Source organism: Clytia hemisphaerica, unplaced genomic scaffold (assembly GCF_902728285.1).
Source record: "Clytia hemisphaerica strain Z4C2 unplaced genomic scaffold, Clytia hemisphaerica genome assembly, whole genome shotgun sequence".
Lineage (NCBI taxonomy): Eukaryota > Metazoa > Cnidaria > Hydrozoa > Leptothecata > Clytiidae > Clytia > Clytia hemisphaerica.
In genome coordinates this window covers 94,876-151,478 of record NW_027103779.1, presented here as the reverse complement: position 1 = coordinate 151,478, position 56,603 = coordinate 94,876, and the positions used below count along the sequence as shown (strand labels likewise).

At 34.8% G+C, this 56,603-nt stretch overlaps 4 protein-coding genes across 5 annotated transcripts; all 4 read right to left on the bottom strand.

The window, feature by feature from the left end:
• Positions 1-893: 893 nt before the first annotated feature.
• On the bottom strand, positions 894-1,619 carry LOC136806189 (uncharacterized). Its single transcript, XM_067062749.1, has one exon. It carries the CDS (start codon positions 1,617-1,619, stop codon positions 894-896), a length of 726 nt encoding a protein of 241 aa, XP_066918850.1.
• Positions 1,620-28,111: 26,492 nt separating this feature from the next.
• LOC136806187 (uncharacterized) lies at positions 28,112-29,647 on the bottom strand. The gene has a single exon (XM_067062748.1). It carries the CDS (start codon positions 29,645-29,647, stop codon positions 28,112-28,114), a length of 1,536 nt encoding a protein of 511 aa, XP_066918849.1.
• Positions 29,648-35,048: 5,401 nt separating this feature from the next.
• On the bottom strand, positions 35,049-52,639 carry LOC136806183 (uncharacterized). 2 transcript variants are annotated; one of them, XM_067062743.1, is made up of 9 exons: positions 52,554-52,639; positions 47,086-47,197; positions 46,841-46,888; positions 45,590-45,735; positions 44,972-45,149; positions 37,419-37,542; positions 36,126-36,226; positions 35,766-35,957; positions 35,049-35,561 (listed from the first exon to the last, which is right to left on the bottom strand). In XM_067062743.1, the coding sequence occupies exons 1-9, from the start codon at positions 52,617-52,619 to the stop codon at positions 35,389-35,391; spliced, it is 1,140 nt and encodes a 379-aa protein (XP_066918844.1). In that variant the 5' UTR covers positions 52,620-52,639; the 3' UTR covers positions 35,049-35,388. The 2 variants fall into 2 exon arrangements, with proteins under 2 accessions (XP_066918844.1, XP_066918845.1); XM_067062744.1 differs by lacking the exon at positions 52,554-52,639 and adding an exon at positions 51,545-51,787.
• Positions 41,192-43,458, bottom strand: LOC136806191 (piggyBac transposable element-derived protein 4-like). The gene is made up of 2 exons (XM_067062751.1): positions 43,454-43,458; positions 41,192-43,226 (listed from the first exon to the last, which is right to left on the bottom strand). Exons 1-2 carry the CDS (start codon positions 43,456-43,458, stop codon positions 41,192-41,194), a joined length of 2,040 nt encoding a protein of 679 aa, XP_066918852.1.
• Positions 52,640-56,603: the final 3,964 nt, after the last annotated feature.

Genomic DNA, 56,603 nt, shown 5'->3' with positions numbered 1-56,603 from the left:
ACAGATACTATCAATAATTTGTTTGAACTCAGGTGTACCCGCCCAAAGAAAATCGTCTGCATGGGCAAATATCACACCAGAAAGTTTATCATTTGAGTCTCTCCAGTAAAAGATTCCATAATCGATGGACGATCGCTTACATCCGAGACGTTCCAATTCATCCCAAATTGCAAAATACCACATACGGGCAGCATCGTTTAGCCCGTAAACACATTTTTCTAGCTTCCACAGTTTATTCCCTTTGGTTTTGATTGGAGGGACAATATAAACATCACGTTCGATAGGTTTACCTTGTAAGAACGCAGCTTTAATGTCTAGTGTGTTTGTAGCATCCAGTTCTTACTAGCCACGATGGAAAGAATTAAGCGATTGCTTTCTTTGCTACCAGTTGGCGAGTCAGCAGGGATTGAAGATTTCTCTTGAAAACCTTTCACAACAAACCTTGCTTTAGGGAATGTTTCACCATTAACAGTTTTACGAGTGCAAAACCCATCTGCCTGACAATGTTTCTTGGCCGACATCATCAACTTCAGTGTATGCTCCATACTTTTTCCACTTTTCAAGTTCTTGTAATTTAGCGTCTCTGAATTCATCAGGAACGGAAAAGGCTACGGAAACACAAATCTCATCTTTGGAAGGATCGATATTGCTAGATAGTTTTCCACTCGTCCACCAAACTCCAATCGATCGAATAAGTTGATTCGTCACTTCTGACATTCAACCAGTTTTGATGGACTCCTCCTTTCTTTCCAGCCGGTCCTAGAACTTTAACGGTTTTCCATTGACTGGTTTCTGGACATTTGTATGACACAGTCTGGTTTCGTTTTGGCAACATAATTTGGTCAATGATAACTGGAGCAGTTTTGTGTCCGTCAGCATCTTGAACCACGTCCTCAGTTGGCTTTTTCGGCAGTATTTTCAATACTTTCATCAGGGATTGGAGCTTCGGGATCAGTTTGGGTCTCAATGTTTTTTATTTCAGTTTTTTCATGTTTCTCAGAAGTCTTTGGTTCTGTTGTATACTGCAGTCTACATGGATGTACTCGACGAACAACACTTCCATGTCTTAGCATAACAACCTTTCCGTCTACTCCAATTACTGTGGCGGGTCCTTGCCATCTACGGTCATCGGGCAATTTATAAAAAACATGATCACCATATTGATACACACGATCACAATATTCACGAATGGGATGTTGTAATGCTTTCCTGAGTTTCGAGCTTGTCTGGGCATGAATGAAAGCTTTCCGAGCAGAAGCAATAGCATTTAGATGGGTAGCAATGTTTGGACTAGTTGTGACTCCTTCCAGAGCAGGCAAATCGTCATGGAGTGCTGATGGTAATCTTGGGTTTTGTCCAATGGCGAGCTGTGCTGGGGTAAAACCATGTACAAACATGCACGTGTTACGGATGGATGTGGCATATTGCAGGGCAAGAGATTCTGAGAGCTTTGGATTGTCCTCTAGCATTTTCTCCATCATAATGTCTATGGTGCAATGATTTCTCTCGTTAAGACCGTTAGCCCACGGGCTGTATGCTGCGGTATGTTTGATCGATATGCCAAATTGATTTCCAAGTTCTCTCATTTCATCATTTGCAAATTCTCCCCCGTTATCCATATGAAATGTATTTGCAGCTCATAAAATTGGTAACCATAGTTCAATAATTTTTGAAATAACAACATGCTTTTCCTTTGATTTGACGAAATCTGCTCGAGTGTAACGCGTTACCATATCAATGAGGTATAGTATATGTTTACCGTTTCTTTCTTTGAGATCAATGCTGACAACTTCATTAAATTTCATTTTATCGGGAGTAAACAAATTACCGACAGCTGGTTTTGGAATCGATGGTTTGTAGCGTTTACACACTTCACAGTTCTTGGTGTAATTTTCAAGGATGTTCAAAAATTCCTTGTCAGGATCATTCAAGCCACTCAAGACTTTTTTCATAAATTCGAAAGTTGGATGGCAAAACTGTCGATGAATTTGTTTGGCTGCATGCGTTTTTTGCTCTCTGGACATTTCTTTGACGGAAAACATAACATCAACTACTTCAACGGGAAAATCCAGGTTGAATATTAATACACCAGTGACCAGACGGAGCATTAAACAGCTCTACATTGTTCTTAACCGAATTTATTGTAATTTCTGCAGTGTCATCACCTGTATTTATCAAAACGTTCCACTCTTTCATGTTGTGTTTCCCAAGAAGTAGTGGAAGATCGGTTTCAACAACATCAAATTCGATGAATGTTATTTGATTTGAAATCATGATAGGTGCTTTGATTTTCTTTATCGATTTAAAAACTCGTCCACCACCGAATTTGAATTTATTACTACTACTCTGTTCAGTGACCTTTTTACGCATACTGTCACTCATTGAATCAAGAAAGCAATCAGTCCATACAGATCCTGCAACATTCTGTGGGCAACCTGTGTCTAGGATCATGTAATTCAAAGCTCCTCCAGCAGATGTGTCAGCAGATCGACATTCAATGATGTTGTCGTTCTCGGTTTTACTCATGGATGCAACAAATGTATGGTTTTCATCTGAAGAATTGTCTCGATTTTTCTTCTTTTCACGATGCGGGCAATCTCGATATTGTTTCCATGCCACATACGATTCATATTCTTCAACGGATGTAAACAATGTTTCTGTTTTAACATTTACAGCTGCAGATTGCTCCGGTTGCGGTTGGTTACTCGAAACGGCAGATAACCCAAAATATTTCTTTAGTGCTTTCTTAGCTTGTTTATACATCTCATTTGGTTGGTCACCGTCAACCTCTCTCATAGCTAATCTTAGGTCAGAGTCATTTAGATTGGCCCCACAAAGAAGATTCAGGCCATGAATTCTATCACCCAGGTTCATGTTGTATCTTTCCATTCGAACTTTGTACTTTTCATAGTGCATTATATATTGTTCAATTGTCTGTCCTTCTTTCCGAGAAAGAGTTCGAAATTCCTTCCATGTTTCAAATGCGGAAGTATTATCATCCTTACTATAGTAAGTCTCAATCAATTCAATGACTCTCTCCCAGCCATTATCTCCTTTCATTTCATTAGTATCAAAGGTGTCAAAAACCTGGCGACGAATTTCACTATTGTTCGGTAAGTGTAATGCCAGTTGTAAACCATGAACATTTTTAAGTCCTGCAACTCCTGCAGTAGCCTCTTTCCAGGCTTTCACTTCACGTAACCATAAAGAAAACTCCTTGTTTTCTTCGTCCCACTGAGGTGGGTTTAGAAAACCACTACTTGCCATCACAACCAACGTCTGCTACCATGAAAGAATTGATACGGATCGAGTGATTGATAGTGTAAAACCCACCAAAGTGTTAATGTACTACTCTATAAAATATAAACGTAAGATAATGTAGAAACAACAGGAATGTTGACACTTATGGGTATTGAAAATGAGAAAAATCTATGCTGAAGTTGAAGATTTTAACAAATTTTAGTAAAATACTCTTTTAACGTTACAGTATTTTCCCTTATTTTAAGAATAGCAAAAATGGAACAAAGTACTGTAAGAAGGAAGACGAAACTAAAACCTCTTTCAAAACTGACATAAATCTTTAAAGCAATGTGATCAAACAACTAGACTTTAGAATTGGTTTCAGAACCAGAAAAATTTCAGTAACCAGATAATACCTATCGAAAATTTTGAAATAGAAACATTTTACATTGTCTATTTTGATATCAAATTGTAACTAAAATATTTGTATTACATACACAATGTTGAAGCAAGCACCCTGAATACACTTTCATAAATTTCGCTAAGCATGAAATAATTCTAGGCACAACATTCGTCTATTGAAGCAAGATCACAATCAGAGAAAATAAGATGAAGTCTACGATCCAGCTGCGGTTCCTCTAATTTTAGATGAACTTCTTCTCTGGAGATCCAAAATTGACTCACTCTTTCAGGCCAACTGTAGTGTAAGTTCCTGTTTTAGACAGAAAGTTTATTTCTACTGAATCGTCATCCATAGCAACCACTTGACCAATCAAATGTTCCAATCGACCAACCTTTCGCTTCTTGTTTTCTAACGCTAAGCAAACAAAGTCATTTACAGAAATTTCAAAATGGGATTTGATCAAATCAAGTGTTTCAACCACAGCTTCATGCAACTGATTGTCTTCCTGAAGTTCGATCGAGTCTTGTTGGTGTTCAGAGGATGTTGTATCATTGCTTTTGGATTGATCTTTCGGTTTGCCATGAGCCAGGCGGCTGAACGAGCTTGCTACCTGAAATTGGGAAGTTATGGAAACTCAAAAATTTAATATAATTTAATGATTTAATCATAATGACCTCTTCTTGTCGTCATTTATAACAAAAACACAGCAAAGCACTATAAAACAGGTAAAATATCTGATACATTACCATTTGGTCAATACGAAAAGAGGTTTTAAAGAATGTTGAAGAAAAAGTACCTGCTCTTTAGTTAATCATTGATCCGGTGTGAAGAATCGTTTGTTGTTCTCGTCACGTAATGATCTCATTATCAGCACCACTGCTTCTGTGGTGTTGTTTTCTTTCCTCCATTTAATCCTCTTTTGAATTCCTCAGAAAGGAATTCACGTTGTGCTTGGCTGAATTTCGAGTTTGATCTTTTTGGCAAAGCCCATCTAAGTGTGCTCACCTCCTTATACAATGGGCAGTTTCTAACTAAATCAGAAAGTGGCAATGACTTGGATGGCTGATTTTGGGAGGTTATTGTATGGGATGCTTCATGCATGAGTTTGGCATAATGAACTTTTACACAGTCAATGTTTGACAATTTGGTGGAATGAAAGTGATGGTTATTTGATTCAACATGGACACCTAACTCCTCATTACTATGGAAACTATCAATACAACCTGGATGAGAACAGAAAAACAAATTGCACAATCCTCTATCACCTCTCTTTTTGGGAACAAAAGCAGATACATTCTGAATATCCGAAAATTCACTGACCACACTCAATCCTGATACAAATTTCAAATCATGAAATGGCTCATACCTGCCACCACCACAGTCAAAATAGCGCCAAAAGATCATGCCTTGCTCATGAAAACGTACTGAGTGAAAGGTCTTTGATTTTACTATGTGTGATCTCACATTTATGTTTCTCAATTTCAACAACAGAAACCTTGGTGTTTTTAGGGCCACCCTGGTGTAATACCCCTTTTTATGTCAATACCAGATAGACAATCATTTCCTGAGTGAACATAAGCATTCAAATATCTTTTGGCAACAGCACTGTCTCTATCTGCTTGGTCCTTGCCTTTGTGGCTCATTGTAATCATGACGAAGAAGTTTGATATCATTGGCTTTACAAATGGCATATTCAATTTCTGATACAGAATTACCTGCATAGCAAGAAGCATTGTCCGATTTACGATACAGACTATTGACAAGCGGAAAATCTTTCTTGAATTGTTTAATCACATGCTCAGCAACACATAAAGTCTCGAGCACATCTTGATCACTTCTTGTTGTTGAGGTTAGGTAAGTATGCTTGACTAAATCATGTTTGGTAGTTCTTGTCAAAAACACATCCACATGGAGAGACATGCCTTTTTTTTCCGAAATATTCACGTTGGCCTTCACGGAAACTTGATGGAAGAATTTTTTGAGCCCAATCACTGAGCCAAAATGCTGTTTCTAAAGAAATGTTTTCCATAGCATATTGTTTAGCCTCATCTTGTTTTACACTTCGAAGAATATGTTTCATCCATGATAAAACTTGGTTCACACCCTGATTTACATCATAAACAACCTCACCTTTGATATCCTCAGTTGTTATTTTATCAGCATGATTTTTTATTTGGTCCATGGCATGGATCAAGCGAAAGCAGTCGCTACACACCTCTGTATGCGACCCGTGGTCATGCTCTGGCTTAAAATCATCATCAGTTGGATGACAAAGAGCAAAGGAAAGACAATGGGTTGGTATTGGACTCTCCTCCTGACAGTGCAATGGATACTTCAGTTTGAGGTAGCGTTTGGATTCTTCTAGATTCTTTTTTTAGCTCAGATTTTGTTTTAGAGTCAATTCCAAGCTTATTTAATTGTTCGATTAGGAGTTGAAAGCCTTTCAGACCATCTGAGGTAGTGTTGTCAAGACCAGCCATTGCATGACGTTGGCCTGGTTTAATTGCCTTTAATATTTGCCAAAGAGTGCTATCTGACAAAGGTATAAAATCGAAATGTCGACAGTGTTCTTTGTACTCTGATATGGTGTGTGCTCTTGATAATGTAAGAATCGCTTTGGGTAGTAACTGTTTTGATCCATCAGAAAATTCGAGTGTGTTGGTGCCATATGCAACATCTTGGATAAGATTTGTCTCAAAAAGAAAGTTTATAAAGTATTCAGCAGAACTGACATTAAGTTTATTTTTCGTGTAGTGTTTTTCTGGTTTTAGGTTGAGTGCACCAAACGATTCAGTCCATTTTCTAGCTTGCTGTACTCTGTTCTGAGTACATTCAAACAGTTTCATGATTTCAGAGATTGAATAACTTTCCTTTGGAATGGCTGACAGTATCTTTTGTTTCTCGGAATCAGCTTCAAGAAAAGCCTTGTGTAAAAACTTTAGATCATCTGGTATACAATTTTCATTTTCGTCATGAGAATATGAGGTAAATAACCCTGTAAATTCATTCTCTTGGCCTGGTGCAACCATTTTAGCATATTTCATTGTACAGGAATCGATGTATTCGTTAAATTTTCTTTTCTGATATCTAATAGTCGAATCAGATAATTGATTGATTGGTGTCGTTATTCTAAACTTATTTAGTGATTTGTCCTCTTTGTTTTCCTCAACAAATAAGTGAAATTCTTCAAAAAGTAACTGGCATAACATAATCTGGGTCTTGAGGATCGTCATCTTCACTCTCAATGACACGACTGGCATCCTTGCGATGTTCGGGGCACAAGTTTCCAAACATGGGGAACTCCAAAGGAAAAGATGAATTAATGTTTCGATATGCAGTCATGCTTGCTGGTCTTAAACCTTTCGGGCTTTTGGCTCTCCAATCTTTCGAAGCTGATTGTTTGTGTAACGGATGAAAACATTGCTGAGGTGACTTCCATAAAACACCTAATTAATACCTATGATATGCACATATCTTATCGCCAGTTTTGATTGCCTTGTGAGCTCTTGATTGCCTTGTGAGCTCTTGATTCAATCATTGACTTTTCATTAATTAAGTTTGATTTCACTTCGATTTCTCGATCAATTTCAGTGGCTTTAAACAAGCCATCAGCACGATATGGCTTAGAGCCCCCGCATTCCTTAGAAAAAACAAAGCAATCTTTGTAAAACTTTTTGGCATTCAACATCTTCCTCTCACAATTTCCAAACGAACAATGAAAAGGAAAAGGAAAAATTGCCGCATTTATAATTTTTGAAACGTTTCTTTTTCTTTTTTTCTCTGGCAACATTTTTGCTTACCTTTTTTTCATTGCAACATTTTTTTTTGCAAAATTTTTTTCTTTGCAACATTTTTTTCTTTGCAACATTTTTTCTTCTTTTTTCTTTCAATGAATGAATGAATGAATTAAATGTGGAGCATATAGAAGCTAATTGATAGTTCAAATTCAAAAAAAGTGTTAAAGACTTCATTTTGAATTCTTGTTTCAATGTATTCACAACCACATTTTGTGATTTCCACTGAAATTTTACTAGTTTTGATCAAATTTTATAGCAGTTTTCTTTGGTTCATCCATCAAAGAGTATTCATTTCCCCACTGAGATATTTTACACCATGAAAGTAGAGGGTATGAAAAAACTTTCCTGAAAATTTCAAAAAAATTTATAGTCGCTGCAAAAAGTTACAGGCCTCTCAAGTTTGAGAATTTTTTGGACTTTTCACTGGGAACGCAACTTTGGGCGCCATTATGAAATTGAAAATGACCTCTAAAAGTCTCATTTTAGGCTTTCTATCATAAATATCATTAGTTTTCTGAAATCCAATTGATTTCCAGGGTCAAAATCTCACCAGACCTCAGAAATTTTACAAAAAAGACCCCTTCAAACTTCGCGCGGTTTTTGAAGCGCTCTGCTGGGGGTCCTAATTTTTTTTGCAAAACTTTAAGCTGACCAATTTCACTTTTTTCTGTTCACCTTTATGGTTTTTAACAGGCCTGAAAAAATTAGCACTCTACTGCAACCCAAAAAAAAGTTATGTGATCTCAAAGTTGCCTTCAAAGTGAATAGGCGACAAAAAACTTAGAAAATTTCACGAAACCAAAAACTTTCTCATGCCGTATCTTTGGAACTAGATTAGTTATGAAGCTGAAATTTTCAGGATCTCATTTTCTCATCTAAGAGGTCATTTGTTGAAAATTTCAGCCAAATCTGAGAGGTTGAGGTATCACAACCTCAAGACTTTTAAAAAAAATGGCTCTTAACTTTTTGGCACAAGATATTGGTTATTAAACCATTTTGAAATTTTGCATTTTGACCCATGTTGTGGAAAGGACATGGTACAACTTTGAGTAGAATCACCCATGACACTCATTGTATAAAAACTTCAAATCATCAGAGGGGACAAACTTGCTTCAGCTAACAGTTTTTTTGAAGCACTCAACAGCAATTCCACTGTCTCTATCTTCTTTGTAATTGAGTTTCAAGCAAAGATGTTGGCTACGATGTCTAGTCGAAGACTGGATAATTGAGGCTGGAGGTATGGGTGAGTTTCATTCATTGTACTGCTTTTTATTGGCTTATTATTAGTTTTAAAGATAATATTCTTTATAATATACAGAGAAGACTGCCACCCTACTCTGAGACTTTGATGTAATACACTTTTTTGCTCAGTTTGAAGAACTCTACACCTGGTATAGGTCTTTTTTTTAAAGAGTTTGAAGACCCTCCAAAAATTATGAATTTTTAGGCCTTACAATTTTTTCCTGGAAAGACAAAAAATTACTTGTTACTTGCACAATAATATCATGAAAAACCTTTTGATTTTAGAATCTACATATACAAATTGGCGAGTTTTGACCAAAAATGTATATCTCAGAGATGTATCAAGAAAATTGTTTTCTAGCCACTTTTTTCGATCTCATCAGCACGGCTAAGATGGGAAACATAAAAAGAGCAGATTTGCAAATTCAAACCAGGTAAGAAAATCTAGTTTTAATCATCAGCAAATTATCTTCATAGTATGCAGAGGGGTCTCTACCCCTCCCTTTATATATCTACCCCTCCCTTTATACCTATTCCCCTTTTTGAAGAATTTAGTTACCCCCAAGAAAACCGTAAGTTTTTCAGAACCTATATCAAGGTAATGCAATGGCCTAAGTTATCCCCTAGCTCTAAATTTGAAGTGCTTTTTGTCTTACCAATTTTTTTAAATCTTTATGTTGCATAAGAGACAATGTTTCCTACACAACAGAATGACCTAGTTTTCAGAGCATGTCATGGCTGTCCCTAAGCAGTCTAGTGTAAACTTGTATATCAACATTATATATTACAGGATATTAGGCTATTTTTATTAAAAACTTAAACTAATCAGATTGCAGTATGTTTAATAACAGGTAGGTTGAGGATCTTTCTTTCCGGGCCAAAAGTAGAGATATTTTCTCTACAGGGCCTAAAATAGGGCAGCCTTATAAATGTCACCCTATTAACGCCAGCGCTTTAATCGCCATATCAATGCAAGACAGACTTAAGTCCATTTTTTCCATTTTGAGATAATTGAATTTAAAGGTTTCATTGACTGGTGACTTTGGAACAAATAATGGCTCAAGTCCATTATTTTTAATATCATAGGGGTATAATCAATATCTTCTTGTGTTTAAAAAGACATTTTTGTAGCTTACTTCAGAGGCTCTAAAAGGGCAGTCATAGGACTTAAGGTATTGCATTGAACTTAAAATCTTGTGACGTTTATTTGGACCGTGCATTTTTAAAACTAAAATAACCTTAAGTCCATTATCCATAAGTCCATTATCCGAATAATGGCGCCCTTGCCCTGCAAAGCCATTATAGATCTATCGATCGTTTAAAAGTTTTGCTAGACAGACAGTTCCATCATTTCCACTTCTGTTGTGAGAGTCTCTTTTTCTTTTTTTACTTCATTGTAGTTTTACTGGATTATTTAGGAAACTTATTTTGAATTGATTGAAAATTTTCTAGAGACGACTTTAATCACTTCAGTGTTGAAAATTGTCAAATGCAAAACTACGTGAATATGTTTTTCTCTCTAAAACTTGCATACAACCGAATTTTAACTGTATATAAACCGCGAATTTTAGTATATATAACCTGTATCATATTTTAAGAATTTTATTTTTACTTTTCATTCCATCTCTTCGGAGAACTAGGTGTAGTTGGAGCATCTTATAGCCCGGTTACGGCAATCCAAATAGGAAAAGGAAAAATTCTGATATAAAACCACCCCTGTACAGGTTGGCGTCTTGCAGGGTTCTCTTATGCCTCATGGGGTGATTGACCTCTTTAGACACTTGTTACTGTCATTCTCTCTAGGGTGTATCCAGTGGCGTGGAGCATTCGAAACAAAAAGCTATCGAAAGAAATAATCATGACTTCTCTAAACAGCACCAGGGTTCAAGCCCCTGCTTTTCCGGTTCTACAACCTAACCTTGTTTCTTCAGAGACTGATGAACCTCCTTCTCCAAACTCATCTGAGCGAGAAGGCGGTGATAGGATAGAGTCTGGAACCAAAAATAATAACCGCAAACTTCTTAGATGTAAACACTCTACGATTTTTAGCACTTTTAACGCGCGTACTCTTACTTTAACTAGTCGCAAACAGGAACTACTCTCCTGTTTTTCCAAATGCAATATTGATATACTTAGTCTCCAAGAACATAGAACATTACATCCTGAGGTTAACTTTCAACATACTAATATTGGTAAAAATAAACTTATAACATCCTCTGCCTGGAAAAACTCTCAGGGTTCGACCATAGGGGGCATAGGTTTACTACAGTATGTGGCCCCCAAAACGGCGATCAAATTTGAAATTTCTCTCAAATCTAGAGGAAAAGAGATTTTACAAAAAATTTTTGCTGTATGAAAACCTTTAACATCTCTACTTTATTTCCTGGAAGTTCTTTTTCAAAATTTTCAATTTCAACAATACTTTTCAATCGCTTAAAGATAGGTAGCTTTTTTCTAATGGCCCCCAAAACGGAGGTTTGAAATTTTAGCGATTTCTCGAGATATCTTTAAGATATGAATACAAAATTTTGACCATAGTTTTGAAATATGATTTAGAGGGATTTGGGCATAAATTTATTTGATAAGATTTTTACAGTATACCCCTGGTTGTCAAAATGCAGGTTTGGGGCCCCCAAAACGGAGGTGTAGCTAAAATCAAATTATTAAGCCCAGTGGTGGTAATAGGAGGAAAAGCTGTCAACATATTTGTATTTTCCCTTAAATTTACGACGCGATGGATGTAAAATTTATGATTTTTATGAAATATTTCAAGATTTTCGATATCGCAAAGTTCAAACTGAAAATTTAGAAATTTTCAAAATGACAATTTTGATTTAACAACGTCTTAATCCAGTTTTTGAAAAAAACAAATCTCTTTTGAAAATAGTTCAATTCATGTATGGAATAAGCTGTGAAAATTTTAGAAAAAAAGCTTAACTGAAACTGAAAATATTAAGCTTTAAAGATATTTTTCTCCTATATTTTGCAAAAAAATGACAGAATTTGCCGTTTTTGCTGATTCAGCGAAAAATTTTATATATAATGTTAATCTTTTGTTATAAACTATTAACTCAAGGTGATAGGAATAGAATTCCAAGATATTTTGCTTTTTCTCATATTTAGAATTTTCGGTTTTGTCAATGCTGATTCTAGGGCTCCAAAATACTGGTTGACCTTCAAGATGCTATATCTTTTACCCAGCCTCTAAAGTCACAGATGTATTTGCATTTTCTGAACGGCATTAGGTGTAGAAAGTTTCCCATACCCCGTTTTCATAACTTATTTTCAATATCCAAGGAGCTAGAGTGAGTTATATGCAATTTTTATCTAATTTTGGTGTTAAAATATTTCCTTTAGACGCAAATATGTTATTTTGAATCCGTCTCAAACCAGCAAAAACATGCTCATTTTTAAGTATAACCATCATTCTTTCAAAATAAACAAAAATCGTTTAATTCTGATAAATCTACAAGTCAGAATCTTCATTTTAATGAAAACCTCCGTTTTGGGGGCCGTCTCCGTTTTGGGGGCCGTCTCCGTTTTGGGGGCCATATACTGTACTCTCTCCTAAGGCAGCGAACAACCTAATTTCACTTTCAAAAGTATCAAGCCGTATTATTGTCGCCGAATTTAATAGCAATCCGAAAACAACATTCATTTCTTGCTATAGCCCCACCAACGTTTCTGATGAATCTGAAGTTGATGAATTCTACTCTTCTCTGTCTAGGGCTGTCCTTAACACCCCTGCCCACAACTTCTTGGTGATATCTGGTGATTTTAATGCTCAGCTTGGCCTAGACAACGTTAAGTTCTCTTTCCACCCATTAACTAATCGGAACGGTTACAAACTCTTTGACTTCATGCAACAGTTTCAATTACTAGCAACAAATACAATGTTTATGAAAAAGGCTTCCAAACTCTGGTCATTCCAACACCCTTCAGGAAGCCTCTCTCAGTTAGATTATGTGATTGTAAGAAACAAATGGAGGAACAGTGTTCGCAATGCTCAGTCCTATTCTTCTTTTTCTTCTGTTGGTTCTGACCACAGAATTGTTTCCTGTCGCATTTCTCTTAGCCTTAGATCATCTAAAAAGTCTAAACCTGACCCAATGAAATCCATCGATTGGCAACAGGTTTTATTGTAACCACGACCTCCGAACTACTTACACTATTGAAGTGAAAAGTAGATTTGATACATTGGCTCAAGCAGACGACGACATTGAGAAAAGTTACCAAAATCTGATTAAAGCTAATAAAGAAGTTAGTCTTGCTCTTCTACCAAAGAAACAAAAAGTCAAAAAGAAATATCTCTTCGAAAACAACCTTGTTTCTGATGCACGGAATGCACTTGTAGAGGCCAAACTAAAACATCAGCGACGCCCTACAAGAAAGAACATCAAAAATCCTCTCTGATGCTCAAAAAGCTCTGGATGATGCCTACCTTAACGCCGAATCGATGTTTATTCAGGGTAAGATAAACTCAATTTCCAATCTTCATGTTAGCCATCAGCACTCGGCCGCTTGGAAAACGATCAATGATCTAACAGGTCGAAAAGACCACCCTTCTATTCAGCTCAAAGGTGGCTCACCAGATAAAAGAAGAGAAAACTGGCTCAACCACTTTAAAACTTTACTTGGAAACCAACCTATTTTAAAATACTAATGCTCTCCCTTTAACTCAAATTTTTGATGAGCTTGACATATCAACTTCTCCTTTTACAATTGATGAACTTTCAAATTGCGTTAAACTTTTTTCAAATAATAAATCTTCAGGCCTTGATGATATTCCAACTCTGCTTTGGAAAGATCCCGTCTTTATGGAAATGCTTCTCGATTTTTGTAATCACACATTTGAGTTTCTAACTCCCCCTTCTGCTTGGTTAACTGGCGGTATCATTCCTGTTCCAAAAAAGGGTGATTTGACCCTAGCATCCAACTACAGAGGCATCACTCTTATGCCTATCGCCGCCAAAATCTTCAACAAACTTCTTTTACAACGTATCGTTCCAGTTCTTGATCCTCTTCTAAGAAAAAACCAAAATGGTTTTCGGAAGGGAAGAAGTACTCTTACACAGATTTTAGCCATCAGGCGTATTTTGGAAGAAATGCGAAAACTTAACAAAGATGCTTTTATTTGCTTTGTTGACTTTAAAAAAGCCTTTGATTCCATATCTCGTGTAAAAATGTTTGAAATTCTTAAATTGTACGGCATTCCAGAGAAACTCATCTCAGCCATCAGGGCACTCTACGTGTCCACCAAAGCAAAGGTCATTACAGCTGACGGAGACACTGATATTTTTGACAATCATGCTGGAGTTCTACAAGGTGACACCTTAGCTCCCTTTCTTTTTATCATTGTTTTAGATTATGTTTTAAGAATTTCTGTTGACTTATCTAATGACAAGGGAATCAAAATTAAAGTTCCCCTGCGCAAGCGTAACCGCGGCCTTTTTCTAACCGATCTTGACTTTGCTGACGATCTTGCCTTAGTTTCTGAGAGTCTTCACTCACTTGAAACTTCGGCCAGTCAAGTCGGTCTTTATTGCAATGCTGGAAAAACTGAATTTATCAGCTCCTCTGGGATTGTTCTCCCTTTAACTTCCAAGAATGGTGTCAATATCAAACTTGTGAAGGATTTTAAATATCTTGGCTCTCATATTAACAGCTCTGAAAACGATTTTAAAATTAGGAAAGGTCTAGCTTGGAAAGCTTGTAATAAGTTAAACAAGATATGGCACTCTAATTTGTCCAACGCTCTTAAACTTCAAACTTTTAGAAGTCTTGTCGAGCCCATTCTTCTATATGGCTCGGAGGAGACTTGGACCATGACAAAAACCATGCTGAAGAGCCTTGATGGCTGCTATACAAATCTTTTGAAAAGAGTCCAGAATCTTGATTGGCGCAACCACCCAACCCTTCAAGAGATATATCATGGACTCCCAAGAATTTCCTCTGTCCTGACTAGCAGGATGCTCTCTTTCTCAGGTCACTGTTTCCGCGCGAAAAACGAAATGGTGTCTGAGATCTTACTTTGGTGTCCTGCGGGCACTAGGCGCTCGAGAAAGCGCACTTTTCTTGATACTTTGAAACGAGAAACAGGGCTAGAGATTGAGGAACTGGGCACTGCAATGGCTGATCGAGGCTGTGGAGGGAGGGTTATTGTTTGTTTCCGACCTAGGTCGAAGGATGATGATGATGATGATTATCCGAATATGTTGGACTTAAGGCTATAAGATTCCATTGCATGTCTGACCAAAGAATAAAAGCTTGGACATAAGGCTTTCCTGGGCTTTTTTTGCCCTGAACCTCGGGCTTGTTAAGGGTTTTTATGGTTGATATCATAGAAGAATCTAAAATCCTTATCTTTTTTTAAATTGCAAAATACGCTAACTTCCTAGAGGAATTAGTGGATTTTAGGCCATTTTTTTTGAAAGTGGACATGCTGAAATAAGGGGGGTATGGTCTTATCTCTAAAATTTGGACTTGAGTCTGTTTTGCATTGCTATGGCGAATGTTTAAATATTTGTAACCCTTTAGGTTTTAATTTTTACAGTCCCCAATTCTTTAGAACCTTTGGTATTTCCATATTCGCTTTAGACTGGTGACAAAGAGCTGCACAAAATCTTTGAACAAAATGAAAACTTGTTAGATAGTCATTTTAATGACTTTGAGTTTGTTTGCAACCAAGCTATAATATAGTTTCTTGACAAAACTCTATCAGCTTAGAACCTTGGCTACTTAAATATATGTTTTTTAGGATTTTGTGTGACAAAGTGAAAAAGAGAAGTTTTCTTTTTTATTTCCTTTAAAATCCAAAAAGTTTATATGTTTGTTTGTATTTCGGAACGAATCCTCATGACTAGATATGGGTCAGAGCCTGTTGCTATGATCTTTGGCTTGAAATCAATAATGAAAACTACAAAAATCAATGTGAAAAAAGAAAAAAACAATCTGGTGCGATTTTTGGTTCTGTGCATGGAGCGTTAAACAAAACAAAACAACTTTCATACTTTGAAAGAAGCGCTAGATAGACCTTTCCAATAATGCAGCGGCCATATTAAAAAGTACGCAAAATAGCAATTGTTGCTAGGCATGTAGCTAATCAGAGACGACTTGCCTATCTCTCATTGGCTGCGATCTTAGCAACAGTTACTATTTTGCGTACTTTTAGATATGGTCGCATCATTATCGGAAAGGTCTATTGTCACATTTTTCACACAGTTGTTGTTTCTGCGGTCTGTGTATTTAAGAGGTCAGAGCTGCGAGTCCATTTTCAGACTCAAAAACAAAATAGCCTGTTTTGTCACCGTGCTTTCTTGCCGTAGAAAAGTTTTTAAACTTTCAATTGTTCAGAAAGTGAGTGTGACCACGGGTCGATACTGTTGAATAAAATGTTTTGATTGGTATATTTACGACCCTTACATTGCATGGTGGTGTCGGGTGGGTGTACGGTGGTATTTTAGATAAAAGAAACACCGTACAAAATTTGTTTTGGATTTCAACTTCAACTTCTTAGCTCTGACCATGCTATTCATTTCGCCATCAGTATATGAAAAAGAAATCATAGCATGGATCTCCAGGCTACTAGAAAGATGTACACAATATTCAATATAATATATCGGCCTCTTTAAAAAAAAGGTCTTATCGGCAATCCATGAAAAAGTTGAAAGTACTTGTAAAGTTGAATGAATGTAAACAAACTTTTTTCTGGTAGATAGATTGATTTACCTCAATTCAATTCAATTCAAAACATTTACTCGAAGGAAGGGACACCAAGTTTATAAAACCTAATTACATGGTGCAACCTCACTGACACTGACCTGATTATCTGATTATATCAGAAATTCCATTTATATTATATTATAATTCCCAGCAACCCATATCATCTTTTGTAAAAAAAGGCCTAGCTATAGTGTTTTAAAAGAAGGTCAAAGAAGTAGCTATGCTATAACGCTACACTAGTGACTGGGGACTGACTACGTGACTGACTGGGTTGAAAAATTGAAAAACATGCCCATGGTATATACCTGTCCCTTCTTTGTGCTATATTCAATGAAACAACAGTCTTCAATCTAAAGTCAAGGTTCTCTCCTGTCTGGTCTGGTCCGATGTTCATAGGAATTCCATGTTCATTATACCAAATTATACTAGAAAAAACTTTTCCAAATTTCTGTCCGCCATTTTGTCTTCCATCTATTTGCAACAAGTGTAAAGCGTAAAGGCTAATTTTCACAGGCTAAAATACCTTAGCTTTCATTATTTATGTTTACCATTAAAATGACTACGGAAGGCTTTTATGATATAACACTTAACGACATTTACTGAACTACATTAAAATCGATAGCGTGATCATGTTGGAAATATTGATAATAAAACCATTTGTCATTGAGTCTATAAATAAATTTTTACGAAGTTTTTTTGATAAATATATGATAAATGATAAAGAAATAAAATCACTTCTGTCTCATAGAGAATGCTAAAAATTTTAGATTAACAATCAGAAAAAATGAAATTGAATTTATTTAATAGTGATAAACATTTAACTTCTGCTTCTTTAATTTTTTTTTCTTCATTTTTGGTAGTGTTTTTATTAACATTTTATATTTATTCACTTTCATTAGAGAAACCTATTCAACTATTTCAAAACTCTTTAAAGTGTTTGGTAGATGGCTAATACTTCTCAAAAATCAAAACTTTTGAAGGTACCTTATTAAGGAATTGTAGATTGAAAAACATTCAATGCAAAAAATGTAGTTTCTTCTTTTTTTTCTTTTTTTTTTTGTATATCATTTATTTTTGAACTAACATTTTTGTGCTACTTTGTTATTATTTATCATTTTATTCCTTTGATTGAAAAAGTTGGAACGAAAATTACTTTGTACCGATCTTTCTTCAGACACACACTAGGCTCAACTTCAGTCGCTTCAAGTTATTCATAGGACCCAATTGCAGCAAATCAAACAAAAAAACTACTGCCCAGATTCCAAAAATCAATTGTTTTGAATAATAAAAAAAGGCCTCATAAATCAAAATTGCAGAATGAAAAAAACACCCTCAGATATTCATCCAAGGAACAAGTGTGTCAAATTTCAGCTAAATATCCAGCCCAAATGACATAAATCACCGATTTTGCACTGGTACAATTAGAACAGATGTGGCAAATCAATGTGATAGAGTGCTCGATCAGTTCAAAAAACCAGAGCCATATATCAATATTTTTAAAAGTTATCTTCCATTAAAAAAAGCTAAGTAAAGTACATTACTTTGAGTTTCGTGTTTTCACACTAATCATATGTACAATGATGATTGAAAAATCTGAAATTCGACGTAAAAAGTTAAAAAACTAGATAATTGGTCCAATAAAACTAGGTAATAAAAACAATGATGAAAGCATTAAAAAGTATTAAAAATAAAATTATGATTTGTCCGGGGGGAACCGATTCGAAGTTTTTTAGAATAAATTTGTTGTTATGACGACATTTAGAAATAAGTTCAGATCTTTTGTTAACGAGGTCGAGTTCTGACGTAATTATATGTTCGAAGTTTTTTAGAATAAATATGTTGTTATGACGACATTTAGAAATAAGTTCAGATATTTTGTTAACGAGGTCGAGTTCTGACGTAAATATATGTTCGAAGTTTTTTAGAATAAATTTGTTGTTATGACGACATTTAGAAATAAGTTCAGATCTTTTGTTAACGAGATCGAGTTCTGACGTAATTATATGTTCGAATTTTTCTAGAATAAATTTGTTGTTATGACGACATTTACAAATAAGTTCAGATCTTTTGTTAACGAGGTCGAGTTCTGACGTAATTATATGTTCGAAGTTTTTTAGAATTAATTTGTTGTTATGACGACATTTAGAAATAAGTTCAGATCTTTTGTTAACGAGGTCGAGTTATGACGTGATTATATGTTCGAAGTTTTTTAGAATAAATATGTTGTTATGACGACATTTAGAAATAAGTTCAGATCTTTTTTTAACGAGATCGAGTACAAATTAGATAACAATGTTACTGTGTTACATTGGATATTTTTCAGGGGTTACATAGATAGTTTGCTTTTTCATTTTTCGTACCCTTTTGCGACTATCCATTCAGAAAGTATTTGTTGAATATTATTATCTTATATCTAATATATAATTCTTTGTGTTTTCCAAACATTTTCCTCTGCAGTGACATTGATTAGAGTCAACCTGTCATCACTGACCTGCGACCTATGACCTGTGACCTGCGTTTTACAATCACCCTAAATTAGAAAATTTAAGTCACTTTTTCATATTTTTTAAAGGAGTTTCTGGAATACTTTTGTCTATAGTAGCGATACAGTTGGCTCCTGCAATCGGCCGAGTATCAAAACAAGACTTAATCGCTAAATCATTCTTGATAGTAGCAGCAGCATTAGGATTGTCTTTCCTGCGTCCAATTGCACGTTGCCGACCGAAATAATTTACAAAGTCGTCCTGGCCAAATCTCTCTGACAAAACATACTAAAAACCGTTATCCAACAAATATGGTACAATTTGTTTCAGCGATTTTATGCTTATTTGCACTCCATTATACGTTGGTAACGACAAAGACATGTTGTTTCTTTGCGTGGGTGTAAAATCTCCTTGGCGGGTATCATCACTTTCTTTCCATTCAGAAAGGTATTCTAAGAAATTGTCTAAAAGGTCGAACCGATCAGGTAGGTTATCCTTTCTGTAAGGGTCAAGAAATGGCTTTATGTTTAAATTTCACTCTTCAGTGTAGCCTGGATATCCAGGCTGTAAACTATTTCACAGTCTAGTTTTTGATATTTTATGGTCTGGTTTGCAGCCTGGTCTCCCTAGAGCGTTTTGCATTCTCGTATGAGAATGTAATCCACTTGCTTGCGCTCACTTCGCTAAAGCCGTAAGGGCCGATCTACATGGCGCGGAGCAATTCGGAAACAAAAATAGGGTAACCCTCTGCTTGCTAGAGAAGATACAGCTTTATGTTACATGAAAACATGAAAAAAAAGTAAACAGAGGCAAGATTATTTTCCAAGAAAACATGGTTGGCCATGATAATGCATGCAAACTTGTTCATGGACTCTGGTGTAATCTTTGGATATTTTAAATGGTTTTAGATCTTGTAAGACTGCTTTTTATTGATTTATGTTTTGCCATCCTAGGGTTGGCTAGGAAAGTTTTGGAAACATGGGTTTGCACTTTCATTCTCTAGGGAGACCAAGCTCTATAATTTTAGAACTTTGTATGTTGAGGTAATTTTCCTTTTTTCTAAGATTTTGAGCTTGGATATCCAGGCTATCTTCAGAGTTTCGTACATTAAAGCAGTCAAAAAATTGGTCGAATTAGAGACAGAATTCTGCTGTTGATCTTGCTGCCTTTAGTCTAAAGTCTCTAAGGGTTTTTCCAACTGAATCGCTGAGAATTTGAGCTGCAAGATAAACTCTCATCTATGAGTACGAGGTCAACATGATGTGATCTGTAGTTAGTTTTGGTAGCATGTGGAGTCCGTTTTCAACATCCTCAAAGTACAGGCTCTTGATATGTGACCACAGAATGAAGTCCCCTAAAGTGAGAGAGAAAAAAAAATGTTCATTATAAAACAACTAATTACATAAAAAACCTTAATTTTTTCAAAAATATTTATAGCCAGAGGAATCACTCAGGCAAAAAGGGTTACATTTTATGCTTTTTTTTACATTCTTGAAAAGACATGACTTGTTTCTTAGAATCTTGAAAATCATGCTAGGTAAAACAGATATACCTGGATTCCAAAGAAGTCTATTTGAGAAGTCGGCCCCGGAAGACCAAAAGCAATTTCTTGCGGTTTTTATCAGATGTGGCGCATCAGCAAAGAAGTAAATATATTGCTCAATTTCTGAGAACTGATTGAGAAAACGGTACACAATTGAATCAGTATCATCTGGATCCTGAAAGAAAGTAAAGAAATTTTAGATCCTAATCAAATTAACACAGAAAAAAAACCTTAGCAATAAGGTTGGGTTACATCCTTTAAAACAAGTGATACTTTTATGGACCTACCTAGTTATCAAACTAATCAATGAACATTGAAACAATGCATATTTTCTAGAGGGGTCAAGACCCCCCTTAGGTAAGAGGACCCCCCCTTAAGTGCTAACCCCCCTTAGGAAATTAATTTAAAATTTTACACCCCCCTTAGAAAGTCAGTATAAATGAAACGATACGGCTTTTCATGAATTATTGCGCAATACATGAAAACGAGGCAAGTGTTGTTCGATTTTTTAATAATGGCGGTTTCCAAACGTAAACACACGTTAAAGCTGCAATTTTCACTCATGTCGTCTGCTGTTCAGCTGTATATTTCAACTTGAATCTTCGATTAAATCACACACAACTGTTATTTTTATAACAACAACAACTTGCTGCATCATTTAACTCAACAAACTGTTATTTTTATAACAACACAACGAACAAACTTTCTATATAACTTGCAGTAAAAATGGAGGAATTTTCTACTGAACCTGAAAATGTTTTCAATGAACATGAGAAAGTTTCTACTGAACGTGAAATAGAAATTGAAGACTTTGACGATTTCTTTTGTGACCAGGTTGTTGGTAAGTGTTCATTCTCAGAGTTCAGAGAGAGAGCGAGAATAAAATAAGAAAAGAGAACTTTCACTTTGTTTTATATATGTATGTATATTATACTGAATAGAATCCATCCAGATATTTTTTGCCAGAGCTATTTTTCAGCTTAAAGCACAATGGAAAATTCATATGGACTCATGAGAGTCACCTATGGACTTACCTTTTCAACCTTATTTTGCCAAATTTTGCCTTGTTGGTAATATTGTGAAACAATTTGAGCTAATGTTTTTTTTTCTTTTCACTCTACAGATCCTGATTCGATCCAATTGACCGAGAAAGACATAGATGACCCACACGTTCACATAGATATTGAAAAATTGTCTACTTATAAAATTGAACATTTGAAAAAATGGCTCATCTACCGTGGTGATCGATTACATAACATTACAACCGTTAAAACTGCACAAGTTCGAATTTTGGAGAGTATTTTTACAACAACTCCAGTGATATTTTAACCGATCCTACTGCAGAAAAGATCTGGATACGAAAAAAAGCCCAGGCCACAGGAGTTATTTTAGCACCATTCTGGAAAGATGGCACCCTACCATCAGTCCCTTCTGTTCTCAAAGGACAATTGAAAGATGGATCAACAGACATGGCAGGTTGGTCGAAATCGTTGAGTGGGATGCCTAACTTCACGGTAAATAACATCAAAGCATACCATGAAATTATAACAAAATTATTTAAAAGAAAGGCAACAGCCATTAAGAAACATTTCATTAGGGGTCAACAAATGATTGAAGAAAGATTCATTGACTTATCATCAACCTATGCTAAATATGACGATACCCTTTTCTGTGTGAAGACTCTGTTAGGTGCAAGCCTAAAACAGGAAAACCGCTGGGCATTTATCGCTTTATGTAAAGAAACTGGTGAAATAAAGTATTCTTTTTGCAAATGCAAGGCGGGTATCGCAGGAACATGCTCCCATTCATATGCCTTGATGAAAACAATTATGAAGTGGGTTGTTGACCGTCGGACAGTAATACCAGAGGAGAAGGCATGTACTGCAAAACCACAAGCATGGGGTGTTGTCCAAACGAGAAAGCGACAAGAAAACATTGACCGAGCACCAATCAGTGAGATAACTTTTAAGTCACCTGATGCCAAGAAGAGATCAATGTCTTCAAGTGAAGACAACAGTGAACCTGGCCCTTCCAAGGAGTCCAAAGGAATATCCTCCACTTTATACGAGGCTCGTAAGCAGTGTGATAGTAATGAGCCAAATTTGAGTTTGATTTGGAACCTTAAATCAGAAGTGATTGATTTATGTGCACCGAAACTGATTAATTATTTTCCAGAATACTACAGAGATACCACATTTGGTAGAGTACCAGTAGGTTCACTCCTCAGTTATCAATGCCCTTTAATGCCACCCGACTTCAATGTCTATTGTAGTATTGAACGTATACCGTGTGACTTTGACGTTAACTTTCTTTACCCAAAGTTTCCATTTCACGAGATTCCAAACAAAATGTCAGAATGGGAACATACCTATGTACATTCTATTGAAATGAAAAAGATAGAACTTTTGGAGAAGTTGAAATCGAGTGCCAAGGATACAAGGAAAATTGAGGAGAGTACTAGAGAACAGGCAAGTGACCCGAATTGGTTCAAATATCGTCAACACCGGTTTACAGCATCCTTATGCAACAAGTTAACTGGGAGTAGTGCTCCTAAGACTGACAGAGGGCTTACTACTCTTGCGCGAAACATTGTCAAACCAAAAGAAATAAACAATTTTGTTAAAGCAAAGATGGACCATGGCAAATACTATGAACCAGTTGCTATAAAACATTATGAACAGTTCATGAAGCTTTCTGGTTTTAAGATATCTGTCGAATCATCTGGTCTAGTTCTGGATGAGGAGAATTATGTTTTGGGTGCAACTCCAGATGGGAAAGTCATCTGTGATGCAGAATTGGGAATCCTGGAAGTGAAATGTCCGGAACAGTTCAAAGAAATAGACCCTAAAATGATTTGTAATATATCACCTAATCCATTGGTGGTGAAAGAAAGTGAAACTTTTTGTATCAACAGAAACCATTTATATTTTGATCAGGTGCAAATGCAATTAGCCCTTACCTGTCAAACTTGGTGTGACTTTGTAGTATACACAACAAAAGGGTTGATAATTGATAGAGTTAAATTTGATGTTCAGCATTGGGAAACATTGCAAAGAAGAATTTTAGATTTTTATTTCAAATTTATACTTCCTGAGATTATAGATTCAGAAGATATATAGGATTTAGGATTTTTTACTTGTTATTCACTTTTTTCATGGCTTTGATATTGATTTTTTTGGTGATGTCTTTTTAATAGATGAGTTTTCTTTTGATTTAATAGCAGAAAACCGTTTTGAAATCTTAATTGTTTAAACCGAATGAGAAACAGGAGTTTTTATTCTACAGTATTCAATCTACAGTATTCAATGATCTTACTTTTGTCATGCTTTGAGTGCCATTTATATTTTTTAAAAATAATATTTGATTGACATTATCTTGTGTTTTTTTCTATTTTTTTATTTTTATGATTATGATATTTTTGTACATTTCTTTTTTATTATTAGATTGCCTTTTTGTAAATTTAATGCTGAGCACTTACAAAAAAATTACTTTATGATAGTATAATCAATTCAATGTTGTCCAGTACTTAATTCATATCTGAAAATCAACTTGTTATGAAATAAATCACTTAACCTTTGAAAAAGTTTAGTACAAACTTATTAATTTCGAACAAAGAAATTTTTGTGAGCAACTATGTATAGATAGTAGTTGAATTTTAGAAGTCCAAAAAAGTACAATGTTTTGTTTCCATATAATACATTCTCTAATTTGTATGAAAATTATGTTCTCATCGAGTCGAGGCACGACTTGTCTTATTGTTATCTTCAATGTCCCTTCAATGATCCTTATTGTTATTGTTATAGAGCTTAGGTCCTTAATTTGCCTAAAATCCTGATTAATGCTCCTTCAAAACTTTTTTGAAGCTAACTTGAGACTGCTTGAGAGAGGAAAGGTGCTTAAATGCATAATCCTTTTTGGCAGTGGGAGATCAAAGACATTATTAGTTGGGGGTAAGGTTTAAAAATTATATTTTCTCTTTATTCCCTCCAGCCACATAAAACACACATTGTATGAAGACATACCTTTTTCTCAGAATCGTTGGGGGTAATTCTTTCTTGGACCACCCACTCCAGAGAAAAGATCCAAAATTGGGGGGAGGTGTTATGAAATGATATTGAGGATGGAAACTCCAGTTCAACCCACAAATGAACAGCCAGTTTGCAGAGTATGGCAAGGCTGCACTCGAGGAAAAATTCGGAATTACCAAGTTCCGCACTGGAAAAACGCACCTGATGAATTTTGGTCCGGAAAAGGTGCACCTATACCTCGGAAATTCACCCAAAAAGGCAAAAAATTGCTAAAATTACCTGCACTTGAGGAAAAAATAGCTGAACTCTGCACTTGAGGTTAAAAACTCGTCTGAACTTGCACCTGAAAACCTCAAATTTTGCACCTGCACTCGACTTTTTCTGAGTTGTGCACTCGAGATCTCGAGCAAACGTGCCACACTCTGCAAACTGGATGAACAGTCCCCTGGTCCCCCTTATACTATAATAATTAAGATAACAGAATATTTTTTATTATTATTTTTATTACCAGGACCACAGTTGACTGGTATAATGAATCTAAAGCTATATTTACATCTCAAAAAAATATAACAATTATAAAAATACCTTAAGGGAGTAAATTTTTTGCAGGAATAAATTTTTGCGGCTGGGAGAATTTTTTTTTCTGTACAACCTAAAAAGACAAATCTTAGGGATAAATTTCAAAATCTTGCGAATATTTGTGTTTCGTAGAATTTAATTTCACGGATTTGTCCAAAAACCGCTTAATAAAATTCTGCGAAAATTTGTTCTGTGAAAATTTCTTTCCTTTAAGGTATAAAACTAATCTGATCAATCTAAGAATCAATCGTAAAAGGGGTTACGCACGGAGAACGAGTCTCGTGTTCGCAAAGCGAAAGGGATTCTATAGTAGAGCCCAATAGTTGTATAAGAAGAGATGGAGGCTATCAATCCGCTGCTCAAAAGAATATCGTACTTTTTTCCCGAAAATCCCAAATCACAAAAAAATTCCGAACGAAAATCTAAAATTCCATAAATCTAAAAATTACAACTTAAAACGGATCAAAACTCAAAATACTGCGAATCTTGTGACGATGACGTCATTTTCCTTTGGCCCTAAAACTTTAAGTGCAATACGAGAAATATTTTACGAGGCGAGCCTTTTTATGAGGCCAATCAGTGTAACGTAAATCTACTTACAGAAAGTTAAAGGAAGCAAAAATTCCCGAGTTAAAAAAGGAAAAATAACTCAGATAGTTAAAGGAAGCACAATTTCCCGAGTTAGAAAATAAAAAATAACTCGAAAGCTAAAGGAAGCAAAAATCACGAGTTACAAAATGAAAAATAACTTGGAAAGTTAAAGGAAGCAAAATAAACCGAGTTATGAAATGTAAAATGACGTCACTTTATTCCAAAAATGACGTCATCACTCGGGATAACTCAGTTTTTTCGTAACTCGGAAAAAAATAACTCGGGAATCCCGGGTCTCTATAATTTCGAATGTTTTTGTTCGAAAATCTTGTTAGATTCGAACAAAAAAATTCGACAAGTTCCCGCCGAAAATATAAACATCAAAATAAAGAAACAAATTTTCGATCCCGAAGCTTCAAAATAAATGCAGCAGCTTTTTCAGAGATGTGAAATGGTTATACATTACTATACACAGAAAAAGAAGATGTATTTTATTTTTTCGATTGAGAAGAAATTCATTATTGCGTTTTTCTATCAGATTGATAACACTTTTCGATGTTTTTGTTTCGATGCATAGATGAGAAAATGCATGCTGGTTTAAGCTATGAATGGTCTGAAACAACATTTTTACAACAAAAACTAATTCGGGCGAACTTCTCGACTTTCAATTATCGTCAAGCTGTAAACGTGTCGAATTTTCGAAGTAAGAAATGTTGATTGTTGAAGAATTGATGCTGAAAAGTCAAAACAAAGACACAGTTTTGTGGAAGATTGGGAGAGACATCGTTACACCTGGTTTAATCAAAGACATTGAATTTCCCTGGTTTTGTTATGGAAAATATATTCTTGACAAGTATTAAAGAATTTCAAGTTTTTATGCATACATTGATGAAAAGAACTGTTTGGTTTTCACGATGAAACGAACGAAAGTGCCGAAAGCTGAATTTATTTGCTTTGGGTCGTGTCACGTGTGTGTCGACTAGTTTTGTAATAATTTCTATATATTTCATCAGTTTTAATTTCACTGACTTTTTGGAAAGAATGGAGTAAGAGCTCATCAAAAAATAGTTCATTATTTATTCCGAGAGTTCAGTTCTTTTCGGCTGTTTTGTTTTGATTTTCTCACGCTGCTTACCCAAATGTTAACCAATTTTTATTTAAAGTCGTCCTAATGCCTCATAACACCCCTCTCTCGTTGCATTCTCGATAAATTTCCCGATCCAAAGAGGGGTTAGCCATTTCCAAACTCCTTTCCAATCTCGAGTTATCACATTTTTTGTTTTGATGACGTCATCAACTGAAAATGGCTAAAGATTCAGCCAAATTTGAAAATCGTACTCAAGCCTTATTAACCTTCCAATCTTATTCCCCATAAAATTCCCGATAGAAGGAGGGGTCAACGACCTCCCAATTCCTTTCCAATCTCGGGTTATCGCATTTTTTTTGTTTTGATGACGTCATCAGCTGAAAATGGCTAAAAATTCAGCCAAATTTTAAAGTCCTACTCAAGCCGTATAAACCTTCCCATCTCATTCCCCATAAAGTTCTCGATCTAATGAGGGGTCAACGACCTCTCAACTCTTCTTCAAACTCGAGATATCGCATGTTTTCTATTTTGATGACGTCATCAGATGAAAATGGCTAAAAATTCAGCCAAATTTGAAAGTCCTGCTCAAGCCTTATGAACCCTCCCATCTCATTCCCCATAAAATTCCGGATAAAATGAGGGGTCAACGACCTCTCCACTCTTCTTCAAACTCGAGATATCGCATTTTGAAGTTTTTCCCAAACCCGTGACGTCAGTGGGTCCCCTTTACCCCTAATGTTTTCAACGGTCAATTGGCGAATTTTGGAATTTTTGCGGTCAACAGGTACCTTTTGCCCCAAGGTTCCCAAAAAACCAAAAAACGTCAATTTTTTCCAAGGGAAAGTGGGTTTTTAAATTTGCGAAAGAATGACATTGCAACGACTTCTCTTAAAAACGCTAATTTTCACGAAATTTTCAAAGTTGAACCATTCCAGAGGCTAAACATGGTGGAATAGTGGCTAGACGAAAAAAAAGGTGAAAATCCATTTTTAGGGCCCGCATATCATTTTGTAAATTTTGCTTAAGCGCATGCGTTTGCCAAAAGAGTCGCACTCCGCTCGCTTACGCTCGCTCCGTGCGTAATAAATAACTTAGATATAACATAGTAAAATTTTTATAAAATGTGCTAAAATTCTAAAAAAAGATCTGAAATGTTATGTATAAATTAGCCTATAAAGTTCTATGAAGCAGCACTTTTGGGAGGTTTCAGGGGATTATTGGAGCAGACTAAAGTAAACGAGAGAAAACTAAAAAATTCCAGAAATACTTTTTTCAGCCAAAATGATAAAAAACCCAAAGCCTTAGCTTGAAGTTCAATAAAAGGGGGAAAATATTCAAATTCAGTAAAATATGACTAAAGCTTGGTGAAAAGTCATTTGTAATATTGAAAATTAGTTTACTTTTTGTTCTTTAAAATTGGCTCTTGAAAGTTACATAGAAAACCACATACTGATATGATCTGGTTCAAGGAGCCCAACATATTCACAGGTATAACTCTGTCAAAAATGTGGAAACATTTAAGTCTCTGTATCATTCGTTCCACATGAATCCTTTCTGCCGCAATCTGCTGACTGTTCACTACTTCACCACCTTCAAGTTGTTCACGACCCCTTAAAAAAGAAGGCATTATAAGTTCAATTCCAAGAGGTTTCAAATATTCATCTATTAGAAATCCTCTGTCTGCCATAATAGCATCACCTCTCTCCCATAATTCAGGATATAAAAATCCACTTTTCACGACAATGTTTTTATCAGTTATACTGCCAGGAAAAGCAGACGAAATAAAAGTAAATCCACCCCCTGGTGCAATACCAACAAGAACTTTCACGGTTGTATGGCTCTTATAATCAGAGTATAACAATTTGTGTGCAACTAATGATGATGGGACAGCAACTTTAAATTCAACACAATCAATAATACATCTTGTTTTTGGAAATTTTTCTTTCATTGATTTCGGCATGACTTGATCTATTTGGGCCCGTGTTGGCCATATACAAATTGAGCCAAACTGGACATACATATAGTTAATCCAAGTAAGCACTGTGTTGGAAACAGATCCCTCTGATATACCAAAGAGAAAACTTAAATGTTCAATATCATGGTTTCCTCTGAGCCTGACCATTGTCAGGAGAAAACTTTCAAACGCAGAGAGTGTCCTGGGTCTACCAGCTTCTGAAACACCCTTTACATCCTGGTTGTTATACAATACAACATTCTCTCCCATATGCCCAGAGTTCAGTGTAAAAAATACAGATTTGAAGATGTGCACAGTGGGGAATGTTGTGTGGTGCTTGCAGCTTTTGTCACTAGACATTACATGATCAATGAAACTATTCTTGACAGTCTGCATTTTCAGTTGCTGTTTCAATAGTCTGTTTTCTTCGTGGACTTCATGATATTTTGTTTGCCAGTCAATTTCAATGTTCTCTTCATCTTCTTGTTCAGGTGGGTGAACATCATCAATTTCTGGATCAACCTCTCTATACTTTTTCCGAGGAGACGGGCGAAGAGTCGGTTTCTTCCGCTTGTTAGGGTTAGAGGAACTGGCTTCGAAGGCTTCTTCTTCAGTCAAATAAGGTACTACAGTTTTCTTATCTTTCAACCTTTTACGCGTACCTCCAGGAGGTCGATGAATATCTTCAGTACGGAAGTGTTTCTCACAAAGAGTTGTTGCTTTAGTCACCTTGAAATTGTCTTTTCCATTCACCCTTTTTATTCGACTGCACCACAAAGACAGTCTATCTTTGTCCTCAGGAAATGTAAAAAACGACAATTCAGATGGAACTCTTTCTCCTCCTTCACCTTCTTTTAACCCTTTATTTTCACATCCCCATGCAGCACATTGTCTTCCAAGTGTAGGCTTGTGATATTTCTTTGCTTTCTTCTTTGTTGATGACTCTGAAGGCACATCTGCAAGCTTTTCGTCCGCCATCTTGTTTGTTATGATTTGACGGAACAACACTTGCCTCGTTTTCATGTATTGCGCAATAATTTATGAAAAGCCGTATAGAACTATGTGGTGGAAAATTTGAAAAATAATTGGAACGGTAGAAAAATAACGCCCGACTTCCTCCCAACCCGACCACACACCCCCTGTAGACCAGATTCCGTTCTTGTCTTGAACATAGAACTCTGTGGTGAAAATCTAGAAAATTTAATTATTACACGCTTTTTTTATAAGAAAATCTTCTATCAGAATATCAGGGTGAAAATTGGCCAAATCGTAAGAATATCCTCAGAATAACCTCTAGGGTGTGTTTCACAGAATTTGATAAAAATACAGTCATTTTGTATTTGGTTAATAGAAAAAAGCTGCTTCCTTTGTTAGACTTGAATTTAAACTTTGAGGAAGAAATGTAATTTTACATCCAAATGTTCATTCAAAAGTCCAAAACTCTCAAATTGATCATTTCTCATTTTTGTAAAAAGTCAAGTCTGAAAAAGTAAGAACACGTTAAGAATATTTATGTTATGAAAGGTTCAAGGAATAAACAGTATTGTGCGGTAAACCAGTAAACAGGTTCAGAATTTTTTATTGTTACAAGCAAATGAAACAAGTCCTACAAATATGTATACTTTATTCCTAGTAAATAAAATACGAACCAGAAAAACAGGTATCTTTATTTAATCTTTTCAAAGATTTAGACTATCCTTCAAAGGAAACGATTGCACAATTAATAATACCGCTGAAAGGTTACTATTATACATAAACAAAACTGTAACAGGGATAAGCTCAAACCTAAAACAAATGGATAGCCAAAATAATCTAACGAGGGAAAATATTTACATGTAGTTCAAAAAAGCTGATGGCGGTACAATCTCAAATTATTAAATCTACTGATGAACTTTTATTGACAAACAATGTTGAATTCGTTGAAAAACAGTCTTGAAATTTCGAGAAAAAAAAAATAATTCTCCAAGTTTGACAAACTACTTATTACATATTTTGTTAGAGTGTCTAAATTTTATATGAGGCTTCATGTACTTATTTCTTTAAACAAAATTTAACCAAAACTGTTCTCACTGGCTCTCTTCAAGCGTTTTCATTAGCAAGTGCTGGTAAGTGTGACAAACAAAAGTTAAAAGGAAACATAAAATCATTTCACGCTCCAAAAAAGGGCGGGGGGCGTACGAGGTTTGCGATTTCCGAAAAGCCGAATAATTTTGATAAAATTTCCAAAATTTCGAAGCAAAAATTCATGGATTTCCGATACCGAAACAATTTCAGCATACAAAAATACCGAAGGAATTTTGCCTGATTTCCGAAATTGCCATAAAAAAAGGGTCGATTTCCGCAATTCCGAAATACCGTACGTCCCCCACCAAAAAGATCAGTGAATGTCAATATCAAAAGTTTACTGTACATTAAATATAATAATTTTAAATTATCAAAAGACTTTCAATTTTTGTAATTACAAGACGTTTCATCGTATTCCATCGCAACATGACCTGGAATGATAAAGGGCGGGTGAATTTAGAAACATTATCAACCCTGCGAAGAATCATGTACAAAGGAATCTTTCTATATTTCGTGCTCGCAAGGGAACTTCTATTCTAATCTATTCTATTCCAGATAGAGAAAGTCCGCAATAATTCTACTGCATTTCAGTGATAATTTACCTTGGCTGAGAAACTATATTTCATCGTTCTTATCAATATAATTCTGCAGTGAAACACTAGGCGCTAAGTTTTGATAGGATTATAAAATTTCCTATCAATTTTAGTTAGAAAGACATTTGTAAGTAGAATACTAACAAGCGGAAAACAAAAGAGGATTGACATGACGATGAAAAATGAAGAAATATCCTTTTTTGCAAAAAAAAAAAGAAATATCCTTTTTTGCAAAAAAAAAAGAAATATCCTTTTTTGCAAGTGATAAGTAATAAACTTGTACAACTGTAGAAAAGTTTTATTTCTTTGTCTTCTTAATGTTTTTTTTTATATTTGGACTTCTTTATTTGAAAAAGCAAGTAATACTTTTGTATCATATATAGAAGTCTGGAAGATGGATTCCAAATAGGCAGAATAGAATAAAAGTAAATTATTACTTTCTTCTCAAACTTCCGGGTTTGGTTCTTGGACGGCGGGACGTTGATGCCTAGCAAAGTCGGTGCTGTGTTGTGATCTTTGAATAGAAAATTGTGAAAATTAAATCATTGTCAAAGGGAAGTTCCTCTAAAGTTTCTTCACTTCCAACTTCATTGATAAAATTTGCACTATTTAGTGTTTTGTTTGTGGTTTGTTTTGGAAAAAAGTCAACTAGAGAAAATACTTACGATTCGTCATTACGAAGGAAAAACTTCCTTTCATATTCCGCGAACGGAATACCAAATCGCTGCAATGCTTCTTTGTTGGGTTCTTCCAAATCCTCTGGACGTTTCTTGTGGAAGTAGATGATCTAAAATATAGTATAAAGTATAAAAAACATATGTTTGTTATAGTGGCAATGTGTATATAGCAACACCCCTTTACGAGTACAAAGTCCTGTCAAGTGTTTCGCAAAATTGTTAAAGAATGTTGTTTAATGAATAGACAAATGATGTCGAAGTAAAAAATTAACTTAACTTTCTACTGACACAAAAAGTAGAAAGGGGTACTTTTTTTCCAAACACACGAAAACAACATACACAGAACATGTTTGCAGTTAAATTGACCTTAATCAATTACAATTGATTGCTAAAAAAAACTATGGTCTGAAAACATCATATAATAAATATTTCTATTAGGTTAAAAAAGCTTATTGATCAACTTACGGGGTATCGACCTGGAAGGGTTTGGACCCTACCCAGACCAGCCTCCTCCATTGCAGTTAGCAGCCGCCTCAGCGCCTGCTTCTGTTGTTCGCCTGCTCTTTTGGCGCGAAGAACTGATTTCTTTTCCAGGAGTATCTTCGCTGACAGAAGGGAGCCAGCCTAGCCCAAAAGTTTCATGATCACAACTTGATCGTTCTCCTCGGCCGGCTGTGGGTCCTTCGGAACCTCTTTACAATTTTTTTTGTAAACTTGTACTGAAAATGAAAACAATTTTAACAATCATTTAAGCCTTACAAGAAATAGTGTAATACTCATAAAAAAACCTAGTTTCAAACACTACGAAGGCAAGCCTCTATTATTTACATATGCCAACGGCTTGTCACTGTGCCGGGTGTATACTCGGCGCCTTGGGCCCGGCAGGGTTGTTAGTAACGGCTCGAAGTTCAATCAGGTTATACCCGTTGTGTACAAAAATATATAAACTAACGATCTCATTTTTGTAAGTTTTTTTATTAAGAGTGCGGTCACACCAAATGATTTACCTCCGCTTATATAGCTGTTGTCATAACAACAAATATTTTTATCTATTTTTTGATGTGACCGCTCGAAAAAATGGAAGAAAAAATCCTGAATTCGAGGAATCACCTGTTTTAATAAGCGAAAAATAAGACTTGCTCGATAGCAAGTCTTATCGTAGCGAGCACCTCACTAAAAACCGGGATTTTTAATCTCGTTTCTTAGTGAGTTCCACTTTGACGATTTTCGAAAAATAGAAGCCTTTCAATTGCTTTGACGCAAATTCGATTATTTTGCGAGCTTCGAAAGTTAAAAGTGACGTCAAAAAATCGAATGTTTGGAGCCCGAAAACCCGGGCTCAAAACATTCGAAAAAGTCGCAAAGTGGAATAGACGTTAATTGCGTAAAAAAACGCGGGTGACGTCTAGTATAGGCTAGTCTTATCGTAGTTTAAGAAGAATTCCTTTATGTTTAAATAAATAGGTCTATTGAAAATGGCGATTTGTGTTTACTTTTCAAATTTTGAAAATTTTAAAAAGATGTGCACATATTTTTTTGCACACGCCATTACATTCACACACGAGAGAAAAACAGAGTTGTGTTGAGGCTTTTTATTTCGAATGAATGAATGAATGAATTTTTATCCGCACAAATTTTTAGGCTTATTAGAAATGTTGATTGAAGTTTTCCGACGCGCCGCTTAAAATAAGCAAAAATGGTGATTCCTTTTTAGCATTAGCTAAACTTATATTTTGGTGTGACCGCGCTCTAAGTGTAGTAGCTAAATAATAATATCAACAACTGTTTATTAATAACATATGCCAACGGCTTTTTACTGTGCCGGGTGTATACTCGGCACCTTGGGCCCCGCAGGGTTGTTAGTAACGGCTTGAATTTCAATCAGGTTATACCCGTTGTGTACAAAAATATATAAATTAATGAACTCATTTTGGTATTTGAGCAAAAAAGTTATGTTTCAGGTTCCTTTACACTTTTAAAGAATTGCCTTTACAAATTGCTTTATACTAAAATCCCTAAAATTAATTAAGAATTTAATTGTATAAATGACGTTTGCATCACCCACTTTTATAAAAAGTGCTAAGTTTTAATGGGCTTTTTTTCGAAATATTTTCTAACTGTTCGTAAAATTGATGCATCAAAAGTTACAGCTGCTTTTCTATGAAAAATTGGTCAAAAAGCACTTTTTTCAAGATTTTGAGACAATTGTCCATCTTAGACAGTCAAAAGGCTCAGCTAAGAACTTGGTTGGCGGGAAAAAGTGCTCTTTTTCTTGGTGTATACCATCCTAAACTGCATCAAAGGCTCCAATTACATTTTCATTAATCGAATCTTGTGTGATTCGAATTTTCAAAACACAATCGATGTGAAATATTTTTCTGTTCGATGTGGATTAAAACTGGATTTTCACTCAAATGCTATGAGTTTGAGAGAACGATATCAGAGAAGTTAATTGTATTGATTTTTATACCAGGTATATTGTTTTAGTCAGGCAGCTGACTGCGATTTATCATTTTATACTAATGTTTTAAATTTGGTGATTTAGAAAAGTAAAGTATGATAAAAAACTTTTTCACTAAAGAAAGAAACATTAGCAGAATAGCTTCGTTAGTAAAAGATGGTTTTGATGCTGATCCTAGGAGCTGCACCTAGCAACAAAATCTCTCTTTTTGACTTGTCAAAAAACTTTTATACATTGGCTTCTATCAATGATATTAAATGGTACAGTACTGCTTTTCTGAGGAAGCCTTCTGAATATTTTGTTCTAATCTTAACTTTTAGTCAAATATTTCAAAAGTTTGTTTAACTTTTGATTAAAGATGTGAATATATGGATAATACATCTATGTTTGGATTGATTTAAAAAGCACTCTAAATTTGACTTTAAAAAAGTTCGAAAAATTAACATGCAGGGGGAGGGGCGTTTATTTGGAACCTAAGATTACACATTAAAGTCTGGGAAAATCAATCAAGGAGGAGTAAATCTTAAGGGACATCTCAAAGTGATCGGTAGGACTTTAAGGGGGGTGAATTGTTAAGGGGTGATTTCTGTTTTAAGGGGGGACTCAACATCCAGGATGAAACTATGTTAATGATGTTCTACGATCAAACAATGTTATATCTATACAGGGGGTTGGACGAACATTTCCAGGGGGTAATCCGAGAAGAATGGGGGTATAAAGGAGTATTTGTAAATATTTCCAGGGTGTAAATAAGGTTGTTCTAAAATTTCCGGGGGAAAAGACTGATTTCAGTTCATCTAATCCTAAGAAATGAAACGAATTTTTCCAAGGGCTCGTTTGCAAATTTCGCTTTTTTGTCAGGGGAAAATATCAGCACATTTCTAAAACCCCCTTGAATGGAAATTTAATGGAACAGCCCAATCTTCACAGCAAATTACTAATAATATATTGCGATGCAATCATGAGCGACGTCTTTGATATCTCGACAACCTCATTGACCTCATCGGGTATCAACGATCGTTCGTCAAAGGACCTGACCAGCATCTCTATTAGGGCAGAGGCCCTCAATATCATGCCACGTCCTTTGTTGAATTGGCCTGATAAAATAAAATAAAATTGATGGTCTTTCCTTTCAATTGGAGTTGCTTATAATTAAAAAAATGAAAAAGAAGCGTTTCAAAAAGGTTTGATGCACTTGCAGGCTCTTAAAAAAATTGGACTATTGAAAAAACTGTGTCACATTCTTTAGTGCATCTGGTGCATTCAAAGTCAATATTTCTACATTATATTGAATATCGTACCTTTCACGAAACTATATCCACTTGGGAACATCATCTCAAACTCAGTCCAATCGTAATTATGGATGTGATATTCCTTAGCTTCATCAGAAAGGCAGAATTTGAGGACCGATGGATCAACAATGATCATTTTGTTATGCCAGTTTACAGAGGAACGAAGGTCCTTTGTGGCATAGGCTTCTGACATTTTTCCAACTGGAATTAAATTTATCAAAACTTTTTATAATATTAAAAGTTCTATAGCTTGCGATTTTTGTACCTACAGTAGATGTTACAACTAAAAAGTTTTGAAATAAAAGGTGATCAAATTATTAATCCATTTAAAATTATGCTATAAAATAAATACAGGGATATTATACATACTGAAATTTTCTCTGAACTGATCCAAGGTTCTTTTTTCATCATCGTAGAGCAATAGATCATTGTAAGATGAGAAGTGTTCAGGAGCAAAGTACCACAAAAATCTAAAATGAAAGGATAGAAATCTGGCTCTGTCAACATAATGTCTATCATTGGATCAGTGAAAAGTACTGGGCAAATCGTGAAAACATTATAACCTCAAACCTTCGAGCACCAAAACAAATTTTTTTGAAATATTTATCTTAAAAATACCGAAAATAGGATTTCCGTCTAGCTTTTCTGTGAGGCGACTCCACATGACATGTATAATTCGACTGAGGGTAAATTTTTTGCCCCCTGTTGGTATTTTGTATTTTACAAACCGGCCCCAAAAGTTGCCCTTTTTTGCCTAAGTAGCCCTAGGATATGTATCTTGTGATTGGAAAATGCTATTGACTTGAAATTTAGTTAGGTATTGATGAAAGAAGACCAGTTTGTGCAAAGTACCAAATACTCATGTGAAGGAATTTTTTCTGTTGATAGTCTCTTTAAATTGACAAATCAGCCTTCAGGAACGAATTTCAGTCAAATCGAACGAATCAATCAGTTGGTCAAGTTCACATTCTGGTCTGTAAAATACCAACCAGACAGGTGGCCGAACCAAAATTTTGTAAACCATCTTCAATTACCCATATCTACCAATGGTCAAAATATTAAGGTAATAGAACTTGTCAATCTTGAGATTTTAAGGGGGGCTTTAGGGTTAAGAGGATCTTTGTGGGGACAATTTTTGCGAATCGAGAATTCAAATTTAAACTTATCTGATAAGAGTATTTATAACAATCTAAACAAGCAATACTTATATGGACCTACCTGCTTATAAAAGGAATAATAAAAGTTTAATGAAGGCAATGTAGAAACAAAAACTGAATAATTTAAAAATTGAAGTTGAACAAAAAAGCAAAATGAACTTTTTCATATTTAGCACAGTTAAATTTTACGTCTTTGTATAAAAAGTCAGGAAAAACTAATGAACAGATTTTTCACAAAGTCCAAAAAACCCTATTTTTGAGCATTTTTTGGGTCTAAATTGGCCCAAAACTTTTTTTATTCAAAAGTCGGGCTTTGACACATTTTGGTAATCACCATTTTGAACCTTTGTACCAAAAATCACAAAATTCCTATGATTCGATCCCGAGGAAAGTTGGTAATAGTCGGACGGACAAACACAGGTTAATATTTATAGGACCACCAGGTAGGTGCAAAAATACAAACAATCAGCACTAAAGCATACATTTAAATTTGTTATTTTATTACCTTTGGGGAAACCCAGTCATTGATCCATGTGTGTCACTAATGACAGCTTTTGCAACGATTGGTTGGGCAAAACCGCAAAATGACAGATGGCAACTCTTAATTTTATGGTTTGCTCTCTCAGAGACTAAAAAGGAAGAAATAAGTCACAATTAAAAAACTGAGTGTTGGATGTACAGAATAATACACATAGGTTGAGCAAGTGCAAAACATATTTTGCCTAACAGGCACTGCTTTCAACCGATTTTACCAAGTAATATATAGCTTCAAAGAAGCGTATTAACGAGAGGATTCGGAAAAGTGCTAGATCAAAATTTAGAACATTCCTTAGAGATATCGGGTAAAGATTGCTCTTGACATTATAGTCCAGTGGCTTATCACAATAATACTTCAGTTTGTGAAAAAAGCATGAAACTTGGCACAGACATGCACAATTGTATTCTGAACAAAAAAATTGACAGAGACACGTCTGAAAACCACGTGACTGCTGACGTCAGCACTTTTTTGCTGACGTCATGAAAAATTCTTGAAGGTATCCAACCATCAAGTATTATATACCATTGGAAAGGAAATTCAATTCTGAACAACTTTTCTTCTTACAGCTTTTGCTGAAAAGAAAGCCAATGAAAGTTAGAAGTTTTGCTGACGTCAGCAAAAATTTAAATTGCTAATAACTCCTGGAATATTTATCCAAATGAACTGAAATTTGGTACGAAGGTAGAGTTTATAAATAACTTTTATTTCCAAAAACAGAATTTCCAAAAAATTGATGATGTCAGCATTTTGTTAGGAAAAACGAAAATTGCTGATTTTTGCTGACGTCATCAATTTTTTGAAAAATTTTTTTTTGGAAATGAAAGACATTTATCCAACTTACCTTCGTACAAAATTTTAGCTCATTTCAATAAATATTCCAGGAGATATTTGTATTTCAAATTTTTGCTGACGTCAGCAAAAAGTGTTTTGCTTTAAATTTCCCAAAATGGCTGAAACAGAATTTTTGGCCCAGGACTTTTTGGAAAGGTACTAATATGAAGAGTTAAAATAATGAAAGATTTTCCCATAAAAAGGGGTGGAACAACTGGCCGTCACGATTTATCGAATTTTTGCACAGGCCGTAACTTGCCTGAGTTTTTCCAAATCATTGATGAAGACTGGAAGCCAACGGGCATAATGGGTATGATCCATTGAAAACATCCATTGACATATACGTTTCAGACTGTTTAGGAATGAAGTGAAGTCCGCATCGCGTAGGCTAATCGAATAACAGAACTTGCATATCGATCAGGCCAAACCATAAACGAGCGTTAGCATTTTCTGACAAGCAAGAAGTTGTAGTTTGTTGATCAAATGCCTTTCTTTCAAGTCTCACCCAATCAGGCAGCGGGTGATATTTGATGTGCGTACCGCGTTCTTTTCACTTTAGATCCGGATAGGAAACTTTCGATACGACCTGGTACGGACACGTTTGCCTTTTTCAGTGCTTCTACCTACCCTGAGCACTCAATCCAGTTGCCTTACACCCATGTAGATCATTTCGATGTGCAGAGGACCCATACAGATGACATCACTGCATCTGTCGTTGTACATAATTGTACGTTAATTCACAAATTATCATTTAACAAACGCTAAGGCAGCCCAGAATCTGATACAATTTACCCTCGATAAGATTCTGCTCTTCAATTTTCGTTTTTTTGTTTTGATTGTTAAGGCAATTAAGCACTTTAAATGATTTCGCATCAGCTGGCATCATGTCTCCTGAGCAGAATTTCACCATTAATTCGTAATCACTTAGCTCTTACACCATACGGCGAACTTTATCGTGTTTGCTCGTCTAGCTCTTTGTTTGCTTCAGAAATTTTTTGTTTACGTGTTCCTTCTGTTTATTGTAGAGACTATTGCATGACTTATGTATGACTGCTTCTTTTGAGATCAATTCTTTCGATATTACGAGACGAACTAGTGTTCTCTTCGAACTCTTTCAAATTAAGCGATAAAGTAAAAGTAAATCTTTCTTTCTGTCGCACCTTATCAAAGCAGAAGAATGTATACCTTAAAGGAAGAAATTTTTGGCGGGAATTTAATTTGGCAGATGGCCGAAAAAGTTTTTTCAGAGGGAATTTAATTTGGCGGATGCCTGGGAAAATTTAATTTGAAGGGAATTTAATTTTGTGGTTGCAGAATATTTTTGGCCAAAATCGATATCAAATAAGCAAAAAAACCTGTTTTAAGGCCTGAAATAGCACAAATTTGGGGAATGCGGTAAATGAAGCGGGAACTTAATTTGGCAGATTTTGGCTAAATCCGCCAAATCTGCCAAATTTTTTTTCCACCAAAATTTCTTTCTTAAGGTAAATAGCTATAGGAACGCAATTCAAAAACATTCAAACTACTGTTCTCCCATCCTTAATCCTTTTTATGTTTAGCATTAAGAAGTTACTCCTAACGTTATTTGGCTTGCAGTGCTCAACCCTCTTACAAAAACAAATCAATGCGGATCAAAACTAGCACTCGTTATTGCTAAACATCAAAATCTGTTGAAAATCTACTGACAAAGTAAATAGAGTTTACTGGTACCTAGACAGCAAAAAACATACCTCTCATTTTTACTGGTCTCTTTCAGTACTATGGGAAATTTCCCCTTTTTCAGAGACACCTAAATAATTAAAAATTAAGACCAAAGTATACATTTAAACATAGTAAAACCATATATATTCTGAAAGGTAATAGAATGAACTTTCATATTATAAAAAAAAATTTTACTTATGACGTCACAAAATTCAAAATGGTAGCTGAAATCTTGAAAAAATATGGAAAAATACGAAACAAATTACTAAAAATCAAAATAACCCTGTCAAAAAGTTGGCAAACAGCTTTGATTTTGCTTATAAAAATGTTCCTAAGGGTGTCATCTACCTTCCTGTAAAATTTTTTGAACCAATTCCGACTCAATCCGCCATTATGGCCTGAAATGGGACAAAGCGTAAATTTGAACTGCTTTACCGCAGACTTAGGTGAAATATAAACAGTGACTATGATTCTAAAAGTAGTAATACTATCAGAAATGTTGCTTTAAACATAATAAAACCATATATATTCTGAAAGGTAATAGAATAAACTTTCATATTATGCAAAAAATTTTTCACTTATGACGTCATAAAATCCAAAATGGTAGCTTAAATCCGGAAAAAACATGAAAAAATGCAAAGAAAATTGATAACAATCAAAATAGCCCTATCAAAAAGTTGTCAAACAGCTTTGATCTTGCTTATAAAAATGTTCCTAAGGGTGTCATCTACCTTCCTGTAAAGTTTTTTGAACCAATTCCGACTCAATCCGCCATTATGGCCTGAAATGTGACAAAGCGTAAATTTGAACTTCTTTACCGCAGACTTAGGTGAAATATAAACAGTGACTATGAATATAAAAGTAGTAATACTATCAGAAATGTTGCTTTAAACATAATAAAACTATATATATTCTGAAAGGTAATAGAATAAACTTTCATATTATGCAAAAAAAAATTCACTTATGACGTCATAAAATCCAAAATGGTAGCTTAAATCCGGAAAAACATGACAAAATGCAAACAAAATTGGATAAAAATTCAAATAACTCTTTCAAAAAGTTAGCAAACAGCTTAGATTTTGCTTAGAAAAATGTTTCTTAGAGTGTCACCTACCTTCCTGTGACATTTTATGAGAAAAATCTAACTCGATCTAATATTATAGCCTGAAATATTACAAAGCGTAAAACATAAATTTGTTACCGTAAACTTAATTGGATTGTGAATCACAAAACTTAGTACGGTGCCATTCAGCGAAACAGTTTGTCTTGGGGTTACAATGTAAATATATTTTGCATTCAGGACAGAAACAAGAAACTTTAAACTCTTTTTTGTCTTTTTCATAACATAAATGACAATTTCTCCGCGATGAAGTAAAGTCAGGGATGTGCGTTATCGGGACTTTACGCTCTGTGGGGGTCAACAATTTATAGATCGGCGGGTCTGCAAATTCTGGTATACCCAAGATATTTCTTACTAGCTCCTCTCTAAAATGTAGCAAGGAATAGTCTTTTGGCCTTTTTACATCACCAAGCTTGCCTTGTTTTCGTAATTCTTGGAACAAAATGAAGCTATTCACAATTGCGATGTCAATAAGATGAAAAAATAATGTTTTCCACCACCGCAAACATTTCCTGAGAAGATTGTTGGATGACAAAATTTGATCTGATTTGTCTACCCCATTCATGTAACTATTGTATTCTGATATAACTTTTGGCTGCTTAACATCAATTGACTCCCATTTATCCTCTACCTTTTCTTTTCGTTTCACCATGACAAACTCGTTGGCGTTGTGTATAGTAGAAAGCATGGTTACCGCTTTATTGTCTTTCCATTGTAAAGCTAGATTAGGTTTATCCCTGGACCATCTCATATCTCCTCTAGGTTTTTTCTTCATCCAAAATTTTCCTCCCTTCATAGAAACAGGAAAGCCTTTTCTATTCTCAGTTGTAGTACCACAGCAGTAGATAGATTCATCAAATAAATCAGAAAAAAGGTCACACGAGCTGTAAAAATTATCTGTGAACAAGTGATACCCTTGCCCATAAAATGGGGTCATCAACTTTGTAACTACATGATAACCTAAACCATTCTCATGAATTGGTTCATTATCATTTTTCCCAGCATAGACATTGAAGTCAATCGTGTAACCATTTCGACTGTCAGCCAAAACCCAAAGCTTCAAACCAAACTTAACGGGTTTGTTTTTGATATACTGACGGATACCTGACCGGTGCTTGCTTTTCACAAACCTCTCGTCTATAGCAACATTCTTATAGGGGTGGTATAGTTCCTTACATTTCTCCTTGATGAGGTCTGCAAATCCAGAGACTTTGCGCAATTTATCTGCTTTATTTTCAGTTGCCGGGTCAACAATATGGATCATTGACATGAGTGCGTTAAAACGATCACGTCCCATCATTATCCGCGCCCAAAGTCCATGATATAGTGACTTTGTACTCCAATAGGATTTTAGAGTGCTAACTTTTACTAATCCTTGATACACCAGAAGGGCAATTAGTGTTTTAATTTCTTCCTTTGATGTTTCTACCCATTCCCCATCTTTTCCAGCGTACGTAGATTTACCGTGGATAGTCATGTGGCCATATTCATTTGTGTGCCTTACAATTTTGGAAATAATATTTTTGTCAAAAAATAAACTGAAAAAATCGAATGCAGTTTTCAAGCCACGCAGTTGGTTGCCATTTAATTGAGGACCTGGATTTCTACTAGGTGCAAAGTTTTTTACGGTATTCAATTTTGAATCGACATCATCGTATGATTTGTAATTTTCGATTTGTGGTTCACAAGGTTGTTTAGGTTTTGTGGCTGTATTTCTCTTTGGGTTAGTAGCTTTAGGTTCTTTGGGTGTATTTTTCTTTGGGTTGGTAACTTTTGGTAACTCTTTCTTCGTAGTGATGTCTTTCTCAACTTTCTTCTTTTTGACTGGCGAGGAGGGACTGCAAACATCAGAGTATTCGTCGGAGTCATTCGGGTTCGTAGCAGCAAAATATTCAGTAGTAAGTGGTTTTCGCTGTCTCTTTGGGTAGGTTTTTCTCTCTTCAACAACATCCCTCTTGCTCCTTGTGGAAGTAGTTTTTACCACACTCTGAATGTTTTCTTTGTACACATCATCAGCAACTGTTTGTTCGTTAGACGTACTAGCGATATAATTTTCACTGCTTGTTGTGGTGTTTGTTGGTTGAGATTGACTTTCTTCTTCTTCATGGAGGTTTACTGAGCACCTGAAGATAGGTAAAACACAATCTATAAGGCTATGGAGTTGGTGTAAAGTGTGTTTACAATCTAATGTTCAATGAGGTCCGGCTATAAAGATATACGGAAAAGAGTCATCGTTCATATATGAACGATTTCTTGCTGGGCCGTACTGAAAGAGTTAACCACTTCTTCCTTTTGAATTTTTTGACAAATCACACAAAGCTTCCAATCAATAGCGCTCCGCAACGCATACGTCATAATTATTACTTCTCACTTATTTTTGACATTTGTACGAGTTGCAATCCCACAATTCAATGCGGCTCAATTAAAGATACGTGCAAGTTGTTATATATCTTGTCAAATGATGCAATTAACGTGCAAAAGAGATTAACGCAAAGGTTGATGGGATTGGAACTCGTACAAACACATCGATGGTAATGATTATATCAAAAATGAAATCTATTTTTAGATTCAGCGCGGTGCACTATTTCAAGAACATCCAAATCGACTTTTGGTTCCACTAGCTCAAATTGGCTCATTTTGATATCTTATACCTTCTACATTATTTTCTACTATTTCAAAAAGCTAAATGAATAGCAGAAATAAAAATTAACGCTAAAGAATTTATATGTAGCTGCTAGCAAGATTACATTCTAATACTATAACACTTCACGTGTGCAAATTGGTTCCTTCCAAACAACAGCAAACACTTTTTGAGGCAATGCAATTTCTTTTAATCTGTTCTGTTCTACAGCAATGCAATGTTTTTCTAACATTTTAGCAACAAAGCATAAACAGATGCATTTAAAAGCATCGTCTTTCGTCTTTAGACGTCCATTAGTTTTGCACCCTAAATTTTTACGATTTTAACCATGTTACAAAACACACTCAATAGCTTTTATTGACATTTCATGAAAAACTGTGAGCAAAAAAGTTATTCAGGATGAAATTTCCTTTCCAACGGTATATAATACTTGGTGGTTTGTAATTATAAGTTTTTTGAAAATTTTTGATGACGTCACAAGTCAACTTCAGAGGCTTCTAACTTTTATTGGCTTCTTTTTCAGCAAAAGCTGTAAGCAAAAAGGTTGTTCAGAATTGAATTTCTTTTCCAATGGTATATAATACTTGATGGTTTAGATACCTTCAAAAAATTTGTCAGCAGTCACGTGGTTTTCAGACGTGTCTCTGTCATTTTTTTTGTTCAGGATACAATTGTGCATGTCTGTGCCAAGTTTCATGCTTTTTTCACAAACTGAAGTATTGTTATGATATTTTGGTCTAACAGACTAAACTATATTGTAAAAAACAATATGGTTTCAATAAAGTCATAATCTAAAAAGGCGATAACTAGACTTTTGATAATGCAATCAATTTTAAATTGTGACTAGGGAGGCAGATTTACAATTCAAAAATATTTTTTCAAAAATTTTCAAAAGTTTGTAATGAATCACATCATCATAATTTGATGTATTTACAAAGAATATTTTTGGAATTCTAAATCATCAAAACTAAAATTTATTATTCTTTGATTAGCCAAGTTATTTAAATTGAATTCTTTTGATGCTCAATAAAGACTGAAATGGACAAAACTTCAGAAAAAAGACCCAAATTTTTTGGCCTAATGTGTTGAAAATTCTATGTAGAATCTGAAACAATTGGTTTTTGGGAAATCCCTGGACATGGGGGGGGGGTTCCACTGTTTCTACCTACCTGCTCACTGTGCAGTCTTTTTTTAAATTACAGACATTTCCATTAACAAATCACTTACCTGTACACCTTTCAATTTCATCACCGCCGAATAAACTGAGAAAACTTCGGAATTCTTTTCCATCAATGATGTTCCATTGCTGGGTCATCATTTTGTTTCCAATGAAAAAACTGACAGCTTCGTCTAATATTGCCATAACCCTGCCAACATTGTGGGCAATGATGCTGCCAAATTTTTCCTAAAAGTATTGGTAGTAAAAAACAATGAAAATAATATTGCCTCTTGATGCCATCTGCAAAGTTAAGTCCCGACAAAATTTTAAAATTTAGCAGATGAGCTCAATTGCAAAATTCAATCCTAGCAAAAATTTATCACATTAAATTACAAGTCATATACAATAGATGAAGGGAAGGAAGGTACATACACTTGCAAAGTGTATATATGGTGCCACAAGCTATGATTAGGAACTCTGGCTACCTAGCTAGGATTTGAAAGCTATTACCATCTCAGATCAAATCAAACCAAATCATTATGAAAAATGAAAGTATTTTTCATTTTATTTGCCTTCCCAGAAAAAGAATTTGTACATGAAGGTGTATCGAAATTATCTGGAAAAGCCCAGCGTAGAAATATCACAAAATGATTAAAATTGTCCTTTCTTTATGATGAATCACTCACCCAAGAAATGTCAGTTGGAACCAACACTTTCCTATCCTGGATATCAGGTAAATTACTCTCATTCTCATAAATCTTTTCCAACGCAACTTTGTATATGTCCAGAATCATGGCCTTGAAATAATTGTACCCGATAGATTTTCCGCCACCTAAAACAATAAGTTAAAATATTGCATAAAATATCAAGGATATGAAATTCATGGTTTCAGCCCCCCTCCCCCCAGAAATCTGAAGGGCACCTAGGCCAGGTTAGTAGTAGGGGGCTAATGTTTTGCAATTCTTTGGGGTTACCTATTCATTAAGGGTACCTAGCTGTTTTGATGGAGGCACTTGGGGCTGGTTATATTTTCCAAATCAAGTATTTCAAAATATTTCAAATTATTGAATTTTTTTACCCCAGCACCTAGTTTCCCATCCAATTTTTCTTTTGTTTCCCATCACGCCATCTTTTGCTATATTTTTCTAATGTGATTGTTTTGATTTACAGTTGCTACCACCCCAAAAATTAAGATTTTAGGAATGACAAAAGAACAAAAAGCATCAATTCAAAGCAATTTCTCAAGGGGACCTAACACCATGCTTCAATGGGGGCACCTGAAAAGTGGGCTGAAACCATGAAATTGCTTAAGTTTACAAAGCGTTTATAATGTTCATGATGCCATTATAAATTATATAAATTCAACATTTTGTGTTCAAGTTTTTAATGTAACCCAGGTATACACACGAGCCTGCGTTATAAGTACAGGGCTCATTTTGTAAATTAATTAGTAAAATATAGGTCAAATTAGAACAAGATAAATTATGCTCTTTAAAAAAGTGTGATGCATAGTAATTAGGACTCAGCTTATTTTGGAAAGAAAAAAATCATTGTGCTCTTTCTTCTTTTTAAGATAGTTTTATTTCTTTTATAAAAGGTAAAACCTGTAAAAATATCACAACACTTTGCTTTCTTAAATGTTTAATTTCTCACTTAGACAAGATTTCCAAGGTGAAGATTACTTTTCAATAAAAACATTTTTTTGTGATAAAAAGGTCCACATCAGTTTTTACTGCCAATACATATGAAGAAATGTATATAGTTTGTATATAGTTTTGTATATAGAACCTGACCTGTGCTGACAAATAAATTGATAAAAATATAATAATTTAAACAATTTTAACAACAACAAGATTTTAGGTAGGACTAAGACTGTGTCTACAGACTAGGTTTTATGCGTAATGATTCTGATTTATCACTTCAAGAATTTAATATACCTGATTCCATTACAATAATGAACCATAATGGTCCAATCTCCTCCCATCCTAATAACAGAAATAAAATAAAAAATGTATATTACGTGAAATTAAAGCTGAAAGTTACGCTCCTTGAAAATTTTTTTTTCAAATCCTTACTGAGAGGTCCAAAGGGTAAGAGAAGGCAAGAATATGTACAGTTTCCCACATTGTCAAGAGACAATATTTTTTTTAAATAGGTCATAAAGGCCATAAAGATGACATACCATTGTTGTTGTCGACAACAGAATGCCCAATGCAAAGACAAGCAACTGACATAAGGCACATTAGTATAGATGTCCTGTCTTGTTTCTTTTGCTTCGCCAAAATTTCACAAACCTATGAGGTAAAAACAATTATGTTATAAAAGTATTTTCCATTGGTAATCAGTACAAAGAAGTAGGGAAAAATGGGTGCTGGGTACGTACATGCCTTGAGGGTTGGGTTTTTCACCATACAAAGGTCTTTCTAAGTGTTGGAAAAAACAGAAAGTTTTAAATTAGTCTCTCTAAGGGTCAGGAAATTCACGATTTTTAGTAAATCTTTTTGATTTTGAGAGAAAAATTGTAAAAAAGGTTCTCTAAGGGTAAGATTTTTTTCAAAAGTTGAAGAAAATTTTTCTAAGAAGGGGTTTGGAGGTCTGGCACGTACATACCCAGCATCCCTTGACCCTGGCAGAGAAGAGGAAGGTCATATTTATCAATTTTATAGAAGAAAATGAACTTTATATATAATTAAAGAAATCTGTCTTAGACAAGTTAAAAAATGAAATCTTTGGAAATCAAACCATGCTCAGTTTTGGCCATCATCAAGAAATATCTTTTTCTGTAAAGAAATGCTCATATAAAATGGAAGAATGTTAATGAAATATGAAAAAATGGTAATTACGGTAAAAAAATACACCTATACTTCAGAAAAGCTAATATTGAACGAAGGGACACGCAAACAGAGATACAACGGTTAATTTGAAGGTAGGTCTAAAAAGTATTTGAACACTAAATAGGGATTTTTAGAGCCAAGTAACAAGCTTAGGGTGATGATCAACTTATTTGAATGATTGGCTGGACTGCAAACTTTTGGTCATGTCTATCAATATATAAAGACTACTGTTTATTTGCATAATGAAAGGACAATTATTTTTATTTGTTATCCTAAATCTGCCTAAATATAGAATCATTTTTGTCAAAAAAAATAGTGTATTTATAATTATAACTATATTTATAGTATTTATAATATACTTGGAAAAAAATAATATGAAAAAAAATTCACTCAATTTATGTTAAAATAATGATTAGAATACCCTTTTTGTAAGAGCAATTTTGAACAATGAGGCTAAAAAGGGTCAAAATATAAAGAACATTTTACAAATAGGGAGGCTCAGAATTATAAATTTACTAATTTTTATAATATTTTGTCTACTTTTCTTAAAAAGTCTATCAAAAGTTATAATCGTACACTATACTAAAAAATGAATGATAATTAAAGGAAAGAAACATGTATTCCTATATGTTCTATACATAAAAAGAAATATATATATCATTTTGTCTTAAAAAAAATATATTACTGTAAGAACAGAATAAGAACAATTGAAGCTCAAATAGTAAAAAATGAGAACACAAATGCCTTGACGCAAATTAACTGATTCTTTTGAAAAAGAAGTATACATATATAGATGCTGGCTAAATTGATCTGGCCAGCCAAATTACTCCAGAATACATTTAAGATGTTAGCTTTTTTCAGGCTTATGCAAATAGATAGATTGAAATAGAAACATATTACTTTCCATTAAGCCAGTACAAACAGGATAAATTATCTTATGGGATTTGGAAATCCAAAAAGGTACCTTTAAGGGCGACACATACCCATACCCTTCAATTGCCCAAGTACCCTCCAATTTGACATGTTCATTAAAACGCACTACTAAATCAATCATGGAAGAATTCCAAAATTAGAACTTTGGCTCAAATTGTCACAGGTCAATAAAATTTTTCAAGGATATTCTTTAGGTATATAAGATAGAAGTGATTGTTTTTCCGGAATAAAAAATAAGGCTAAAACAAGAAATATGATAAAAAGTTCACAGTGGACTGTTAATACAATTACTTACTATTTTTAGGGTATAATAAGACTTATTTTTTTTTATATCTCAAATTGTTTAGTGGTCCCTGCAGATTACAGAAAACAAATTAAGCAAGAAAAGTAACATCATAAATTAAAGAAAATGAGTCTTTTTGAGGGTGTGTACTCGTTTTCCATTTTCTTGAGCAGCTTTTTTGTCTCTTAAAAATGGGCTAGAAGTCCCAGTTTTCAGTATTGCATAGGTATACTTTTCATCCCCAGATGTTTTTTGATTGTCACAAAATAATCAAATGTCATAAGATATGCAATGTTGAGTTACAGTACCTAAGAAAAAGTTTAGTAGTGTGTTTTAATGAACACGTCCAATTGCCTAAGTGCACCAGACCCTGGTCATTGGGTCATTATATTAATAGTGCAAAGGTCATTAATAAATAGACCTTTTGCTTTGTACCAAATAGGTATATATTTGAGAATAGGTAGGTATTTGCGAAAGTTTACGCTCGCGAAAAATTCTCAAAATAATTGGAAATCTGTAAAACCTCCAAATTGTAATACAGTAAATATCAAATCTTTAATCATATATTTTCATCCTTTGATACCTTTTTAAATGCAATAAGAGTGACTGTTTTTATCGATTTTAAGAAATAGTTTTTCACAAGGCAATTTTAATGTAAATTTCGTGATTTTTTAACCTGTACTTTTAAAAAGTATAAGCCCATCTTAGGAATCTTTAACCTTTTTCAGGACAAGAAAAACTGAAGTTTTAGAATATATGCTGTATTTTTGACGATAGAATTGATTTGAATTTTGTCAAACTTTTCTTGTTGTTGAACTTTGTCAAACCGAGTTTTTTGAAGAGGGATGTTGACATTGGACCATCAACTAATGGCCTTTATAAGGGGGCATCCGTACCTCCATTCGTCTATAAAGTACCTTAAGTTGGTCTAATGTCGACACTACTCTTCTAATTTTGACACCCTTCTTGAGGGAAATGATATTTGATCATTTGGTAGTTCTATTCCCAGGAGAATAATTTACCATCAGCCTGAATAAGGATTATTTTTGTACCTTCGCTGGTAATTTTTTGCTTATTTTTCAGCTTCAAACAGTTTATGTGTCTAATGTTATGGTTTTTTGAAGTCCTTGTTCTAAGAGATGAGCGAATATAATTATTTTTAGTTTTGGGGGAAAGAAGCAAATAAATTGATCTTTCTTCTACAAGATTGCACTTTAATATAATGCCAATTATGCACTTATGTTTTATATTAAAAATACTTTCTTTTTGCATAGGTTTTGCATATTTCCAATGCATTCTTTGCCCATACGCAATTCAATACCGTAAGTTGGTCTAATCTCGACATCCGTCTTCTAATTAATTTCAACACGCTTCTTTAGAGATGGGAATAATATGAAAGTTGGAATCTAAAATTCGACCTTTTTTTAATTTTTCAGCTCTAGAAAAGAGTGTCGAATTTGGACGAGGGATGTCAACATTAGACCAAGACCAAGTTACGGTATGGCGGATGGAAAGACAAAAAAGTCTATACAGTCCATAATTTCAAATGAAAAATGAAAAATAAGTTTAATCTCCCTAAAGCTCCACAAGATCTGCAAGAAGTATATGATAATACCAGACGTAGTTAATCGATATTATCGATAATCTTGAGTAATCGATAAATAATCGATAAGTAATCGATGGATTATATATCGATTAACCGATAGAATCGATAGGTAATCACACCTTCAAAAAATCTTGAGTATCGATCAGCGATCGATTATTTCCAAGCTATCAATTACTTACCGTGAGATTGGGTAACTTGCATCAGTGGAGGCTAACATGCATAGCCCTCAAACAAAGACCTGGCTGGTCATTAAAATACAAAGTTAAATCAAAACAAAAATGGTAGAGTAGAGTTGCGAGCGGAGCTGCGTAGTTGTATTTTAATGACCAGCCAGGTCTTTCATTTGAGGTCTATGCATGTTAGCCTCCTATGATGCAAGTTACCCAATCTCACGGTATCGATCACATATCGACTACATACAACCTATCGATTACTTATCAATCATGTATTGATTGTTAACAATCGACGATTACTTATCGTTCGTGCATTGATTACTTATCAATTATTTACTTATCTTCGCTCACGTATCGTTATCGATTATATATCGATCGTGACCAACAGCTGTGATCAATAGCCGATCGATTTTTAATCGATACTTAACTTAATCGAAGTATAATCGATCTATAATCGATAAACAATTGATGACAAAATTGATCGATAAATAATCGAGCTTTGAAAAAATCTTTAGTATCGATTACCTAACTATTCTATCGGTTAATCGATATCTAATCCATCGAATACTTATCGATTATTTATCGATTACTCAAGATTATCGATTGTATCGATTAACTACGCCTGGGATAATGAAAAAGGGTTCCTTTCGTTGAAATAAAACTGGTGTGCATCAATACAATGTAAAATCAAGAGCATCAAGGTGATAAAACACTTGTACTGAAATCAACATAATAACCAGTCAATTAGTTCTGGAGATACATTGAAAAGTCTAAACCAAACCGGGCGTGATATAGGATATAGCCATAGCTACCATGAAGAATACGTTATCTTTCCCAAATTACTACCACACCACCAACCAAAGTATGCTCGATTGAATCATGGCAAAGAGTTCCTTCCAGATAATAGAAGCAATTTAAAGCAAAAATAAAGTGACAGCCATTGATATAACCTGATATAACAGCCATCATAAAACCAAGATACAATTTAATTCAGGGGGTACTGAGTCTGAATTATTGCAAAAAATACAAGCAGCCAGCCGTTTTCCGCACTAAGATTCTTGTCACTTTTCCGAAATCTTTCCGCTATTTTTCCCGGGATATAGCCAACATTAGGATATATTGGAAAGGGTTTTGTCAACAAACCTCGTCCCCTCGCCGTTTGTATTCCAGGGCTTTATTTACGTTACTTATGGACGCCAGAGAATACCATCGCTATCAGTAAGCATCAAAAAGCTGATAATACACAGGGGACGAGGTTTGTACGGAAAATCTTGTGTTTGCGTTACGGACGGATGAAACCGCCTAACTTTCCGAGGTGCGCTCACTTAGAGTAGAAGTGAAATTAGAATCTTCTGCAAAACGACGGTCATCTGAAATTCATTTGGCGGCGGCGCACGCCCACTACCCTTAAAGCGCTGAATAAAAGAGCCAACTAATTATGTAGCAACTTGGAAATTTTCCCAACCCTTAGAGCATCAAATCGTTTCGGATAAAAATTTTACATCTGGCTGCATCTGGTAATACTAGATAAAAAGTAGAGCCTAGTGGAAAAAAGTCATGAAAATCTCTCTATGTAAGGTATAGATTAAAGCCATTAAATGCTACAGAGTTTCGATCGTGAAATTACTTTAAGTTTTTATTTTTACAGAAGTCTAACCATTTCATATCACTATATCACTATCAGACACATTTTTCATATCACATCAGAAAAGTGATAAAAAATATTTTCGAGTATTCTTGTAGTTGTAAAAAATTGAATAGAGACAGCAAGTTCATCTACCGTAGTAGGACGGGGGTGAATTGGGTGACAGTAAAGCCTACCTCGCGTAGTTTGTTAGGGACGATTTCCCAATCAATCTGCTTCGATCTATCCTCACGTTCAGCCATTCTTGAAAATTTAAATTCAAAATCCGTTAGTCAATTAATACACGCGTAAATATTTGATGCTTCACCCAAATAGTTTGCACAATAACTAAAAACTAACAGTCATAGAACTCACGTGGTATTGATAGACAATTTTGTTTACTGCTCGGATAAACCGCTGCTTTACGAATCTAGAGTTCGTGGACACTAAAAGAGACGTAAACACGTCAGAAAACACACGTGCTCTTTTAAGGTGGCCATCCACTGGAAATTTAAAAATCGACCTTTTAACTTTAAATGTTGATTACTCAATAACTAAAAATGATATGGGCTTGAAACTTCCAGGTATTGTTATTTATGACCTAAAGTTAATATTAAAAAAAAAATTAAAAAAAAAAAATTGGAAGACGGGGGTTTGGTACGACTTTTCAGAAAAATCAAAATAATCTTGTGTCAACGTTTTAGAGAAAACTACAAATACTTGGTTAATGATTTTTGGTATGTAGAGGCACTTTTGGACAAAGAATGGAATGAGCGAAATTTTTTTTTGAAAAATCCAAAATCCGGGGGTAAAAGCCAAAAAAACAGTTTTTTCAAAATATGAGATCTGGAATTAGTGAAATCTGAAAAATCCTTCGCTCATTCCACAGCCCTCATAGATGTGCAAATACCCTGAAAAAATCAGACCAATCGGACAACTAGATCCTGAGATTTTTCCGCCACAGTGATTGGGAACCCCCAGATTTGCGTTTTGAGAAATCGTGCTTTTAAAATATAAATTGCGGTTAAATGAAAAGATTATAGTTTTCAATAGGGATTTTTTATGATTTGAGCCTATAAGGGAGTTTTCTACATTATTTCAAAGGAAATAAGGATTTAAAACTATTTACAGTGAAAATTTTGGCCAATTTGAGTGACATTTTGATCATTTCCAGAAAACCGCAAAACTTTGAAAAAAGACCGCAAAACTCATTTTCACCACGAAAACCACCCCGAAATGTAAATAACAATGCCCACATTTATTGTAAGACTATTTTGGACTATTCCTATCAGCAGGGATTAAAAACTAAATCAATTAAGTTAAAATATTCATTCAAAAAGCTCTGGAACTGAAGACTCATTATTGTGTTACAGGGCACTTTCACTTTCACTTTCATGCCATCGCTGAAAGCATAATGAAACCGCCAAAATCTAATCCCACACAGTTGAAAAAGTAATTTGAAGATGATTGTGTTGTTTTCTAAGAGATTCCTGGCAAAAAAACATTACAATAGCACCCAAAAAAGAATAAACAAGCAAACAAAAGTTCTACGTACCTTTGGCGCACTACACAACAACCGACCGTGCTCTTAATCAAAAGAAATCACAAGTTACATCATGATTAAATATTCCTTAGAGTTTTACAAACCTCCTTGTGTAATAAGAGAACGATAAAACATCATTTACAGCAACAAATGTGGATGAAACACTCAGCAAAAGTCAGTGAGCTTCATCCACCAAAATTGTCCAAAAACCATCTTTAAAATTCGAGGGCGGTCATTGTTTACAAAGTTTGAAAACTGAATATGGGTACACCAAGCGACTTCAAACCTTCTAGAAATGTTTTTAGCGACTTGAAGACGACCCGTAAAGATTTTCAAGCCGTTTGAGCAGCTAAAGAAGGTAGTATTGTTGTTTTACTAACGGGCGGGAAACAGGGCGTCCATGGGCGAAGCATTAAAAGCTTAAAGGTAGGTATTTTAAAACCTAAAATTTTTTGCTTATTCTTTACTTTTATGAATTGAAATTTTCAGTGGTTGTTCCAGAGAAGTTATACTTGACTTTAAGCCAAAAAAATAAAAAACCACCAAAAAAGTATCACTATTTTCAAACTCAGTGGATGGCCACCTTAAATTTGAAAAATGATTGTGAAAAACGTGTGAAAGTACGAAAGTAGAATATTCAGAAGAAATTCCTGAAGGCGCCAAATCTTTTACATACTTTTTCAAACTCCACCCTACTACACGTTTTTTATAAGAACAAACTATAAGATTGCAATACTTTGATGGCCAAAAGGTATTAAGAACGGTGTTAAGTGTAACAAATACTTTTAGGTAAAGGGAGGGTACGAGTGGTATGTGCCACCCTTAAGAAGGGTGCCTTTTTTGAACTTTCAAAGTTTCTGTAAGGGTTGTAAAAATCGCAATATCTAATTTCAGCCCCCCTAACAGTCACAAAAAAACTTTAAAAAAACTGCAATGTTTATCAATAAAAAGGTTCATTGAAAATGGTGGCTTTGAGGGATGAAACATTAAAGTAAAACTCATAACCCTGTGTTTCACCCCCGTTTCACCCATTTGCTGGAGACAGCAGTTAAACTCCCGATAACCTAAAATTATCTTCAATGTTCAAATTGGATCAACCGTTGATTGGATTTCATTTTTGAAAAATTGTTTTTTTTTTTCTTTTTATATTTATCAATAAAAGCGACATATAGAAGATCTTTCTCGTACAAACGTCCATACTGCTGGACATGTAAGGAAGAAAATCTTTCAAAAAATTAAATTATGCAATGCTCTGTTCATAGGGGGGGTTGAAGGGGATCGAAATACCGTTTCCCCGTCAAAATTTTGCTGAATCCCGGAATCCCGAAAACTAAAAAAATAATAACACCGTTACACCAGTTTGTAAAGGTTCAAATACCGGCATAATGACAAAAAATTAGGGCAAATACCGTCACCGTCTGATTTCAGAATACCGTTTTCCCAAGCAAACGTTTTTTATTTTTATTTTTAATTAGAAGCCTCTTACACCCTGTTCGAAATAGCTTGAAATACCGCATGGCATGTTTGACACCGAAATACCGTCACTTTTTCTTCAAACACCGAAACACCGACAGAAAAAAGGGTTAATACCGTCACACCGTCAAACTCGTACGTCCCCCCCCCATTCTCATAGACCGGTAGGAACGGACTGAAACTCGGTGGGGATTGATATTCTTGAGGATATTCACATTCATATTTTTCATGGCTGGGGATTTCAACGACTTGTTTTCGAGTCAGAAAATTCAGTGGGGATGGGAAAAAAAGTATAATATTAAGCAGTGATGGGGATCATTGGTCTATTCGATTTTTTTCAGTGGGGACAAAAACTGGAGGATAATTTTCCATCGGGGACAATTATTTGGACAATTTTGGAGTGAGAAGGGTATCCAGTAGGTCTGTGAGAAGGAAAATAGCTAAAGTAAACTTAAAAATTTGTGAAAAAGGAAATCGTTTTGTCTTTGAAAATATTTAACATTTATAAAACTTCGAAATCGTAATAAATATGAAATTAAAAAAGATAGATGAATAGAAAGATTATAACTACCATACCATTGTTTTAGAATAATGTTATATAATTTATACAATCAGTCACAAAATACTTGGCACAAAAGGGAAATTCACCGGGGTGTTTTGAAAAGTGCTCTAAAGTAGGTTCGAAGGGTAGAGTTTTAACTCTGAGTTTTAACGCTAGACTTAAGACTGAGGATCCCCAAAAGTTCAAAAATGGTCCAGTAGGGCTTGAAATAGCCTAAAAACCAATAAATCCCTCCCATATCGAAATAATCGATGAAATCAAGTTGAAGGCCTAAAAATTTACACTCTCGCTCGAACCGAACTTCAATTTTCGAAAAATGGAAAATTAGCCAAAAGTACCAATATATTATGGCACTGCTTGTAAGTTTAAATAGGATGAATAATCAGTATACTTTTTGCGCAACGTGTATCGTAAATCATTAAATCGTCGTGCATCCTTAAATTACAACTTTAATTTAACCAATTTTCGTTTAAATTTTTTTTCAACGATTTGCGAAACTTCATGCTCTCGAAAAAGACTTTTTCCTCAAATTCGCGAAAATAAATGTCGTAAACTTCGCGAATTTTCGACCTCTCGAAAGTTTTTATCGCTGCGAAGGTTTGCACACCTCAAGTAATTCCAACTCGACTGACGTCATGATTTGCACTTTATATGACGTCATAATTTAGC

Bases quoted from the DNA above. Each gene is read 5' to 3' on its own strand.
- LOC136806189 (XM_067062749.1), bottom strand. From the start codon at position 1,619: ATGGATAACGGGGGAGAATTTGCAAATGATGAAATGAGAGAACTTGGA.
- LOC136806187 (XM_067062748.1), bottom strand. From the start codon at position 29,647: ATGGCGGACGAAAAGCTTGCAGATGTGCCTTCAGAGTCATCAACAAAG.
- LOC136806183 (XM_067062743.1), bottom strand. From the start codon at position 52,619: ATGGCTGAACGTGAGGATAGATCGAAGCAGATTGATTGGGAAATCGTC. The intron at 46,889-47,085 runs GTATGTCATCTT...TTCTGTTATTAG, and splicing joins TGTTGTCGACAACAACAATG to GATGGGAGGAGATTGGACCA. The intron at 45,736-46,840 runs GTATATTAAATT...TTATTGTTTTAG, and splicing joins CATTATTGTAATGGAATCAG to GTGGCGGAAAATCTATCGGG.